We start from the raw sequence: 72,089 nt of genomic DNA, 5'->3' as shown, positions 1-72,089 counted from the left end.
TTGTGTTGGGTAACACTAACTATATTGCCCTCTATCCTACCCTGTCCCCCCTTTTCTAAATTCTCTCAACCACCTTGTCCCTTCCCAAAATGTTTACTTCTAGTTACTCCCTTCTTCCATTTGCCCTCCCTTCTATCATTCCCCTCATCCCACTTGTCCCCTCCTCCCCTACTTTCCTGTAGTGTAAGATAGATTTTCATATCAGATTTAGTGAGCATGTTATTCCCTCCTTAAGCCACTTTTCCCCTTTCACCTTCTCCCTTTTCTCCTCCATTGAACAAGATTTCTCTTATCTCTTTTATGAGTTATAACCTACCCCATTCCATTTCTCCCTTTCTCCTCCCAGTATTTTCCTCCCTCACTCCTTAATTTTTATTTTATTTTTTTATGGATATCATCTCTTCTGATTCAACTCAACCTGTACTCTGTGTGTATGTGTGTGTGTGTGTGTGTGATACCTCCACCTACCCAAATACTGAGAAAAGTCTCAAGAGTTAAAAATATTATCTTTCCATGTAGGAATGTAAACAGTTCAGCTTTAGAAAGTCCTTTATGATTTCTTTTTCCTGTTTACCTTTTCATGCTTCTCTTGATTCTTGTGTCTGAAAGTCAAATTTTCTCTTCCGTTCTGGTCTTTTCATCAAGAATGCTTGAAAGTCCTCTATATCATTGAATGACCATTTATTCCCTTGAAGTATTATACTCAGTTTTGCTGAGTAGGTGATTATTGGTTTTAATCCCAGTTCCTTTGACTTCTGGAATATCCTGTTCTAAGTCCTTTGATCCCCTAATGAAGAAGCTGCCAGATCTTGTGTTATTCTGATTGTATTTCCACAGTACTCAAATTTTTTCTTTCTAGCTGTTGCAGTATTTTCTCCTTGACCATGGAACTCTGAAATTTGGCCACAATATTCCTAGAGTTTCTCTTTTTGGGTGTCTTTCAGGAGGTGATAGTGGATTCTTTCAATATTTATTTTCCCATGTGGTTCTAGAATATCAGGGCAGTTTTCCTTGATAATTCCATGAAAGATAATGTCTAGGCTTTTTATTTGATCATGGCTTTCAGGTAGTCCCATAATTTTTAAATTGTCCCTCCTGGATCAGTTGTTTTTCCAATGAGATGTTTCACATTATTTTCCATTTTCTCAATCTTTTGGTTTTGTTTTCTAACTTCTTGTTTTATCTCATAGTCATTAGCTTCCCTGAACTTGATTCTCTCTTTTAAAGAACTATTTTGTTCAGTGAGCTTTTGAACCTTCTTTTCCATTTGGCTAATTCTGCTTTTTAAAATCTCCTTCTCCTCATTGGCTTTTTGAACTTCTTTTTCCAATTGAGTTAGCCTCTTTTTAAAAGTGTTATTTTTGGGGCAGGGCAGAGCCAAGATGGAGGAGTAAAAAGACACACATATGCTAGCTCTGAACCCACAGCTAATAAAATATCTGTAAAAAAGAACTCTCAACAAATTCTGGAGCAGCAGAAGCCAGAGAACAACGGAGCAGACAAGATTTCTGTTCCAGAGAGCCTGAAACCTCTAGCAAAAGGTCCTTCGTGCTGCGGACCCAGAGCCAAGCCCAGCCCTGCCTTGGCTGCGCAGCACTGAGAGGAGCAGATCCGAGCAGGCTTCAGGGATGGAATCTCCAGCGGCTGCACAGGTCCCTCGACCCGCAGGCCCCAAAGGTTGGTGAGAGGGTCTCCTCAGCTTGCCAAGAAGGGAGTGGGGTGCCCCCGTAACTCAGGCCCCCTAGGGAGGCAGCAGCGGAGGCAGGAGCAGACCAGGGCTCCCCAAGCAGGCAGGAGCCAGGATCCATTGCTGAAGGTCTCTACATAAACCCCCTGAGGGAACTGAGCCTGTGAGGTGGCCCTGCCCCCACCTGAGCACCTGAACTTAATCTCACACTGAATAGCAGCCCTGCCCCCGCCCAAAGCCCTGAGGCTGGGAAGCAGCATTTGAATCTCAGACCCCAAGCACTGGCTGGGCAGATCTGGAGGCCAAGTGGGTGTGAAGAGAATATTCAGAAGTCAAGTCACTGGCTGGGAAAATGCCCAGAAAAGGGGAAAAAAATAAGGCTATAGAAGGTTACTTTCTTGGTGAACAGATATTTCTTCCCTTCCTTTCTGATGAGGAAGAACAAGGCTTACCATCAGGGAAAGACACAGAAGTCAAGGCTTCTGTATCCCAGCCCACTCAATGGGCTCAGGCCATGGAAGAGCTCAAAAAGGATTTTGAAAATCAAGTTAGAGAGGTGGAGGAAAAATTGGGAAGAGAAATGAGAGACATGCAAGTAAAGCATGAAAAACAATTAAACACCCTGCTAAAGGAGACCCCAAAAAAATGCTGAAGAAACTAACACCTTGAAAAATAGGCTAACTAAAAGTGTTATTTTCCTCAGCATTTTTTTGGTTCTCCTTTAGCAGGCTGCTGACATACTTTTCAAGCTCTTCTATGGCCTGAGCCCATTTCATATTCATTTTGGAAGTGCTGGAGGCAGAGGCCTTGACTTCCTCTGACAGTATGCCTTGTTCTTCCTCATCTGAAAAGATGGAAGGACACACCTGCTCACCAAGAAAGTAACCTTCTATGATCTTTTTTCCCCCCTTCTTTGGGCATTTTCCCAGCCAGTTACATAATTTCTGAATCCTTTGTCAAGAGGGGAATCCTAGTGCTTATCCTTCCCCCAGTACCATGCTCAAGGCTGAGATTCAGATCATCTGCTTAACTCTCCCAAGGGCTTTGGGTGGAGGTGGGGCTGCCACTGAGGGCTGAGGTTCAGATCAGTTGCTCAATTCTGCCAGAGGCTTTAAGCTGAGCTGCCTGGACAATGGAACCAGGCTGCTTCCGTGTAGCTACCACCACCTGCTGCTGCTGCCTGAGGCCAGTGTTGGGGGAACTTTGTTTCCCTCTTGCCTAGCTGGAAAAGCCCTCCTACACTGACCTTTGAAGCTTTCTTTGTCACTTGTGGGTTGAGGGATCTGGGACCATCCCTCCAGGGAATTCTGCCCTGGAGGCCTGTTCAGGTCCTATTCCTCCCAGTGCCATGTAGGACTGGGCTCCACTCCATTCAGCATCCCGTGAGATAGACCTTTGGTGTTGGCCTTCCAGGTTACCTTTGGCTAGAAACCTCTTTCACTCTGTTGTTGTTGTTTTGTGGCTTCTGCTGTTCTAGAATTTGTTGAGAGTCATCTTTTACAGGTATTTTGTGGGCTGTGGGGGAAGCGTTAGTGTATATGCGTCTTTCTACTCTGTCATCTTGACTCCACCCCTCTTTCTGCTCCACTATCTTGTCTCCACCCTGAATGTGTGTCATCTTATAAATTGACTGCCTTTTCTAAATAAATATGCTTTCCCTCTTTGAAAGAAGATTTGTTCAGCCAATCAAAATCAAAATTGCTAGGCTCCAGTAATGTAGAATGTGAAATTTTGTAACTAGGTCCATTTTCTGTTTCCATGGTTAGAATTTCTCATTCATTTCTCAACACTAGGCCAGCTTAGAAACCCAAGGGTAAAATGGGTATTTAAAGGAAACAACATTCAACATCTTCAAATAATCCCATAATATCTAATATGACTGATTTGTCATTTTTTATTCAAAAGCACCCAAATCCTAAAGGGAATATTCCCTCTTCAAAATAAATATAACAGCATTTAGGAGTGATTAGAAATGACTTGTACAACTTGGACTTGAGAGTTTAATGATGTTGAATTCACTTTCTGATGAGCCTGACTTCAATATACATAGCTATGTTTCTTACAAGAATATATCAACTGAGTAACTGCTGAAAATACATTGAAACAAAGTATTCAATTTGGAAGTAAAGCAGGTTGTTGGATTAGACTGAACCTGGCCTCTTTCAGTGAAACATGCACTTGTTCCTTTGTGTAATGTTAATGAGAGAGTTAAAGATCTTCCCACCAATTTATGGGTCTGCCCATTAAGGAAAGTTTGATTAGGGGAGGCTCACACCTTTTGTTAATTTCTAATACACTGGTTCTTAAGGGTTGTGATGTCTTCTGACTGAAAATCCTCTCCTTTTCTTTCCTTTCCTTTCCTTCCCTTCCCTTCCCTTCTCTTCCCTTCCTTTCTTTTCCTTTCTCAAAACCTTAAACCTACTGCACTCTGAAGCTCTTACATTAGAAAACACTAGGCCCCTAAGAGGTGGCTTCTGGACCCTCCTGGCTTAAGAGTGATTATCAATGGTAACTGTTGCTATTTCCCTCCCAGCCTGATGTCCTTTTTTTCTATGCTTCACTAAAGAGACCATCACCCAGCTACTTCTTAAAGAGGCCTATTCATTGAATGGGCATTACCTAACCCTAAGTGAATTCCTCAATAGACCTTGGCCTAAAGGGGCCAAGATCTCCTGCTGCATCCTGGGTCATCTCCAGTCATCCTGACAAATATTTGGTCACTGGATTCAGATGGCTCTGGAGGAGAAGTGAGGCTGGTGACCTGCACAGCCCTCCTTTACGCAGAACAAAGTCAAGTGCAAGTCATGTCATTGTTTCTCTGATAGAATGGTCTTCTTTGGCAACAAAGGATGAATACAACAACAAATACTCTGAGGTGAGGTTTTACTTTGGGGCTTACTCATTGAAAGTATTTGTTTGGCCAGGCAAGACTCTGGGTAGCCACTAAGGAGCCCCCTCGGCTTTGAAAACCCAGATGTTGGTACTTCTCTCTGTGGTAACTATATATGCATGGTCAGATAGTTAGGTCTGTCTGTTGATCTGTGATGTATGTATTGCTTATGGTCAGATAGTTGGAAGCCCTGTCTGTTGGTTGATCTTTGTTTCTATTTGCATTTTCTCTGAAGTTCAGGGTACTGACTTTTTCCCCTAAATTAAGTGAATGATACATGTGCTTAACTAAAGTGATTGCTGACCCTCCAAAATTTACTTTCCTTTTGGAAAAGCAGATCTAAGAACCTGTACAGTAGCCCTTCCTGTATATGTTGGGGTCCTTGTTGATACACTTTGTTAAAGGATATATGTGACCAGAAACTCTTGGTCTCCATTATGGGGTGCCAGGCCTAGAGGCCTGTGTGGGCTACCCGAGTCTTCTTACCTCACCTCCGAGGTCTTCGGTTGGCCAAAACCGGATGCTCATATGAGAGAAAGGACGTTCCAGAGTCGAACAAGGGTTGAGCTTTATTTCAGGGTCTAGGTTACAAGTGCAGGGGGATCTTCCTTAGGAGGAAGAGGGGGAGATTTCCTAAGGAGGCTAAGATCTTAAGGGATTGGAAGTAGAAGTACAAGCGGGGAGAGAGGGGGAGGGGAGAGAGGAAAGAAGAAAGCGGAGCCTACTGTCCTCTTGGCTCCTCACGTGCTAAGAGAACTTTCAGGCTTCCTCAATCCTACTTAACCTTCAGCCGCACAGTTTGCATCTGAATACTGTGCTGTTAGATAACAATAGTGTGCCCAGATCCGGGGCGACCTCAAGGGCAGGGAGACTCCACCCATCACGTATCTCCTGGGGAGAGGCGGAAATACCCGAGCTAGCCGAGCTAGCTCAGTCTGACCTTCTCGAATCCCCGCTGTTCATGGAGGGCCTCGTAAGACTCTAAGATTTAGAAGTCCCACTTTTACCCGCCCGAGACCGTCCACACGGATTTGAACTTCCAATCCCAACAATGGGGGAGGTGGCATATGTCAAAGATGACTTGATAATAGTGAACTAGATAAAGGAGGAGAAAATTCCCTTTCAAAGCAGCCTATCATTTAGACACAGTCAACTGCAGGTCTCTAATTAGTACTGAGAGAGTCCCTCATATTTTAGGAGTGAATTTGGGTCTATACTTACCCTGAGAAAGAGGTTTCACCAGAGATCTACTCTGGAGTGGAGATGTCTTGAGCCAGAGAGTGCAAGGCAAAGCCTATTGAAGGCCTTTTTTCTACAACACCACTCCTACTGCTAGTATCTGTCCCCTGAGATTGCCTTCCATTTACACTGCAAATATTTTATATGAAGAGTTTTTAGGCATGTTACATTTTCTGTTAGAATGTAATCACTTTGAGGGCAGGAACTGTGCTTTTGGTTTTCTTTGTGTCTCCATTGTTTAGAACAATGCCCAGAACATAGTATGCTGTTAATAAATGCTTCTTGGTTGACTGACTTAGTCCATCATAATTTTTGGCCAATTCGTTTCTTGAAAGGCAAAGTGATATGGTAGATAGATAACTTATCATGAGGACCTGGGTTTAAATCCCATCTCTAACACTTGCCAACTGTGTTATCCTAGGAAAGTTACCACTTTAAGAGTAAAAATTACAGAGAAGGTTCATAAGTAGAGTGAGTTAGTTTCTTTACCTGGAAATTCACTATATCAATGAAATTATAGGTCCAGTCCCCATTTCTATTCATTTCTTGGGTAAAGTTTACCACCTTCTACTAACTATTCATCTTTCTTCCTCTTCTTTCTTCCATAGCTCTCATATTATTTAACATTACATTTTGTACCTTTTATTTTATTTCTTTTAGGTACTTTTATAGTCCTTGTGGTCAAGCCATTCTTTTCTTTGAAATAAGTTGTATTTGTTCTGGGTTTACTTCTTAGACTTCTCCTTATAGCTGGACCAGTACCTCAGTACAGACCCAAGAGAGACCTCCTGAGACATCACAGGTGACAGAACAAGATATACACAATCTATGCACAACCCACAGAAAGAGACCATGGCAGAACAGTATCTACACAACCCAGGGCTGAGCTCCAGTACAGCAAATGCCAGGTCAGCCCTTTGAAAGCAAAGCATCTGAGGGGCTTTGTATTTCTTCATTATGTACAGTATTTTCTTTTGCTTACTCATATTTCCAGTTTCAGTTTATACATTAGGATTCTATGCATGGGTCATACTCTGTCCTTTCCTGTACTCTTAGAAGGGGCAGGCCAGTTCTGGGATAGCTTGTTCTGGGATAGCTAAGAATAGTTCCTATCCTCTATTGAAAATTTATGGATTTTTGTTGAGTCTTATAGTAATTCAACTTAGATTTTGACCTCTGCTTACTTCTTGCACAGTTCTGGACATGACAATCCCTTACTGTAATCCTGCTAGACCCCAACTGGTTTTTGTCAATTGCATTGATGGAAGGCCTTCTGCAAGATCTAGGTGCTTCACTCCTAAGACAATGCCGTGGCCTTTCCCCTGCTAAGGCTCAGGCCTAGGATATCTGGTCTCTGACCTTCTTTGGGTTAGACTTAGGATGTGTGGGTCTAATTTCATAACCTGCTGTGATTCAAAAGGGTTTCCTGAGACCAACACTGGTTACTGGACTAGCTCTCTCTTTTAACTGTGTGGCTTGTGATGCTTGCCTGAATATTGTGCTCCTGAATATTGGTATCACTCTATTTCATGCTGTGGTTCCAGGCTACTGTGACTTCTACCTTTCTGTTTCTGCTCAGCACTTCTACAGGTAGGTGATATATTGGGTACAGAGCTTGGCCTGGACTCTAGAAGGTCTGATTTTAAATCTGATCTCAAACACTTACTAGCTGTGTGACCCTGGGTAAATCACTTAACTTTTGTTTGCCTGAGTTCCTCCTGGTGCTGGTCATCTTCTCCAATTACTAGAGTAATTGTTGGGGTCTTCTCTTTAAGTATAGATAATATCAACTTAGAAACCCAGGAATTTCTGTGGTAGCCTTCTGGAAGGACTCAGAATTGTTGGTTCAGTCATCAAGCAAAGAAACAAAAGTCAAAAGAGGCAACCCAAAGTCCAATAGTTGCCCTACTGATGGAAAGAAGAGTATCAGTCTTGCCATTATCCCTCCAAAATGAGGGAAACTCAGATACTATTAACTTACTCTGCAGATGGAAAGAGAGAGCTAGAAGGAAGGCTCTTTATTTTAAAGTTCACTAAGTGGATCTCTTCTCCTGGCTTAGTGGTTAATCTGCTTTGATACAGTTTTGAGATACCCTCTCTCCTCTCCAGACATCAAGGAGTTTAGACCAAGGAACTCTACAGGGTTTGCTACATCATCCCAAAGTCATATGTTTCCCTGTAATTGGCCAGGGTTACAGATTCATCACTCTGACCAGAGCAGAACAGGGGAACCTGCTCTTTACCTCCCTCCCTCAAGACAATGTTTATAACTCAAAAAGTGGTGCTTTGACATTAGAAATCTCTCCTTTTATATGATACTACTGCATACATGAACTATTTGGGTTCTCTTTACATAAATACTAATAAGCATTTATTGTATATCCAGTGATAAGATGGCCCTGAATTAGATGTAATGAGTTAAACAAAGTGTACATAAGCTATAGGCCATTGAGTGGACATAGAATCAGCAAAAGAATTCAAGTCTGTTAAATTATTATGCAAATATAAAGAAGAGTGTACTTGAAACTAAGATCATGGAATATCTATGATGACATTTATCATTTCATCCATTGGCTGCCTTACTCCCCTGGCCTCCAATTTGGCCATTTCAAAAGGTAAAAGGTCTACTATAGAATTCTTGCCAAATTTTTTATCATTTCACAACATATTTCAGTATGATCATTGTATGTTAAGTGAGAGCTGACACTATTATGTGACATCCATTCCAATCTAAATAAATGAATTCATTCTAACACCATATTTTAGATTGTCTTTTCAGGAACATCTTCATAAGCATCCCCTAAAGAAATATAATGGGACAAAATCAGATATTTTCATGTTCTTTGTTGGGTTTAATTTTATTCCATTGTGTCAGCTCAGAAGAAAGAAGAGAAATTACTTACAGAGCTTTTTTCACAATATTCAAGGGGTGAAACGTCCTATTCACCCATATCATTAGCACCATGGGCTGAATTGGGGGAAGACACACACATACACACACACACACACACACACACACACACACACACACACACACACACACACCTCTTAGGCCTTATAACCATGACAAGTGATTTTGAGTTTTTGTTCTGCTGTTTTGATTGTCCATTTCAAATCCAGGTGCAGGCAATAGAGTCCTTAGACCCAGGAGGTCTAGCTATAGTAACTTTTGAGATAGCATTTGAGGCCAGACATTGTTATAAGCCCAAAAGGAAACCATAAGAAATCAGGGTCTGGGACAGAGGGAAAAGGAAAGAAGACAGGGAAGTTGAATTTAAAACTTGATGAAACTGGTCTATATTAGAACTGAGCTAAGTTGTGAATCTGATCATTCTTCCCTCTCCAGAGACTAAAGGAGTATAAAGGAATTATACCCCCTGCCCCACAAGAATTTTTTAGTGGAGATGTTTGTATATTTGTTCTTGCCATACCGTTGAAGTAAATATTCATTTTTTTGAAAGCTAATCTGACTCTTAAGCTGAGTCAATGTCAGAGAGATAGTACGTGACTAATACCCCCACCACCACGCTCAAGGATACCAAAGAACCCTAGAAGTGGAGTGAATTGTAACATACCTAGTTTTAAGGAAGGGAGAGCAAGGTCACTATTATATGGAACCCTTTATCTCAGATAAAATTGGGCTTTTCACATTTGTAAGGACCTCTGGAGAGATTTTCTTGCAAGGACTTTAACATTTTGAACACCCTGGACTTTGAGATCCTAGAGAAACTGGCAAAAAAATGTTTTATAATGTAATTGTACAGTCAATTTTTTCCAGCATGGGTTCCTTCATAGATCAGTTCCTTTAATATACTTTTGAAAACTTTTAACTTATTGATTGATTGTTTAAATACTGCTACTTTCAGTATTACTGAGATCTATATATGTATTGATATTCAGTTTAATGCAAAAAATATAGAATCACTAGAATGCTCCTTCCTAGAAGAAATAATCATATTGTTCTTTTCACATTTAAATAAACCTAGACTCTTTGCCTTTTTGTAAGAGCAAAATGCCCTGCAACTTCTTAGGGTGAGAATACCTTTGCCTAAAATCCACAAGAAGCTGATATTATTTGCTACTTCTCTTACTGAACCTACTTTCCTTCTTGTCTTGTTGGATGACTGCAATTCCACATCATCCTTGCAGTGTAGGCATCTATAGGGGAATTTCAGATGCCCTTTAGAACAAGGGCACAGAGAACCTCTGTGGGGTTTGCCTATTGTACCAGGGCTCCTAGAAAATTTTGATATGCCCTGTATAGAAAGGAACTTTTTTCTTTTGTCTAGACCCCAGTTGAATGGTTTTATGTACTTCTAAGGGAATCATGATAGAACTTCCACTTAGGGCAGTTTTCTCATATGAAATAGATGACACCTACATGTACCCAGATCCCAAATCCTTGTGGGAAGAGTTCCACATAGTTTGGAAAGCTCAAAGTAGATAAAATTTTGGTCCAAGAGGGAAAGCCAGTTTTTTTCACCTATTTTCTTTCTATTGCTTCTGGGTAAAGAACAGCCCTGTAAGGTACATGTTAAGGTCAAGCAGGAAGAAATATTTGGTAAACTTTGTACAATATTCCTTGTTTTGTTGGATCTGCAAAATTTTGCATTTGGGAATCATGATTTTTGTCTGTATGTATGGGATTACACATGATCATGCATCACTGACTACTTGAAACTCCCATATGGCATTGGGAAAGCAAATGAAAGATCATCATATCATCCCAGAATATTGTTCTATAGGTGGCAAGGGCTGTGTTCAAAATGTATGCCCTGTCTATTTTCCAGGTATGGAAAATATATCAAACAGGGTGAAGAGGGTAACAGCGTTTTTTCTTTCCACATGTACAGATCACTTAACATGAAGGCACCTACATGGGGGATAATACAAACTGGCTTCTGGTAGAAGATAATCTGTGTTCCTCTACCATGTAATGTAAGTAGGAACAGCTTCTTTTCATTAACCTTGAAGCTGGAAGAGGCTGCACCTTTAAAACAACCAGATGGGATAGACTCTCTCTCTCTCTCTCTCTTCCTCTCTCTCTCTCTCTCTCTCCCCTCCCCCCCTTTATATGTGTGTGTTTGTGTTTGTGTTTCTCTGTCTCTTTCTCTGCCTCTGTTTCTCTCAGCCTATAGGGGTGGAAAGGGTGCTGTTCACTTACAAAATGAGCACTATGAATTGAGGTGACTGAGGACAAGATCTACCTCTCTTTCTTTCCCCACCTTTAGGCTCTGTAGCCATGAGAAATGAGTTGGGAGTTTTGTTCTATTTTATTTGTCTTTTTCAGTTTTAAGTACAGGCAGTGGAGTTCTCAGAACCAGGATTTTGAGCTGCAGTGATCTCAAAGGCAGAATTCCAGGCCAGTGTTGCTGCCAACCTAGCAAAGAAACCTGGAGAAGTCAGAGTGCCAAGCACCTGAGTCCAGGGTAAGTTTTCAACATAGAACTCAGTAGAGGACTATGTTATATAGGAACTGAGCTAGCTATAAACTTGATTCTCCTCCCCTCTCCAGAGTGTCAGATGGGGATGTCTATATATTTGTTTTTATTATACCTTTGAAGCAAACATTCCTTTGTAAAAGATACATATACGTGTACACACACACACACAGGTAATAGAAGGGGAAGAAGAAAATATTCCCCCAAAAATGTTTGAGGAAGCTAAAGCTAAAAAATGCTTTAGGCCTTTTCTTTAAGTAACTGATACAAAAGCAAAAGAAATAATAGAAAATGTTATTTTACAGCTTTCCTCTAGCACTTGTAGAAATTTTCCCAAGTGATGAAATGGTACCTTTCTTCCTCATAAATTTATTTATTTATTCATTCAATAATCATTTTTGTACGTTATATAAAAAAAGTGATTGGAACTGTTCTAGGTGCTGAAGGAGATAATAATATAACAAAGGCACATTTGCTCCCTACCCACAATCTAACCAGAAGATTACAATATATGCCTTTACCTATAAACACTAAAAATACATGGTCCAAAATGCAAATATTCTCTTGTCTTGTCTGTTGTCACCCATGCAATTGTTTGTGTTCAACAGATTGCCCACATCAGTGGGATTCATTTCAGATATTTACCTCTCAGATTACAGGATTATGGTGGAAACCGTTCTCTAGAGTCACAGTCTAGTTCTCATTTTGCCACTTACAAGACCTATGACATGTGAGCAAACATTGAACCTCTTTGAACCTCAGTTCTCTTGTCTGTATATTTGCACCACTTACATCTCAGAATTGTAAGGATCAAGGAAAGGAAGGAAGGAAGAGACTTGGGAACTCCCACAGGTGATTTTTTAAAAATAACCCTGTAATTATCTTATTACTGTTCCCTGGATGAAGGTGATTCCCTGTTCTGAGGAAGCAGGGGGTGGGCAGACCCTCTCCATCAAGGAGCTGGGGGGATTGTAGTAGAAGTTCAAACAGAAATCTAATGAGTCATTGGAGCAATGCCTCCTAAGGGTGTGGCATAAAGAAGCCAACGCTAAGCTGCTCTCTGAAGCTAACTTCTATAGGCTGGGATTCTTTCTGAGGACATACTTTTAGAGAGTCAACGAAAATTTATTAGAGACTCAAGATGGGGTTGGCTCTTTGTAGTAACTAAAATGGAGTGTTAATCAGACCTGACCCTATAAAGATGAATTCCTGTCAGAGCCAGTACCCTGATAGGGATCTGTAAGGGTGGGAGTAAAATTCTTAAAGGAAATGAGTTTGATAGTTTGTCTTCCACCACATGCACATTAGCCTGTCACCAGATTGTTCCAGCTGTAATTAAATCCTACCTTCTGAATGGAGCTCCACCAGAATAGCTATGGATTTTTCTCTGCCACACAGGTATGGGCTGATCAATTGGTGAAATTTGAGAAAAACTTGGGACAGTTGTGGCTTGGTCAAATGCTGCTGTCAATGGGAATAGAAACTCTGGAACTGATTCAGGGAAGAGGCAAGGAGTGTGTACATAAATATTTAACAATTGGCTCTCCCCCAAAAATGTACTTATAACAATTTTATGTTTTGTATGAATTATTAACATTTCCATCACCACTTTCTTAAATCTAAATAATAAATAAAACAATAAATCAAGTATAAATGTGTATCATTTGCTGAATTACAAGGAGTAAATCTTCATGTTAAAAATTTAGCAATAGCTTTTAAGTTCAAACTGACTCTAGCATACCTCTAGCAGAAGGTGACACAAAGTCTGCCATACTGCTAGGAATGCAGAGGGAAATGACACCTTCTGAAGGGAACTTTGAATGTAGCTTCTGAAACATGGAATTAATAAGTGATGGCCAAAACATGGGAATGCCACATGTATCTCTACACAAGTATATAGGTAAGTTCAGTACCAGGGCTCATTCAAGCCTAAGGCATCCTCTAAACCCCTGCCCTACTCAGATAATTCTGGAAAGTCCACAGAAGGCAGGTTATGGAAGGGACACTTAGGTGGCAGAGTGGCTAGAGTGCTGGCCCTAGAGTCAAGAAGGCTTATCTTCATGAATTCAAGTCTGGCCTCAAACACTGACTAGCTGTGTGATCCTGGACATGTCACTTAATCCTGTTTGCCTCAGTTTCCTCATCTGCTAAGTGATCTTGAGAAGGAAATGGTAAACCACTCCAGTACCCTTGCCAAGAAAACCCCAAATGGAGACATGACTGAACAACACCAACATGGAAGGGAAAATGAAACAGTCCAAAGTACTTTGTTATACCAGTTCTCCTTATAAGAACCCTCTTTCACCTTTTAGGAAGGAAGGCAGCACCTGGAAATATAGAGGAGAATATGGGGAGCTAAACAAAGTCCATCATTATAGTTGTTCTTGACCTTGTGAACATCACAAACCAGGTAGCCCAGACCCAGGGAGAGTGGCACTGACCACATTAATACTTGTTTCACTATTCCTATGGCTGAAATTGGTCAAAAGCAATTTGCTTCAATTTAGGAAAAGTCCAGTATACCTTCACTGTCCTTCCCTTGGACTCCCTCATACTGCCACATTATTTTGGGCAGAAACCTGAAAGAAGTCACTATTCTTGAAGACAATGATGTACACCATTACATTAATGACATATTTGCACAGCTTCCATTTCACTACAGTTAGTAATACCCCTTGACCTCCCCAAATTCTTTGCTGGAGATGTCTCTAAGGCAGAAGAGGAAGAAGGCACTTACATCTGCTCATACTTTGCTTCCTACTTTTACTTTATAAAATTGACAACAGTGAGAACTTTGAAGAGACCTGCTTAGAAGAATGTGGGATATTCACATTTTTGCCTGACCCAAGTGACTCTATACTCAAAATGTAGGTTAATCATAAAATAGAAGAGTAGGTTAAAAAAAACCTCAAGGAACACCTGTCCACTTTCCAGGAAAGTTTTCAATTCAGAGAAGAATCTGGAGAGTAAAGGAAGATACTAACCTATATGGACTGTTTAAAAAGTAAGAAAATATGACACAGATAAAAATAAAAGAAGCTCAACTTGGGACTGAATAACAGATACAAAGCACTGGCTTATGAAGAGGGAGCCATACCCTCTAAGGATCAAGCGTCTCTTAGTCTTCCAAGGAACAAATCCTCGGAGTAAGTAAAAGGGGAGCTGTCTAAAGAGACCTCTGTCAATCTGGAAATGCTATTGTCCATTAAAGAATAGAATGGTTGTGGTCAGTAAGCCTATAATGTAGTAGGTTTTTTTTGTTGATATGGTAACAATTGAGAAATCTCCTGTCATCCCAAGATAGGTCACTAGGATGTAACAGAAAACCTCCCAAGATGTATGAAATCAGATAACTGTTATCCAATTGTGGTGACTCATGGCAGGGCACAAATGATGCTATTAGAAGGAATGAAGTTACCAAGTATCGTGAACACTTGGACAAGAAATTGAAGAACCTTAGAAGCACAGGTACTATTTTTCATCACTGCAAAAGTTTTGGAAGAGAAAAGGTAATCAAGAAAGTTTGAAAATCTGACAACGAGATTTGCATTTCTTGACTATGCTTTAAAATATAGGAATGACAATCCTCTGGCCAAGATGTTAAGATTTTATTTTCCACTGAAAATCTAAGGAGAAGGAGAAAACTGGCTATCTATATCCACCAAGCTAAATACCACATAAAAGTACAATCTAGGAAGCAAATAGCATTGTGACTACTATAAATAAACAAATTAACTACAAAGAACCTATGAAGGAAGATGCTATCTGCATCTAGAAAAAGAATTGCTAAATAGTTTTATAGAAACACACACAGAAAGCAGACACAGACACACACCTATGTACATCTAAAGGTAGTCATCTCTAGGCTGGGATGCAGGGAATAGAAAAAAAGGGGAAAAAAACCTGATAAATTTATAATATATTTAAAAGGAATAGCAAGTTCTGCATAACAGATTAGCAGTTTCATGTACAATAATCTTTTTTAATCTACTATGTTATGGAAATGATTGTTTTATTTCATAAATTAAAATGAAAATAATTTAAAAATTTAAACAGAAAGAAATTATGTGTGTCAGTAACAACAATAGTATTGTATACGAAGGGGTGTGATTATGAAGAAGTCCATGAATTGGAGTGAAGTGGAGAGCACTTGGTGAAGATCAAAAGATGAAAAAAATAGAAGTGATGTTACCACTGGAGTAGATAAAGTTAAGACCAACTAGACAAAGAGAGGGAAAGAATAAGGAGTTTGGGAAATAGATTAAAAGTTCAGCTCATGAGCAATATATAGCAGTGATAAGTGATTTCAGTTATCTTTATGTCTACTATATTTTTCACTGCCTTAAGGGAATATATATATATACATTCATATACATATAAATATTCTGTGAATAGTATATATAATATGTATATGTATAATGCATGTATACATACACACATATATAGGTATATATAAAAGATAGTTATCAAACACATATATTTGATACTAACAAATAAGAACTGATGGCTGGGATAAAAATAATAACAATAATAAAAAAGAACCTTAGGAATGAGTGATTACTCAATTAATAAATCAATCAGTAAACAATTAGTAAGTGCCTATTATGTGTCAGGCACAGTACTAAGCACTTAGAGAGGCAAAAAGGGGCAAAAGATAATCCTTTCTTTCAAAGAGCTTACAAAATAACTGGGGAGACAACCTACAAATAAATACTAAAAAAAGCAAGTTACATACAGGATAAATAGTAAATAAGTAAAAGAGAGAAAGCACTGGAATTTAGAGGCATTGGGAATGCTTCCTATAGAAGGTAGGATTTTAATCTTCATATCTGTGTTTTCTTTCACAATATTTTTCATCATAAATTCTTAGGAATAATCTGCCCTCAAGGATTTTTAGCTTTTAATGGGAAGTGTTTCTTAAATAAAGAACAACTTAAATACCTAAAGAAATAGTCAGAGCTCATGGATAGACCATGCAAATATATATAATAAAAATTACAATACCACTAAAGCCAATTTACATGCTTAATGCTATGTCAATTCAAATTACCAAGGGGATATTTTGTAGAACTTGACAAAATAATAATAAAGATTATTTGGAAAAATGAAGAGCTAGAATATGAAGAGAAAATGTTGAAAAGAGCTAGCGATGAAGGTGAGACTAGCACTTCCAGACATCAAACTGTACTATAAAGCAATAGTCATAAAAACCAACAGTACTGTTTTTTAAAATCTAGATTAATGGAATAGACCAGATATGGGAGAATCAGAAACAATGAAACTCAATAATTCAGGGTTTGATAAAGTAGAAAACAAAATTACCTTTTAAAAAATCTCCTTATTGGATTATTTAAAAAAAAAACACTGGGAAAACTGGAAAAAAGTCTGGCAGAAATTACGCTTTCCACCATACATTCTAAATGAATACATGACCTTGATGTTAAAGCTCATTCTATTTTTATAAAGTAGAAGAAGAGCAAACCATATACCTATTATAACTATGTGTAGGAGATGTATTCTTCACCAAACAAGAGACAGAGACAATTACTAAAGATAAAACAGATAACTTTGATACATGAAACCGGACAGTTTCTGCACAAATAAAATTCATGTACCTAGGATAAAAAGGGAACTGGACTAATGGGGGAAAAATCTTTGTATCACATTTCTCTAATAAAGATTTGGTATTCAAGATACATAAATGATATGTGTAAGAGTATGTAATAGCTATTATACAAAAGATATATGGTCCAAGGATATGAGCAAATAATTCTCAAAAGAACAATTTACAACCACATGAAAGGATGCTCAGAATCACTGATGTTAAGAAAAATACACATAAAAAACCCGAAGGCTTTACTTCACAATCTGCAAATTGGAAAGCCTGACAAAAATTAGGAATAGTCAATGCTGGAAGGGTTCTGGGGTAATAGGCATAGCAATACATTATTGATGGAGCTATGAATAACCATATTGGAAAGTAATTTGGAATCATTCATATAAAGTGACTAAAATGTCCATACATCTTGTATCAGAGACTGCATTTTATGGGGAATCCATTGATCAGAGGAATGGCCCCTTATTCACCAGGATATTTATATCAGCAATTTTTGTGTTAGTAAAGAATTAGAAACAAAGCCAATGCCCATCAATTGTTAAACAAATTGTGGTACGTGAATGCAATGGAATATACTATGCTCTAAGTAATGATAAATGTGATGATTATAAGGATATAAGAATTATAAGCAGAACCAAGAAAACAATATACATAATGATTACAGCAATACAAATGTTATAAATATTATAAGTGAATTCTACATTTAAAGAACAATTAATTCCAATACTATATAAACTATTTGGAAAATAGGTAGAGTCCTACTAAATTCCTTTTATGATGCAAATATGGTGCTGATACCTAAACCAAGAAGAGCCAAAACAAAAGAAGAAAATTATAGACCAATTTCCCTAATGAATATAGATGCAAAAATTTAAAGTGAAATATTAGCAAAGATATTACAGCAACTTATCTCAAGAATAATGCACTATGACCAGGTACAATTTATACCAGAAATGCAGGGTTGGTTCAATATTAGGAAAACTATCAGTATAACTGACCATATCAACAACAAAACTAACAGAAATCATACGATTATCTCAATAGATTACAGAAAAAGTTTTTGACAAAATAAAACACTCATTTCTAATTAAAAAAAAAACACTAGAGAGCACAGGAATCAATGGAGTCTTCCTTAAAATGATAAGTAGCATCTATTGAAAACCATAAACTAGCATTATATGTAATGGGGATAAGCTAGAAGAATTTCCAGTAAGATCAGGGGTGAAACATGGATGTCCATTATCATAACTTTTGTTCAATATTGTACAATAAATATTAGTTTTAGCAATAAGAGAATAAAAAGACACTGAAGGATTAGAATAGGCAATGAAGAAACAAAGATATCACTCTTTGCAGATATTGTGATAGTATACTTAGAGAATCCTAGAGAATGAAATAAAAATCTACTTGAAATAATAAAGAATTTAGCAAAATTGCAGTTCATAAGATAAACCCACATAAATCATTGGGTTTCTATATATTACTAACAAAGCCCAACAGCAAGAGATAGAAAAAGAAATTTCCTTTAAAGTTACTGTAGACATTATAAAATATTTGGAAGTCTAACTGCCAAGACAAACCCAGAAACTATATGAACACAATTACAAAACACTTTTCACACAGAAAAAGTCAGATCTAAACAAGTGGAAAACCATCAGTTGCTCATGGGTAGGCCAAATTAATAGTATAATAAATAATAAATAAATAAATTCTTCCCAAATTAATTTACTTATTCAGTGCCATACCAATCAAACTAACCAAAATGATTCCATAGACCTAGAAAAAATAACAACAAAAGGTCCAGAATTTCAAAGGAATTAATGAAAAAAAATCAAGGGAAGGTAGCCTAGCCATACCAGATCTTAAATTGTGTTATAAAGCAGCAATCATCAAAACTACTTGGTACCAGATAAGAAATAGAGTAGTGGATCAGTGGAATAGATTAGGGACACAATATACGATAGTCAATGACTATAGTAATGCGGTGTTTGATAAACCCAAAATTCCAGCTTTAGGAATAAGAACTCACTATTTAACAAAAACTACTGGGAAAACCGGAAAATAGTATGGCAGAAACTGTGCATAGACCAACATCTTATACAATGTGCCAAGATAAAGTCAAAATGGGTACACGATTTAGACATAAAGGCTGATATTATAAGCAAACTAGGAGAGCAAGAAATATTTTACTTATCAGTTTTATGGACAACAAAAGTATTTATGACCAAATAAGAGATAAAGTACATTATGAAATGCAAAATGGATGACTTTGATTTCATTCAATTGAAAAGTTTTTCCACAAACAAAGCGAATGCAACCAAGCTTAGAACATAAGCAGAAAAGTGGGAAAGAATTTTTATGGCCAGTGTCTTTGATAAAGGCCTAATTTCTAAAATATATAGAGAACTGGTTCAAATTTGTAAAAATACAAGTCATTCCCCAATTTATAAATGGTCAAAGGATATGAACAAGGAATTTCTGGATGAAGAAATTAAAGTTATAGTCATATGAAAAAAGTTCTAAATCACTATTGATTAGAGAAATACAAATCAAAAAAACTCTGAGGTACTACATCACACCTGTCAGATTGGTTAAGAAAATGATAAACGTAGGAGAAGATGTGGTAAAATTGGAACACTAATGCATTGTTGGCACAGTTGTAAACTGATCCAAACATTCTGGAGAGCAATTTGAACTATGCCCAAAGGGCTATAAAATTGTGTATATCCTTGGACATAGCAATGCCACTTCTAAGTCTATATCATAAGAGATCATAAAAATGGGGGGGAAAGACCCATATGTACAAAAATATTAATAGCAGCTCTTTTTGTGTTGACCAGGAATTGGAAATTGAGGGAATGCCCATAAACTGGGGAATGGATGAACAAGTTGTGGTATATTAATGTGAGGGAATACTATTTGTTCCATAAGAAATGATACAGAAAACCCTGGAAAGACTTACATACATGAACTGAAGCTGAAGGAGAAGCAGAACTGAAGCACAACCAGGAGAACATTGAACATAGTAACAACAACATTGTACAATGACTAATTTTGATAGACTTAACTCTTCTCAGCAATGCAAGGATCTAAGATAACTCCAAAACATGGAAAAAAGCTATCTATATCCAGAGAAAGAACTAGGGAGTCTTAACACAGATTGAAGCATACTATTTTCTCTGGTTTTTGTTGTTGTTGTTGTTGTTTTTGTTTCTTCTTTCTCATGGTTCTTTCCATTGATTCTATTTCTTCTTTACAATACAACTACTGTGAAAATATGTTTAAATATAAATGGATGTGTAGAGCCTACATTAATTTGAACACCATCTTGGAGAGAGGCGAAATAAAGAAGGGGGAGAAAATTTGGAACTCAAAATCTTATGGAGGTTGAAGACTAAATATTATGGAAACAAGAGGATAAGGGAGGGATCCGTGGAAGGAAGGTCAATTAATAGGAGGTCAAGATAGGAGGTAGAAGTAAATAGAGGAGTCAAGAGGGATAGGAAATAAAAAATAATATACAAACATAAAATAAAGATCAGGAATAGAATTTGTTAGGGAAAAGGAGCAGGGTGGTAATCATGATCATGGACAAAGTTAGGGCTAAAATAGATTTAATCAAAAGAGAAAAATAAGAAAAATACCCTATGTGTCAGCCACATTTATCAACATTGTTTTGACTATTTAAAATAATTAGACAGTACAAGGTGGGAACATTGCTGTGGTATAGGGAATGACAAGCTAGTAGAGATGGAAAAATATAGAAAGACTTGGACTTATAAAGGAAGAGGTTCAGAGAAACAGAGGAAAAATAAGTATACTATGGTTTTACATAGGTGCGAATGAATGCATATGTAACTATGATTATCAATATCTAAGTCTATGTATGTGTAAGTGTATACATATGTATAGGTGTATGTGTGTTTATGTATATATGTATGTGTCTATGTATGTGTGGACATATGTGTATTATGTGCTGTGTATATGTGTATACATATACATACCTACGTATATGTATATTTATTTATATAATTGTTGCCTTCTGGGATGAAGGGAGAAAAAAGAACAAAGTAAAAAGTGCACAGCAAAGAAAAAAGAACATGTAAAAGGATGCAAAGAAAATATGAACACATCTCAACACATAATATTTATTACTTTCTTGAAATGGAAATTTATTGCTATATATTTTTAATTCTCTCTCATATTCTACTACACATATGGCAAAGATTTTTTTCTCTTCTTATTTTGTATTATTTTCTTTTTAGCATTTAGGTTTATTTCTTTTTTCTTTTCTTATTTTGTATTTAAGTTTAAAATTTAAAAATTTACCTAAAAAATGCCATAAAAATTGTCTCCATACCCAACCTTGACCTATTTTCCAGGGCAGACAAAGATCCTATCCTGGGACTGAAATACACACACAAGCACACACACAAAAATTTCTGCAAATATGACTCCATTCACATGGAATGTATGCACACTTAAAGACAACATAAAATCCAGGAGACTTGAAAGATGAACAGTTCTTGTTGCAAGAGTTCTCAGCAGGTATCTCATCCAAATAGCAGCTCTGAGTGGAAAAATGCTGGAAAGTGAAGATCAGTTTATGGAAGTCAGAGTTGGATGCACATTTTTCTGGAATAGCCACAGTGAAGGAGAATGTTGTGAAGCTAGCATAGGTTTTACAATCAGAACTAATCTAGTCAACAAACTTGTATGCTTATCAAAAGGAGTGAATGACAGGGCTCATGACAATGTGATTGCCACTAGCAGAAAAGTGCCATCATCAGTGCCTGTGCTCCTATCACAATGAACTTTGATAAGGTCAAAGGAAAATTTTATGAAGATCTAGAGACTCATCATCAATGTGCCATCATCAACTTATCGGTAATTGCACTTGATCTCGTTGTTGTGTGCCTATGAAACCTGGACAGTATACCAGTGCCATGCCAGGAAACTGAATCATTTCCATTTGTATCATCTTAGGAAGATGCTGAAGATCATCTGGCAGGATAAGATACCAGACACTGAGGTCCTTTCTCAAACTAAACTGCGAAGCATTCAAACTCTACTTCAGATAGCACAGTTCTGATGGGCTGGCCTCATTGTTTGAATGCCAAATGTATGCTTTCCTAAAAGACTACTTTACTGAAAACCCACACAAGGCAAGATTTCACATGGTGATCAGAAGAAGCAATACAAGATCTCTCTGAAGAACTTTGAAATTGATTGTGTGACATGTGTGAAAGTGGCACAGGACCGCCCAATATGACATGACCTCATCAAAGAAGTTTCTGTGCTTTATGAGGAAAGCAGGATTGAAGCAACTCAAAAGAAGCAAAAGATGCATAAATTTAGAGAATCCACCTCAAATGTTCACATGGGCTCTTTGTGCCTGACCTGTGGTAGAGCATTCTGAGCTCATATTGGTCTCATCAGACACAGTTGGATACATTGTAACTTGACTCTAACGTAATGATATCATTTTGGTCCTCTTTGAGAACGAAGACCAAGAACAATACCAACAATTAGAAATATACAGAGCAGATTAGTGGATAGAGTACTGGACCAAAGTCAGGAAGACCTTGTCTGACCTCACACACTTACTAGCTGTATGACCCTAAGCAAGTCACTTAACCTTATTGGCCTCAGTTCCTCATTCATAAAATGATCAGGAGAATAAAATGGTGAACCACTCTAATATATTTGCCAAGAAAACCCCAAATGGGGTCACAAAGAGTCTGACAATATTCAAATGACTAAACAACAACAACAAAAATTCCACTTATACTCGCTCTTCAATTTGTAAATAAATTGAGTCAGAACAAAAGTCTGGAGGCATAGGAAGCAAAGTCATTGTTTTCCACTCATCTAGCCCTCATTTATTCCTTGTTAATGCAAATATCAATAGCAAAGACTACTTGTTTGGCCAAGGGAAACCTGTCTTCCTAGAGTAGCATAAGGGAAATCACTGAGGAAATGATTCATTGGCCATGTAGTGAGGACAAAGGATAATAGATGGAGAATAAGAGTGCTCTACCAACATCAGTGAAGATGTAGAGTAAGACCATCAGAGAATTTTGTGGATCCTCTATTGAGAAGTGATGGATATACCTGGGCAAAAATTTAAGAGAATGAAACATCATTAATGGACTAAGACATACACCAACTGAAAAGAGTTCAGAGTGATGAGACCATGGAACCATTTAACTATTAAAATATATTGATATTAATCAGATTACACAATTAGAGGATCATTTGAACAAAGTTCAATATTGTCTCCACTGAGGAATATTGTATGACCTTAATTTATGCCTTGTTGTGGCAAAGAATTTAAGTTGCATTTTACTCAACCAAATTAAATGCTTTTTAAAAAAATCATCAATAAATCATAAACTGAACTTGTGTTTTCTTTTTTAATTAAATTTACTTATTTTCAATTTTCAACATTTATTTCCACAAAACTTTGAATTTCAAATTTTTTCCCCATCTCCATCCTCCCTTCACCCCAGGATAGCATGTATCTTGATTACCCTTTTCTCCAATCTGCCCTCCCTTCTATCACCCACCTTCCCTTCTATTTTCCTGTACTGCAGGATAGATTTCTATACTCCACTACCTATATATAATTGCATGTAAAAACAATTTTTAACAATAATTTTTGAAGCTTTGAGTTCTATATTCTTTCCCTTCCCCATTCCCCACCCACCCTCATAGAGAAGGTAAGCAATTCTATATAGGTTATACATGTGTAGTCATGCATAACACTTCCATAACAGTTATGTTATGAAAAACTAACTATATTTTCCTCTATCCTGTCTTGCCTTCCATTTATTCTATTCTCTCCTTTGATCTGTCCCTCTACAAAAGTGTTTGCTTCTGAATACCTCTTCCCCCAATCTGCCATCCCTTCTATTATCCCCCCTCTCATATCCCTTTCCCCCCTGCTTTTCTATAGGGTAAGATAAACTTCTATACCTAATTGACTGTGTATGTTATTCCCTCCTGAAGCAAAATCTGATGAAAGTAAGGCTCACTTATTTCCTTTCACTTTCCCCTTCTTCCCCTAGAGCTTGATTTTTCTACACCTTTCATTCAGATGTATCCTGCTGAGGAATCACATTAATGAATATATATATTTTCTTTTTATCAGTTTTCTTCTAGGATTATCTTACTCAGCACATGTACAGTTCATTCTCATAAAGAATTTTTAAAGTAGAAATAATAGGTATTTCAGTTGGTAGCTCTTGATGTCCCTACAATTATCTTTCTTTAATAATGATATGTTCCATTATTTTTTCCAGTCTTTCTATGTCTTCTTTTCTTTCAATAGCCTAAGAACTGATCATTTAATGCTCTCAAAATTGTAATATTTCCCACATGGGCCTCCTCTTTATAGACTTTGTCTGGTCACACAATCACTAACCTCACTCGCGGCATTGTTATATTTTACTTGAACAATTATAGTAGTCTCTTATTCATCATGCCTCAAGTCTCTTCCTTCCACAATTCATCTTCTTTCCCAAAACTTCACACTTCTTCTCTTATTAAGGAGAACAATTTATTGTTGTAGTAACTACTTAAGATCTCTAGAATCAAATACAAACTTATTCACTATCTGGCTCCAATTTATCATTCCATACACATTATTCCTCTTCACACATTAAGTAATTCAACCAAACTGGCCTTCATCATGTTGCTCACACATAAGGAACAAAATATTCCAGTGACATTAGCCTCTTGGCTACTCCTTAAACACAACACTTCATCTCCCAACTCTGAGTTCAATTAACCTAAGAACACAAACTACTTGGACAAGGAATTCATATTTAATGTGGTATGCTGGGGAAACTATAACATAGTTTGGCAAGAAATTGACTTAGACCTTCACCTCATATCATAAAGTGCAATAAGTTCCAGAATGATGTGCAACATAAATTTAAACTGTAAAAGTTAAAATGGGGGTATTCTCAGACAAAAGCCAGTAAAATTAATGAGAACTGGGAAAGCTTTATTGCAGAAGGTTGAACTTAAACTGAGCCTTGAAGGAAGCCTGGGAAACTAAAAGACAGAAAAGAGAAAGAAGAACATTCCAGGCATTGGGAACAGCCAGTGAAAATGCTCTGAGTCTGCCACATCATTTTTTAAAAAAGAGGAGAATGGAAGGACAAAAGTTTCTCAACTATTGCTATGGGAAGGTTTTAGTTAAACATTGGATAGAAGAAATCATGAAAGATAAATAGACCATTTTGATAAGAACAGAAGATGATATTGGGGAAAAAAAATTTACATACCTACTCTATCACTTTCACTTTTTATAGTAATAATGATAGGTTACAAAATATGATCTTCTCACAAGAGTACTGTGAATTAATTTATGCAAGTGTGATACAGTGGCAAGAGTGCTGAATTTGGAATCTAAAGCCCTTGTTCATATCTTAGTTCTACCACTTACCTTTGTATGACACTGGGCAAATCTCATTCCCAAAGGTCTCAATTTCTTCATTTACAAAATGAGGATAAACTGAGTTCTTAAATTCTATCCTGTGATTCCTAGTATCCTTATTTAAAAGGGGAACAAGTAGGCTTAGAGAACTGATATGATATATTCAAAGTCATGCAGCTGAAAAATGGCAGAACCAAAACTCAAAGGCAGGTCTTTTTTTACCTAAAGGAGGCAAAATGATACAGTAGAAAGTGTTCCACATTGGGGCTCAAAGACAAAAGATTTGAATCTCAGCTTTACCCACTTTCTACCTGTTACATCATGAGTCAATAATTTTACCTTCTTGGGCCTACATTTCCTCCTCAGTAAAATGAGATATTGTTTAACTAGACTTTTGCGAAACTTATGGCAAAGTATCTCATAATATTCTTATGGAGAAGATAGAGAAACAGAATAGATGGAAATAGAGTTGGGTGGATTCAAAACTGTTTGGATGGCTAGATTCAAATTGTTAATTAGTTGTTAATTGTTTCAGTGGGAACATGGCTAGAGGTTTCCAATAGAATGACCCAGGGATCTGTCTTTGGTACTGTATTCTTCAACCTTTTTAAGGCAAAGGTGGATTGTTCTTTAAATTTGCAGATGGCATAAGTCTAAGAGGGATGGCTAACATACTGGATGACAGAGTTAGGATTCAAGATCTTGATGGGCCAGAGAATTGGGCTAAATAAAATCAGATGAAGTTCAATAGGAATACAAAGTTTTATAGTTGGATATTTTTTAAAAAATCATTTCCATACCACCCTGTCTAAAGTTTGACCTTCATCTTCACCTCTTTCCCACCAAAAAAAAAAAAAAATGTACTCCAACCCTGGAACTACTTAGAGCTTTTTCCTTATGCCTATCAAGGCCTCCATAACACTTCCCTATCATCTCCACGCTATATTGTCAGGCCCATGCTCTATCTTCAACATAAGTCGACCATGTGACATGGCAGTCAAAAATGTTAATGTGATCTTGGACTAGATTAGAAAGGGCATAGCTTCCAGAAATGAGAAGTGATAATCCCACTGTATCTGGCTCAAATTAGATCTCATCTGGAGCATTGTACTTAGTTCTGGGTACCAGAATTTAAGAGTATTCAGAGGAAAGAGACCATATTGGTGAAGGGCTTTGAATTAATGTCTTATAAGAATAAATGAAAGGAACTGAGCACATTTAGCCAGAAGAAGAGAAGATTCAATGGCAATATCAGAATTGTGTTCAAATATTTGAAAGGCAGTCATATAGAGGAGGTATAAAACTGCAACGGAGAGAAGTCAATTTGATATCAAGTAAAACTTTCTAATGACTGGGATGGCCCCAAAGTTCCCTCCAGGGATTCTAGGCTGTATAATTAACAAGATAAAGACAAGACCTTTTCTCTACTCCCTCCTAACTCTCCAAAACTCCTCCCAAAAGGAATTATCCACAAAGTGAGAAGAACAAGAGGAGCTCTTTATGAATTAACATGGGCATAGAGGATGGTGGCAGCCTGAAGTAGTAGGCTGCATCATTAATAATGGGTTATATCAAAGTATTTTAAGTAAAAGCATTTTAAGCAAAACTAAGGAGGGATAAAATACTGACTCAAAAGAGGAAGGGAAATCAAAAAAAATTTTTAGCAATATTACAAACGAAAAAGAGAAAAAATATAAACCCCAAATCAATACCTTTCATGTGAATGAATTGAACCATATCTCTTCCATATAACTCCCTCCTTTCTTCTGACACTGCCACCATCCTGGTGCAGATCTTCATTGCTTCAAATCTGGACTATGGTACTAGTATGATGATGGATCTGCTTGTCTTAAGTTTCTCCCCAATAAAATCCATTATCAATTAAGCTGTCAGTAATCTTCATAAACATTGAGTGAACCTCTGCTGACAAGGAATGCCATACCCAGTTGTTCTGTAGAAAGTGGCTAGGACTAAAAGGAACCAGTGCACACCTGTGTGTGTAGCATAGGGACATCACTGACTGTGGGCACTTACAGGAGGCTGGAGGTCTTGCTTTGAGGTCAAGGTCAGAACGAAAAATTGAAGAGAATCAGAGTCCAGAAGGACTATTCCCCATAACCCAGGACTAGAGGTGATTATAAAACCTAAATTATTACCAAAAAAAAAAAAAATGCATAGGCAAAGAGAAGTAATCCAACCATAGAGAACTACTATGGGAATAGATAAGACTGGGATTCATCTTCAGAGGAGGATACTGAAGCAAATAAACCCTCTTCTACCTCAAAGAATAATGTCAAATGGTCACTTGCCCAAAAAAAATTCATTGAAGAACTTTAAAAAGACTTTAAAAATCAAATGAGAGAGATTGAGGAAAAAACTAAAAAGAAAAGTAAGAATAACAGAAGAAAAACAACAAGAGTATGAAAAGATAGTCAACCAATTAGAAAAGGAGATCCAGAATCTTAAGGAAGAAAATGACTCTTTGAAAATCAGAATTGGGGCAAGGGGAAGCCAACAAAGTTATAAGAGATGAAAAAAATTTAAAAACATAAAGAATGGATATATAAGGCCCTGCCCACCAACACAAGTCATGCAAGCCTAGGATCAGTAACCTTACATCTATCTCAGAACTTTTGCAGCCTAACCAGCTATCCCCTCAGCTACCCTCCAAAATGGCATCAACTGTCAAGGATCAGCTTATCTTGAATGTCCTAAAGGAGGACCAGGTTCCCCAGAACAAGATCATTGTTGTTGGGATTGGTGCAATTGGCATGGCATGTGCCATTAGTGTCTTAACAAAGGAATTAGCTGATGAACTTGCCCTAGTTGATGCAATAGAAGACAAACTAAAGGGAGAGATGATGGATCTGCAACATGGCAGCTTTTTCCTCAAAACGCCAAAGATTGTTTCTGGCAAAGACTACAGTGTGACTGCAAACTCAAAGCTGGTCATTGTTACAACTGGGGCACGTCAACAAGAGGGAGAAAGTCATCTTAATTTGGTGCAGCATAATGTGAATATCTTTAAATTCATCATTCCCAATATTGTAAAACACAACCCTAATTGCAAGCTGTTTATTGTTTCCAATCCAGTGGATACTTTGACATATGTGACCTGGAAGATAAGTGGTTTTCCTAAAAACCATGTTATTGGAAGTGGTTGCAATCTGGATTCTGCCTGTTTCTGTTACCTAATGGAGGAGAGACTTGGTGTCCATTCTTCAAGTTGTCATGGATGGGTCCTTGGGGAACATGGAGACTCTAGTGTTCCTGTGTGGAGTGGTGTGAATCTTGCCGGTATGTCTCTAAAGAACCTTCATTCTTCTTTGGGAACTGATGCTGTTGCAGAAAACTGGAAAGATGTTCATAAACAGGTGTCTGAAAGTGCTTATCAGGTAATCAAACTGAAGGGCTGCACTTCCTGGGCCATTGGCTTGTCTGTGGCAGATCTGGCAGAAAGCATTATGAAGAATCTTCGTAGAGTGCATCCAATTTCTACCATGATTAAGGGCCTGTATGGCATTAAAGAGGATGTCTTTCTTAGTGTCCCATGTGTCTTGGGACAGAATGGCATTTCAGATGTGGGAAATAGGAAAGGAGTCAGTAAAACCCAAGTCAACTGGGCATCTTTTGGCCATCCATGTTTGCCTTCCATTGGAGAGGAGAAGGAAGGGGAGGGGGAGGCAGACAGGAGAGGAGGAGGTGAGTTACCTAGCTAGCATTCAGCCAGCTTCATCTGCTCACAGGATTGAGTTCGTCTTTCGTTGCCAAAGAAGACCATGCCATCAGAGAAATGATGACATGACTTGCACTTGACTTTGTTTTGAGTGAGGGAGGGCTGTGCAGGTCACCAACCTCACTTCTCCTCCAGAGCCATCTGAATCCAGAGACCTGATATTCCTCAGGATGACTGGAGATGACTCAGGATTCACTGGGAACCTTGGTCCCTAATGGATAAGGCATCTGACTTCGGATCAGAAGACTGAAGGTTTGAATCCCTTCTTAGTTGGTTTTCACTGCTAAGTTTTACAGAAATATTATAGTTAAATCCTGAAACCCCCAGATCAAGGACAAAATACTATGAGCTAAAAGAAGAAAACAATTTACATAGGATGGTACCTCAACTAGAATCACACAAGACCTAGCATTGGCAGCACTAAAAGATCACAGTTCTTGGGAACACTATATATCTAAGAGCAAAAGAACTGGGCCTCTGGCTCAAAATATCATATGCAACAAAGTTAAACATAAATTTGGAAAACTCAACAGTAGCCACTGGATTGGAAAAGATTAGTTTACACTCCAATCCTGAAGAAAGACAAAAATAAGGAATGTTCAAATTACCAAATCACTGAAATCATTTCACATACCACAAGGTTACGCTTAAGATTCTAAAGCCACACTACAGTAATATGTGAAGCAAGACTTACCAAAAAAGCTAGAGGAACTCCAGGATTGTATGTAGATCAAGAAGCAACAGTTAGAAGCAAACATAGAACTGAGTGATTTAAGACTGGAAAAGGAGAATGACAAGGGTGTATATTGTCACCTCATTTAACTTATATGCAGAGTAAAGCATGCAAAATGCCAGGATGAATGAATCAGAAGTCAAAACTAAAGTTGCTAGGAGAAATATCAGCAACCTCAAATTTACAGACAAGATCACTCTAATGGCTGAAAGTGAAGAATTAAGCAACTTTTAGAGGATGATGAAAGAGGAGAGTGTAAAGGCTGGCTTGAGGTTTAACATTAAATAATTAAATCCTGGCAAAGGGTCCTACTACTTCCAGGCAAATAGAGGGAGAAGAAATGGAATCAGTTACAGAGTTTATGTGCTCAGGCTTAAAGATCACTGCAGATGGCAACTGCATGAAATTTAAAAACACTTGCTTCTTGGAAGGAAAGCCATGACAAATCTAGACAGCATACTAAAAAGCAGAGATATCACCATGCCAACAAAGATGCACATAGTTAAAATTATGGTTTTTCCAGTACCAATGATAGCTGTGAGAGTTTGACTGTACAGAAACTTAAGTGGCAAAAAAAATCAACATTTTCAAATTGTGATGCTGGAGAAGATTTTTAAGAGTTCTTTGGACAGCAATGATATCAAATCAATCAATACTTAAAGAAATTAATTCAGACTATTCACTGGAAAATCAAATACTGAAAGTAAAGCTTAAATACTTTGTCCACATGATGAGAAGACAGGACTCATTAGAAAAGACCTTGATATTGGGAAAGATTGAAGGCAAAAGAACAAGGGACAGCAGAGATTGAAATGAATAAAAAGTGTCATGTAAACAATGAAGATGAACTTAGATTTCGAGAGAGAGTGGAAGGGCCTGGTATATATGGTCCATGGGGTCACAAAGAATTGGACAAGACGGAACAACTGAACAATAACAAAAATTTATCCTGTACAAAGCTTGTTTGTATGTAGTTGTTTGTGTATTGTCTCCCCCATTAGACGGTAAGCTCCTTCAGATAAGGAACTCTTACCTTTTATGTATCCTTAGCACTTAGCAAATGCCTGACACATTAATAGGTACTTAAACATTTACTGACTGACTAACAGACTGAATGAACAATCCAACAAAGAGAGAAGTGCAGAATGGATTTTTAAAAAAAGCTAAAACCCCAAATCAAATGCTTACAAGAAACATAAAAAGCAAAGACACAAATAGAATGATCAGTGTAGGAAATTTTCAGATAAGAAAACTCCCTTTCCCCAGTGGATGTCAGCACCTTCACTGTAACTTACAGACTTAGTCAGCACTGAAAGGTAAAGTGATTTTTCCACAGTCAAACAGCCAGTGTGTGTCAGAGAATAGACTTGAACTCAGGTCTTCTTATTTCCAAGACTGGTTCTTTAGGCAATATGTCATCCTACCTTTCTATCAAAAAAAAAGGAAAATTTATTCTATCAGTAGAGATAAACAAAGAATTTAAATTATGTTTAAAGAAAACAGCAAAACAATATTAATATTGAATATATATGCATCAAATGGTATGGTCATGGATAGTCATAAAGTGAAAATTAACTGAATTATAAAGAGCCACCACAAATGTCTTTAGAAATTTAAAGGGTTTCGCAGGGAAGAGGAATTGTAGTTGTTCTTCTTGGCCCCAGACCTCAAGTTGTTTCATCTCCGCTGGTAGTGTGGTTGCTGATAACCTCCAATGGGAAAACAAACATTTTAGAATCATAACAGATAGCTTACAGAATTCTATAGGTGACTGGAATAGTTCCCTCAGTTTCCATATCTCTCTATATAGAGAAGTGTGAGAATTCTCAAAGAAAATCAGTGTCCTTTTTTGTTTCCATGGCAAACTGCCTGCTAGCTATTTCTGTTAGCTACCACTGGCTCCCAGGCATGTAGCATCTAAGCCACTACTTTAAAATCACTATGCTTCCTTCTCATACAGTTCCATGTGCTATATCAAATGTAGTCATACACACACACACACACACACACACACACACACACACACACACACTTCTTGATATCTCCCCAAGTAGAAATACCCTTGATATGACTTTAAAATAATATCATGCAGCCTTGATTTCACATGGGAAGAATTCAAGCCTTCTCCCTATTTATAATTTAGGGATATTTCCAAGAGCTCTAACCAAGGAACAAGTAAGTTTATCTTTATTATATGTTTTAGTTTGATCTTCACCTTTGATCCCTACAAATAGTCTTCTAAGATTTCTTCACATTTAATATCAGCAAGTCAAGGCAGCCTTATCTCAGTTCATGTTACAGCTCTTCAGCCTGAGGTAACAAAATTCTCCAAGCACCTGTGAAGTAGTCCCAATCCCAGATCACCTTCTGCATTAGCCAAGTCTAAAATGGTAGAAAATGAAGCCTTGAATTGCTTTCAGTTCTGTTCTTTTCTTACCCAGATGCCTTGATGCTAGTTTGTGTTTGGCTGTAGGTAGAGGATCTCACTTAGAAGCTTAGAAAGAAGAGTTGGGGGGGGGGGGGCAGGAAGTGGGGAGGAGACCAGTATTGGGAGTGATGCAGATAAACTGGAACCTAAGAATTCCTCCCCAATCTAAGACTTTAGGGATAATTCCTTTTTAAAGTAATATCAACTTCTTTCTAGAGTCTAATGTGGTCTAGAGTACTCAGAGCAAATGTCAGGAATGTTTGTTACTAGAATATAGCCATAATAAAGACAGGAATGTGAACCTTCTAAAATATTATCTTCTTCACAGGACTTTTGCCCTGGCCTCTAGCTTCATTTAAATGCCAGTAAAAAGATCTTGGGAAAAGAGCAAGCCTCAATGCTCCAGCTTTCAAATACCTTTCTTCATGTGTTGAGAGAACTGGGTGGAATCACTGAAATGGGTTTTAGAGACATAGGCATGCAATATGGTATTTAACAAAAGTTATAGTAGCTCTGTAGTGTAAGAAGTGTGACATACATGTTCCTAGGCCATTATGTTATCTATATGTATGTTCTGCCCATTTATCCTCTAGTCACATGTGTTCTTTCCATTTATGTTTTCTGATCATTAATGTCCTTTCTTTGAGTGCTTTCCCTTAGTAGTGGCATGCTTACCAATAAGAAAGTATGTGTCAAAGTGGGGTGAGGGGGAGGAGGAGGAGGAATCTTTTCTTATCTCTTTTTTTCTATGATGCTTGATTAAACATCTTTTATTTTAAATTAATGAATATTTTGTGTGATAAAAGTAAACACTGATGGGAGTTTATAAGCTATGATTTGGATTATGCGTTGAACAAGAGAGTGCCTCAAACCTGTGATAGATCATACCGAATCTCTTGTGTGAGAAGGTACCCAGGTGCTATATATGGGATCATAGGAAGAATCTTTACAAGTCACATAGTCTGAATCCCTCATTGTGAGGTGCAAAAATAAGGCAGGATCTGATTCTAAATCCAGTGGGTTGTTGTTGTTTCTCCCCAATATAAATTATATATTCTCCCATATATATAATATATACATATATGTGTGTATGTGTGTATATGTATATACATATTTATGTAAGTATGTATGTATTATATAGAGAGAGACATAGCTTTTTGAAGAAGGTGGGATTTTAGCTAAGACTTCAGGGAAGCCACACTTCCATTGTTATTTCAAGAAATATTCATTTGGAAAGTTTTCAACGCAGCTTATTTTACCCAGTTTCTTAAAGCACATATCTATCTGTGATACCTGATAGGAAATTGCTAGGAGCTAATATTTACCTCCATTTTAGCCTCTAGAGCTACTTTTACTTTTTATGAAATAGTCACTGTTGATAGCAAAGTAAAAAGTTACCTTCCTAAAACAAAGCCCAAAACATTTCTTCTGCAAAGGAAAGAGAATTACTATTCTACTTTGTCATTCAGTATATACATATACACTTGGCCTCAAAATATTTCTTTCCCCTCCTCTCCAACTCTTTTGAGAGGTAGGGATCTATAGATATAGAACATTCCATGTAAGTGGTATACCTAATTTATTCATTTGTTCTTTGTCTCTTTTAGTAATGAAAGTGCTCAGAGATTTTTTTTTCCTTCAGAACAGCTTTAGCTGCATTCCCAAAGTTTTGGAATGTTGTCTCATTGATTTAATTCCTAAATGAAATTATCTGTTTCTTCTATGATCTGTTCTTTGACCCACAAATTTTTTTATATTTATTTATGGGATTTTTATACCTTAAATACATGGTCAATTTTTTGTAAAGGTGCCTTACACCACTGAGAATATGTATATTCCTTTCTGCTCCCATTCAGTAGATGCCAGACAGCTGTCATCTTTCTGAAAATATATTTAGTTCCTTAACTTTTTTCTTGTTTGCATTTTTGTTATATTTGTCTAGGTCTAAAAGGAACACATTAAGGTACTCAATTATTATAGTTTTATTGTCTTTCTTCCTAGTGTTCAATTATTTTCCTTTAAGTGCTTAGATGCTATATCTTTTTAGGCAAATGTATGAAATATTGATTATTTGTTCATTATCTTTGGTGTCTTTGAGCATAATATAATTAACTTGCTTGTTTTATTTATACTATTTTTTCTGTTACCTTGTTGATATTATTGCCACATCTGCTTTTCAAAATTTGCTTAAATTACAATAAATTTTGCCTTAAATTCTCACTTTGAGTCTGTGTGAGTTTTCTTGTCATGATTATGTTTCTTGTAAACAATTTATTGTTTATTTCTGCTTTCTAATTCACCCTGCTATTCTCCTCCATTTTATGAGTGAATTTATTTTATTCATATGCATTTGTGATTAATAATTGTGTTTTTCCTTCATCATGTCTTCTTTCTTTGCAATGAAGGAAGTGATGAAATAAAAGGAGCATGATCAAAACTCATTTTAAGGAATATGATTGCATTTCCTTGCCCTTCCTCTCTTCTACTCAAGATCCTGATAACTATTATTCTTTTTCTCTCCTTTTGAGATTTTTTTTACAGACTACTCTTTGAAGTTAAAGTTTATTTTGCTTTTAACTATTCCTTTTATCCTCCTTTCTGCTGGTTAAAAGTGATATGCCCAAGGTTTCATTTGTAGTAAGCAGTAGTCAAGATTAAACCCTACCTATTTCCCTGTTATATTTAATGTATTTTATCCAATATTTATTTTAACCCTAGTTTCTCCAAAGGCTTCCCTGATGAAACTTTCTCCTCCCATGAAATTCAATTGGCTCTAGATTCTTTAATGTAGCTTTTTGGCCTAGGGCCAATAAAAAGCCCCTCTAGACCTCTTAGATTTGGGGGGGTACCTTTGGTGGGTAAGGTGCTATACCCTGAAGACTGATTGACCAGAGGTATTTCTAGAGGGAGAAGAGTAGGGCTGCTCCCAGAGAAGTTAAGTGCCACTGTAACCTTATTTCACATCTTTGCTGTGTTCGGGGAAAATAAACTCCTTTGTTAAATAGTTCAGTGACTCACTAGTTCCTCATTTCATCCCAATATCACACTTGAACTAAGAATGTGCTGGCATTAGAGCCTGACCTGATGCACTTTCCTGATCCCTCTTAATGCTAGTGTCTTAGTTGATTATCTCCAATTTTTCATATGCACATGTGTGTGTTTTGTATGATTGTTATAAGTTGTCTCCATGATTAGATGGTGGGCTCCTTAAGAGCAGGGACTGACTGTCTTTTGCCTTTCTTTGTATCCCCAGTGCTAAGCATGAAGCCTTGCATATGGTAGACATAGTTAAGAATCCTAATAGACTCTTTTTTGTATGATATTTATTTATAAGGCTTCTCTTGAACAGTCTGTTACCCCATTCTCAATCTTTTCTCTGAGTACCGCCTATTACTGTAGTTCCTCCAATAACTGAAACCATTGCTGGTTTCAATCAGCATGGAAGCCTCATGCCCCCACAATCTCCAAAACAATCAAGCAATTTTCAAAAATGTCACCATTTCTACTTAAACAGCAAAATCAAACACTATAATTAAGACAGAAAATATTTTAAAAGTAACCTTAGTGGTTATCTTAAGCAATAGCAATTATGTCATACATTCTGTGAGTGACTTTTTCTTTCTAGGGGCAATAGGGAAACTTTTTCTCCAAAATGAATAAAACTGAAACTCCATTAGGCAGAGCTCCATCTTTGGAAACGTAAAAATCCTCAGCAAAGCATGTACTCCTCCCCCCAAAAAAATGTATGACAGAGAAAACTACAAATATTTTCTTGAAAAACTATTTTAAAAGTTAGGACTTACGAATGCCAATGTTCTAAAGACTTTTGACATATATGATTAAAAAGAATTTGTTCTTCAGTTGCTAGATGATTTAATCAAAAGAACCTTGTTTAAGGATCAGTTGACAGGCCCAGAAAACAACATAAGCTTTCTCCATCTCTCTCCTATTCCATAACTACCATATCAGGATGAAAAAGCATCCGGCTATTTAATGTCATTGTTTTCCTTACTGAGTTCAGTGTACTTCATCAAAACATATACTACCACATTTACAGCTCAGTACAGGCCTTTAAAAATGACCACATGGCATCATTCATTTATGATGATAATTACAATATAGCTTGTTTGTGACTCAGAGGTCATATAAATATCTCTCACCTCTATAGATACTACTTTAGGTGTACATAATAGCCAGAAGCACTGTGATTCCAGCCTTCTGTTAAGGAAGGTCATGGTTTCCAGAAATAACTAAACTGAGATTTTAGTTTCCAAAAGGAAGTTGCCTCTCTTTGCCTAGTGGGTTAGCAATCTCAATGATATCATGTGCCTGGTTGAATTAGAATATTTGTTTATTAATTGATAATGATGGGAACAGGGCATGTATCCTTAATGTCCCTCTTTAAATCTTCTCTGAGCATATCTGGAAACCTAGACAACAAAAGACTTTTTTTTAATTAGAAGCAAGAGAAAAATCAAGGAATATATAGAACCATTCCCCAAGTGAATGGGCGGAAAATAAACAGACAATCGAAAGATGATAAGATGGGTTTCCATACAGAAGCCCAAGTTAAGGGCTACTGTAACCTTTTTGAATAATCTTTCTCTGCTAGAGCTAAGTTTTTTCAACTGTTTAATGACTTATGTGTGCCTGATTTTGTCCCATCATCAAAACTGAACTAATAGAGTGCCAGCCTTCAGTAGGCTCTCCTTTAACAGGGGTGGTAACTCTGTGAGTGGTGAGGAGATATATAAAAGAAAATGAAGGTGGAAATGATAAGACTTGAAAATAGATGGAATATATGGAGTAAGTGACAGTAAGGGCGACTGCAAGATTTCAAACCTGAGTCATTAGAAGGATGGTGATACCTTTGACAGTATTAGGGAAGTTGGGAAGGGGTACATTTAAGGGCAATCATTTGAATATGTTGAGTTTGAGATGGCTGTGAGAATTCAATTTGAGAAGCAATTGGTGATTCAGGACTGGAGGCCAGGAGAGACACTGGGACCAAATATGTAGACCTGGCAATCATCTGCACAGAGATAGTAATTTTACCTATGGAGATGATGAGATCAACCAAGCCAAATAATGTATAACTACTGCTTTAACCTACTGGAAGGCTGATATTTAATTTCAGCAGAACATAAAGAAGTTTATAGACCTATTAGATAAACATTTTATATTCCACTTTAGTTTTGTACACCAAACTAAGCACTCCAAACTACAAGCTCTTCCTCTGTACTTTATGGCTTAACTGTTTGACAATCAAGCACTGTGCATCTATAGCTATCACCAGCCACACCCCTGCCACTTCACTTCTAGAAGTCCAGATATTGTTAATTCACAAAATCATCAATTCAGGAAAGGAATGCCAAGTGGACAAGGTCCAAAGGGGCTAAGGCGCAAGGTCAGCTGCTCCATATAAGACAGGGGGAAATATTATGGCCCATCCCCCTGTAACACTCCACAGGAGAATCAAAACAGAATACGTAGCACTTGCCATTCATGCAAAAACAGCCAAGAGAAACTGTATCTTATTTTAACAAATAGCTGCACTTTGTCATCTTGCTTCTGTCACAGAGTAGGGAAAATTTATAGGTCATCTCAGTATTGGCCATATCATTTTAAAATGCCGAGTCCTTTCAGTACTAGACCATCACATGGCTGAAAGCAATCAGAAATCTTATCATCCTCTCTGGCCAACTTTCTGATGATTAAACTTTCCAAACTTTTCTGGTTTTCTGGGGACAGTCTTTGGTCTAGTACTCTAAAGCTCTCCATCTTGGATCTTGACAGTGTCCTAAAGCAGTATAAACTACCAGAACCTAGGGTCATCTCCACCCTATGTTGTCATCAATTGGTTGAGGACTTCAGCAGAGGCATCTAAACACATGAATAGTTATCATAAAGATGACAGTAATGAGGTATCTTCTAATGCCAATAGAAATGGATTTAAAATGCACCATAAGAATGTTAGATTTGACACTCAATTCAACAAATATTTATTAAACACTCTGTATTACAGAGTATATAATCTAAGAAGTAAGAAGTAAGCAAGAATTACTTTACTTGATTGAGCATGTTAAACACTGGAGAAGTCAATAAGTAATAAATTTTGCAATTTTTAGAAGGTGCTAACATGAAGGAAAATAATTATCTTGGATGATTCAAATGCTTTATTGGAAGCAGAATGATGTATTATATAAACTTTTGTCTTCAAGTATGATTCTATGCATGTAGACGAGCAATTTTTCTACTCACAAGCAATTTTTCTACTTCACTCATGCAGAGCTAAGCTGCTAACCCTGAAAAATGATCTTGTAGCTTGACACTCTGTATTCATAGGTATGTTATTTTCTTAAATGTCATAACTGGTGCAATTTAATTATGACTCAGAGATCTTTTTAAAATAATGTGACGTAAGCTGGAGGGGAATCTTGTTAAACCCAGAGATACTGTAAACAAGAAATAGGGGGAAATGTTTTAACTATTCTTAAAACCAAAAGCTGGACTTACCTGCTCACCAATTTTGCATCTCTGCTCAGTACAGGTCCTTAAGAAAGAAGCTGCTTCCTTCCCTAACAAAAAAAAATAAACAAAATTAAAATATTCCTTAAGCTATTTATAGTATTTATGGTCCCAGGATATCACTTGGCTTCCCTACCACAAGCCCAACTATGTGTTACTATATGTTAAAAATGTGGAAAAAGTAATTATGGGATATGAGAGCCAGTGTCTTATAGGCATAACCTGCCAAACAGGGGAATGACAGGAAATGTGTGTTCCTTGGTGCTGCTCCTTCACTGCACAGGCTTCCAACTCCAGAAAAATAGGATCTATTCCAAAAAATGAAATTTGTTTAGTGATTCAAAAATATTCTTGCTTTGAATGCACAATAAATTGGTTCCCATTTCTTTATCCCTCAGTTACCAAAACTTTCCAGGCATTTGGGACATTCAGTTTATTCATGATAATTTAAGTGTCTGTTTGCCTTGGCTTTATTGGCACTAATCAGATTATAAATTGGAGACTGCATAAAGTTCCCCAAAGTACTACATACTCTAGATAACATCGTAAGACCTCTAAACATAATTCCTAGGACCCTGGTTGACTCTGCACATCCTAAATTCTTTCTTGAGCTTGTAAAACATTATCCCTCCTGTCACTACCCTTACCCCTCCACATGGTCCTCTGTGTCCATTCTGGACTTAACTCCTCCTCCATGCTGATCTCACTCTGCTCACCAAATCTCTCAATGTAAGGTAGAATCCAATCATTTGCTAGCTTCTAGAGGTCTTCCAAATGTTCTCAGCACTCTCAGCTTTATCCTGGGAAGATAAGATTTGCCATTATGAAGTTACTAATTTTCCTCCACCTGTTTCTTTTTCCTTTGCCCAAGAAACAGAGAGTAGAAGGGATAAGCATTTCACATCTTGAATATAAGGACATCAGAAGATCAACAGGGAAATAAATTCAGACCAAGAAAGGCCAGAATCCACAAAAGGTTTCAATTTGTAAAATATTTATTGAGAGAAATCACATTTTCTCTAGTGCTATTTCTCTCCAAATGGCCTATGTGGTCCCCAAGAAAGACATTTAGAAGATTCCTGTCATCTTTCAAAATCTTTCCTTTTGTGAATAAAACTGGAGCAGCTAGATGGCACAGTGGATAGAAAACTGCTCCTGCAGTAAGAAGAAACTAACTTCAAATCCTGCCTACCTGTGTGACCCTAGGCAAGTCACTTAACCCCAATTGCCTTCCCCACCAAAAAAAATTTTTTTTTAAGTAAATAAAGCTGAATTTTATTTCACTATCTGGCTTCCACCTATATACACAACTTAACGAGGAAGTAGTATCAATTTACTGATGAATAAAGACAGGTAACAGTGGAATCAGAGAGTTCTTCTCCAAATGTTTCCCCCATCTCCCCCAGAGGGAAAAAAAATTAAGCCTATATTTTAATTACAGTGAAGTTGACCCCAGGGTTGTGAGTAGAAGATAGCCATTTTTTAAAACATTCCCCAAATAATACTTCACTTACTGAATCTAATTAATATCTTTTGGTGACCAATGCTCTAAGAGCACAGAAAGAAATTTCATGTTATAAAAATATTTTGTCTTAGCTCTGATTTCACATACTGTACTTTTTGAAGTTGCTTTATTTCTATAAACAAAAGTTTTTATTTCAAAGCTTTATAAACCCCTATAAGCCTGTTTTAAAACTTTGCATCACAATACTCAGATAGAATTTAAGTTAATTCCTCTATAACCAAGACTTTAAAAATAAGAGACTACTTACAAGATGAAAATACAAGATGATAATTCTTTTCAATATACAGACAGAAGAACAAATCTGCTTCAGCCTTCGACATTCAGAGATTTGTCTGTAGCTTTGTGAGATGCTCTATTTTTTAACCTTCCATGATAGTCATAGACTTGTTTCTAATACCTTATGCCAGTTATTCTTTCCTGCTGCCTCCCTTTCATTTTTTGCTCACAGCAACTTTGCCACTGTAGTATCCACAGTGCCACCTGCTGGGTCCTTTGAACAGCTTATTTCCTCCCAGTTCCAACTTCCAACATCTGATTTGATTCTTCAATTAAGCCAATTAACTGTTGGGAAATGTACAGCAAATGGACCTTTATCGTCTCCTTTCTTACAGGAAATAGGGAGAGAATTATAGTGTAACAGCAACTCATGATTCCCTAGAAAAGTTCTAGATATTTTAAAATCATAATGCACCCCCACTCCTATTTGAAATTTATATGTAGGATTTGTAGAGTACCCCTATGTGATACCAAAATGTCCTAAGACTAGCAAAGTTGAAAATCCCCTGTTTTCTCTTTGGAAATTATATTATGCTGTCAGAATACTCACTTTCCTAGACAACGTACTTTAGCTGCTACCAAAGGAAATGGAAATGAAATTGAACCGTAACTGGGGAGCTGAATAAATTTTACCTCAATCCTTTAAGTCCTTAATGTTACAGACACTGGGTCAAATATTGCATACCTACACTTAAACAAATGATGAGCACTAAAATACTCTACCAGAGGGTAAATGCAAAATCTCCAGAGAGTGAACCTCTACCCAGGGCTCCAGATGTCAACAGTCTTCCATTTACATGGAAAGACAAGAGCTGATAACCTTAGAGCCCATATTCATTAGAATATGAACCAGGTCTTTCCTAACCCAAAAGGAAAGAACATACTGAGTATTAATTAGACTTTGCACATTTTTGCTTCAAAGAACTTTACTTCACAGTCCTTAACTAATCAAATCACTAGATAGTTGTCTGGAGTGGCTAAAGACCTCAGTCTCCATTTAGCAAGTAGGCAAACTGAAATGCCCTGAAGTTAAATTGCTTACTAAGGCAATTAGTGGAAAGTGGGATGTTTTATCATGGAAATCCCATTTTAGAAATCTAAAGGAATACCTGAAAAAAATATCCAAGTGTTTTAAATGGTGACTGCAAAGTGATTTTAAAGAAAAGAAAGCTCATCTTTGTTGAGCTTTCTATTAAAGCTCAATTTTAAAAATGCGGTTGAGAGATAGATGGATAACAAACACCAGACTTTTCTCTCGAGCTAGTAAATTCTTCCATTTTTGTTTTGCTTGCATTTTGGTCTCCCTCCTCCAAAAGCATAAACCAATCCCTGACATTTTCCTTTCTTTCCTACAAATTTTTTTTTTTATAGCTACATAATGTTTTCTGTTCTACTGGCACGGTTCCAATCAGTTCATCACCACCACAGTTAAAGTGATTTTCCATCTGAATACAACAGTGAAATGGAAATGGAAATGCTTTTTTCAAAATCAGATCCCTCAATGAGTATATTTTATAGTCATCACACACATTTACAGATCTTCACATATACAAGTTACTCTAGGAATTCTGAATCACAATCACAACATAAAAGGAATGCCAGATTTAAACATTTTTTAAAGAAGAACAAAAGTAAGAAAGACTGGTTTTATTCCTTTTCATGTTCAACGTATAGGTGATTTCTATAACCACTTAATACAAAGGGACAATAATTTATTCAACCTTGAAACAATGCTGTTGCAGGAAACATCATTTCTGCTAAAAAGGAAATATAATTTCTGCTAGGAAAGTTTCAAACCCCAATTACTTTTTCATTTAACTGACATAGGATTCACTTTTCAGATAAGAAATGCCTTAGTAACGGTATACTTAACACTCAACAGTTGGCTATTTGACCTGTTTTACTAATGGGTTTGGGAAAGAGGTTAATTAACAGGGAATAGCCATATTCTTAAGCTTGATTTTTTCCAACAGCCCTGCTCATAAAAGGAAAAATTGAGTATGTATTGAAGGAAGCAAGCAATTAAGTTGCACAAATAGCAAGCCCATTGAACTGCAGCTGACTTCTATCATGTCAAAGAACAACTAAACACAGAAGCAATAAAAAGATTGTTGCTGCGACCACCACTGAGAATTGACTGGCAATAAAGATGAATAACTTCCTACTTGAAGATTACTGATTAAAGCTCTTTAGAACTCTTTAGAAACCAAATGTTACAATAGGCATAAATGGAGCAAAATATTTGAATGCCTGTTTATAGTCAATTTTAAATGAAGGTTTATACAATCACGGTAAACTACTTAAAATAGCCTCTTAAATAGCTATTTCTTGAAAGCTCACTGTTCCTCAGTAGGGTTGGAAATATACTGAAGAATGGAAGTTGTTTGCCTTCCCCAGCCTTGACCCCAACTCTGAAGAGCTAGGTCCCTTGAAATCAAAACTCAGCAGCAGAATAAGCCAGACTCATTTGGATAGCTGTGGCTGCAGAGATTAGTGAAGATGGCTGCTTCTCCCACCTATTACATTAACTTTTAAAGTTTCTGTGTCACATTAATGTCCCTTTCTCCAATTCAACTCCCTCCCCAATACACACACACACACACACACACACACACACACACACTCCTACCTTAGGTTCCCAAAGGCAAGATTTTAACCTAGGCATAACACTCACAGTTTCAACAGTCATCAGGATAACTAAAATAAAACCAGAATAGATTGCACAAAGTTTTCCAAAAGAATCTACTAATAAATTATAAAATGTATGTGGAGAAGCTTGGAGAGAGTCTATCTTACTGATAGATCATAACAGTTGTTGGGCAGACCCTGGTCTAGTTACTGTGAGGCTTTATCAGAGAAATTAACAATAATGGCATAGTGGTTAGAAAACTGAACTCAAAGCCAGGAAAATCTGGATTTCAATCCTGCCTATGAAACATACTGACTGTGTTACATTGGGCAAGTTCCACTGCCTTTCAGTGCTCTAGAAAACTCTAGAGTTTAAGACTACAAACTTTAGAGAAGGGGCAAAGTTGCATCAATAGTTTCCTCAGCTGCAAAGTCCCTACTCCCAACTCTTACTCTTAACTTTAACTTAAACAATGGGCTAAAAGGCATTCCCAGCTATTTGATTCATGTTATTCCATTTCCCTACTGCCCTCACGTAAGCAATTATGGAGAATTGAAATGCTTGTTAAAAGTGAAACAAATTTTCTTCTTTTCTCCTTTCCCTACTTCCTGCTACTCCAACCTTTTTAAAAAATAGTCAGTGTAGTCATGGATTGAAAGGGTTCTCTTTTCTTCTGAGAATTTCCATTAGTTTATGGTTTTTTCTGCTTTAAGAAGAGATCATGGTTATGTAGTAGGAAGATTTCATTTTTCTTCCCTCATTCCATTTGTCTATCACTCACAAAACATAATTGGCTGACTTCTTAGAGGGAAGAATTAATTGGATTTTTCTACTACTTCAGTCTTCTCAAAATATCACAATACCTAATAATTCTGATCATACAGTAGGCATTTAATGAATATCTGTAGATGGTGAAGGAAAGAACTGGAATACTTAAAACACCAAAAAATGTCTGTGAGCCAACTCCTTTAATAATGCATTCAATCTCACTATCACCATTGTATCACAACAAAAAAAGAATCTACCTTTTTAAAGGTGACATTTCTAGGGTTCTCCTTTTTTCCGGTTTTTAAATAGATTTAACCATGGGACAGAAGTCAAGTTCTAAGGTCTTACTTCAATTCCGAATCTATATTCAAGTGATCTTACGATCCAAAACCTAAAACAACTTCACCAAGAAATGTTTTAAAAGCAGGCAAAGCTTTTATGGCCAAGATCTCATTAAACAGATTCACTTACTTGGGAACCCTTTGCCTCCTCTCCTATTGTACTTGAATGCCACACTATGCCACGGATTCTCCAAAATGACCAACTAATCATAACTCTGACAGGTCTTTACCTGTTAAGCTTCAAATATAGTTCAAAAACCAAGCTGTATTTCAATCTTCTGGTGACCAATCAGATAAATTGAAGGTTTTGGCCATGGCAACTCACAAAGACCATCTACTAAGGCATAGAAGGGTTGGGATTTGAATTGGTGGAGACCTAACAAAATTTAAGATCCTTGATGTAATGAAGTAAAGGATTCTAGGCAAGAAAAGAAGAGTATTAAAAATATCACCTCTATATTATTCAATTACCATTCTGTGTAACGTTTGTAATAAAAAAAATGTATAAGCCATTGAATAACTGAAGCCATAAATCAAGTAAGAGAGAATGAACATAAAACTTAACACTTTTACATAAATATCTTTTCATTTGCAATGAAAAATAGGATTTAAATTCCATAAGGGCCATCTTATCTAATATTTGTATCTCCCCAAGGGCCTACCAAAATCTTCTGCATATAGTAGGAACTACCTACTCCATCTCTCTGGAATGTTTCCAACACTTCCTGAGCCTTTTTCTTGAAAACTTCCTTAGTTTCTGAACTACTGTTTCTACATCAAGTATTTTCTAGCAATGTACCCAAAAACTAACAAGATGGAATATGCAATAACAAGGAAAGCATGCTGGCAGAGAAAAGCAATAGCATTTCAAAGAATGGAAAATCTGCTTCTGAACACTAGCTTACTAATACTGGATGCTATCAACAAACTTCAAAAGGAGACAATTTTTTTTCTCTAATCTCCTGTAGAAACAGAAAATAAAAGAGTAAGATAGTGAAGCCTAGGGTTTTCACTTTCACAATGAAAAGGAAGCAGCAAAGGTAGTGTGTATTTCAAGAATACTTACGTGGAATTACTGCTCATTTCTACCTGATATTATGCTTTAAAATAGTTTCTTAATGTGCACTAAACAGATGAGCCAAAGAATCTAGTTAGGCTCCAGTTCTGCTCTTTGAAAGGTCAGTCCTTTTCTAACTCAGAGACTTTGGATTATCCTATTCTCTAAAGAAATATAGAAGGGAAACCTGGGCCAAGAAATCTTTGTTGTTAGTTTAACAATCTGTAAATCACCAGAGCTACTACCTAGAAAAATTTCGAATAAAATTTGAAACATGTTCCTTTATATGAGTTGACTTGAGTGGAATAGGGTCAAAGTCAACTACTAGTCCAAATCCCTCTCTTTGTTTGTTTGTTTGTTTACAGAAGAGGACAATGAACTCCTTTTCTCTAAATCTGTCAAATCCTAAAATAAATCAAAGCCATGAGTTGAGGAATAAAGTGTCTTTAATTGAGATCACAAAGTAGCAAACCTGACACCCTGGGGGATATCCAGTTCCCAATCAAAGAGACCCACGAAAAAAATTTTTTATAGTTTTAGAAGGAGAAGTGAGAGGAGGAAATAATAGGAAATAGCAAGGCCTGGTCATGAGAGCCCATCTGCCCTCAACATTCAAGCAAGGAAAACCATTTCATTCTGGCTATTTTGCCCTTCATGCCATGATTCCCAATGGAAAGGGGCAATAAATTCCAAAGACAGCACACTTCCTCCTGCACCACAAAGATGCTCTCCTTAACCTATCACTATAAGGGAATTCATTTCCTCAGGCGGATTTGGAATACAGTCATTTTCATCATTAGGAGATTTACTTAGCCAAATGAAGGAAAGGATAATCAAGAAGTACATTCAACAAAGACAATGATTTTGCTGAGTTCATCTTCTCTATCCCTGTGTTACTCATGGTTGTCTACATCAGCACCAAGGTGAAGTTCCTCCAGTCTTTTGTACCCACGCAAACAGGAAACCACATCAATAGCCTGAGTCAATAAAGGATAATTTTAATTCCTTTTAGAGAAACTAGCCTAATCTGGGTGGGGCAGGCTTTAGGATATTTCTTTTTATCACTGGCACATTTACAGAGGGCACCAGCTGCTTTTGTTAAATCTGGAGTATAACATTAGATCGTATTGGTGGCATTGATAGTCAATCATTCAACAAATATTTAAGTACCTGTGTGTTGGGTAATGTGCTTGGCCAAGGGATATAAAGACAAAACTGAAACAGTCTCTCACTTTAAGGAGTTTACATTCTTTTGGTCCTGATAGAGCTGGCTATCTCCTGTTGGACATCACATGTGCTGTTACATATCCCAAGATCAAAACAAAAGAGATTTCATTGTTTAAGTCGCAATTTGACATATACATCTCATTATATCTTTTGTTTTGATATTAATAAATTACAACTAAGTAATTATCTTGTATTTATATCCATTATTTGTCACATAGACCTTTAATATCATTAGAAAAGAGTTGACTCCTGCATATTTGCTTCCTCAGGTGATCCTAAATTTTTGGTTTGGTCAATAGTAATTTTTCTCCCTTAGGTAAAAATCCATCTCTCAGATTCTTTAAGATTCAGATCAGGTGTCTCCTCTTCCTTTGAAGATCTCAATTCCTTCAGTTGTTAATGCTCAGATCACCTCATATTTCATTATCTGTGTACATTCCCCCAAGTCCCATAAACATACTCCATTGGATTATGAAGTTCTGTAGGGGCAGAAACTGTTTGACTGTTTTTGAATATTCCTAGGGCATAAAACAGTGCCTTGTGGGTAATTATTTATTAAATGTTCATTGTTATTATTCTTTTCTGTGGCTATCAACAACATTTTACAGAATTTGTGATAAATATTTCCTTTACAGCACTAAAACAAAGAAAGTAGTCAGTCTGTGGATGCATTATCCTTCATTTCCAGCAACAGTATTCCTGTAAAAGGGATTGAATGGCAATGCAAAAGGCCCTCCATACAAACATGAGGTCCTCCTGTCTACAATTCTGGAAAAGTAAAGTTTCTGGAAATCATATGGTACCTTTAGGAGACAGGCAGTGGCATTCTCCTTATTAGATTAAAATATAGTTATAAAATATAGCATCAAAAATTCAGTGATAAACATGATAGCATTACATAGGGTTAAGTGTTATTGTTCTACTTAAAAAACATCTAAGGAAGTGCATGATTTAAAAATTAAATTATTTCCTTATCATACTTTACTTTTATTCTGGCTAAAAGGAGACTTCTTCCCTATAATAAATATATTAAAAATACAGATTTTCTACTGAATAAATGCAATTGAAAAGAATCAGTGTGACTACATGTGATTTCAGAGATATACTTGGTCCTAAAATAAGCAAAAATATATTTTTAAATCCACTAACAAGAACTTTAAACTTGTTTATTTATTATTTTGACTGAAATTTCCAGAAGGATAGGGGGAGCTACAAGAAGGAAAGCTATTAAATACAGAGGAGTATTACATTAAATTTTAAGCTTCATGCAACACTACTGATATTTTTCAATAAACTTTAAATACATAGGACAGTTACATTCATGTAAGGAATTTGGGACTAAGGATCTTTTCCTGTTACTTAGTTCCTGCATCTTCTGGGCCACACTATTTATTAGTAGTAGTAGCAGTTTATTAGCAGTAGTTTCACAATGGTTTTGCTGACTTGTTCATGTTTAAAATTTTGATACTTTCATTTTTCATTAGTATCTTTTCCCTCCACACACATGAAGTTAATTTGGCTAATATAAGAGAGATGGGAGAAAAGAAATCTCAAAGTTTATCAGAAATGTCTACTTGATACTCATCCCTTGTAAACAAAGAGGCATTTCAGCATCTCTGGTCCCTTCCCTGTTGACAGTTCTATAAAGGCCAGAAAGTGAGGGAACTTCATGGATATCTGAGTACCTTGGGAAAAGACAGGAGTTTAGTCTTTTCACTCAGCAACCTAATGAAAACTAGACAAATAGTTTTGCATTTAATATATAGTTTCCACCCATTCATGCTTCTTTTGTTAGGAACAATTCTAGTCTGTATAAGAAAGAGATATAAAGAAATCATTTCTTATTGACAAGTGGATTTCAGGAAAGGTAAGGTTTATGAAAGGACAAGGGAACTAAGTTTTGACTGTTAAATTCCATCTCACAACCATTTTATTACTTTAACTTCACCAAAAAACAAAATTACGTGTTTTCACAAGTAATCAAATGAAAATAAACAAAACTAAATAATCATTCTGGGATACCCAAGGCTGGATGCAAATTCTTGAGAATAAAATATGTCTTCAACAACTATGAATGAGGAGTTGTGGCAAAAGTTACAAAAGAAAGAGGGAAAGCTACAGGCAACCACTAATTTAAAGAAGAAATGAATAACAAACAGTTTATCTGGGACATTGTAAAAGTCAATTTCCAATGTAAACAAGTACCTACTTATATGATTCATCTGGAGAAGAAAAGCTATCCACATCATTATCCATTATTTCTAATTTCAGGCTGAAAAAAATATATCAAATAGATGTTGATTTCCTTGAAGAAAACTCATTAAATGTGTTGAATTGTACTAATTCTCACTTTAACACTACAAATATCATTGTTTAAAGCAGTTGGTAAGGTGTCATGTCCAAAGCTAATTCTAATACACTATCCATCCTGTGAATTTTTATAATCACAAAATTCTAGAAGGAAAAAAATTATTCGTGTGTGTGTGTGTGTGTGTGTGTGTGTGTGTGTGTGCGTGTGTGGTCTTCACTTCTTTCTGTGAAGATTTTTCTTTAAGCAGTTATCTCATATAGCAGTCTAAAGTGTTTGAAAAGAGAATGTACTAAGTTTATTTTCAAGAAATTTGGTCAAAAGCTTTAGGGTCTAAGCCATTAAAAAAGTCCTTACTTTCAAAGGCTTTTTTTTTTATTGTAAACTTAATTAGCTTCAACGAAAGCAAACACTCCATTAAACACACTAAACCAGGAACTAACTCTTACTCTAAACTCATAGGCTTTAACTGAGAAAGGCCCAAAAAATTAACAAACAAGACTAAGAAAATGCTTTTGTTCTGTGTCTACTTCTAGTCTAGATCCAAGTTATAGCATTTTGGGGTCTGTTTTCTGAAGGATCTACTTTCAATGTCAAAACATTTCCTAAAGTAGAGAGTATTTTTGTGTAATGGAACTCTTTTTTGACAGGCTGGGAGAAGCCTGTGAACCACTTCTCAGAATAATATTTTTAGATACATAAAACAAAATATATAGGACTACAAAGGAAATCAATTATTTTGAAATATGTTTTTCAAATTTTTAAAAAAGACAAATTCACAGACCCCAGGTGAAGAACCATGTCTTCAAGTAAGAAATGTTTCTGGCAAAGGGCAAACAGGATTTCCTCTCTAAAGTTGTGTAACATAGTTCTGGAAGTCTAACTATCAAAAAAATACTCAGCAGTGAAGAATCACCTTATTCTTCCCTACCTTGTCTAGGAGTTGAGGCAATTGACCTACATTGTAAGAAGTAAGAGTATTTTGCAAATTTCCACGGACCAAATTTAATAAGTACCTTTATTTTCCTACCTTTTCTTTTGAACATTAGAGATAAAGGTACATTTACATGGCACAGTCACCAAAGAGCAACTTTTCCAATGAGTTATTGGTAAAAAGAAAATAAAAAGATTTTTCTGTTATGGGAGCTAGTCAATAAAATGTAGCAGTGTTTATGACAGCATTTAAAGTCTGTGATTAAGAACACTAAAAGACCTAAAGTAGAAAGGTTTTTTGGCCTGTAATTTCCCTATAGTCCAGGACTGTACTTCCTTATGACTTAGTTCAGTGGGTCTTTTTTTTTCCATGTCCATCATCAGCTTGTAATTATTGCCATTCTCAAAGCTATGCCAGATGGGTTCTTTAGAAACAGACATGCAGCTTGTTTATGAGAGGAAGAGCTGTAATATTACTCCGCATAGAGATCTATCGGGTCCTACTCAAAGAACCATAGCTTCCCCACCCCACACTCTTCACTCTACCTCTTTTCTCCATTGCCTTCCTACCAATTACTAGCAACTCTGTCCTCACCCCCACTCCTATTGTCATTGCTCCTCAGAAAAGCAACTGAATGGTCTTCAGAGCAACAACAAAAGGAGGTATCTGTACCTTGGAGGCTGATTTCCACTTCAGTGTTGCTAAAATAAAAGTTCAAGGGAAAATACTGGCACTGATTCTACAAACATACATTTATTACATATAGATACATGAAATATACACATATATCACACATCATGTCAGTGGGAGAAATATTAAACATATATCTGCAGATTATATATGTGTGTGTGTATGTATGTATATGTATGTATTTAAGACAGATTACAGAGATAACATGATTAAGCCTTCAGTTGAGCATTTAGGGTATTTGTTATGTCTAGAGCTAAAATCTCAGCAACATTCTCAGGACCAAATTTTCCTCTATTTACTTATCAATCAGCAACTATTTATTAAATACCTACTCTGTGCCAAGCTCTGTGCTAGGCCCTGAGGATACAAGTTCAGGGAATGAAACAACCCTAGCAGAAAAGATAAATAATTGTAAAGAAGATAAGTCAATGGTCTGTTCAAAACAACACAGGGAATGGCAAGATGGAATATCCCAGAATTCATCTTATTATTGACCATGGATGTTATATATCCCAGAAGGCCTAGGCTAAGCTTTAGTCAGCAGTTAATGAGGTGAGATCTGGAATAGATGGTCACGTTTAACTTACAAAATCTTTTTATATGTCTCTATTTACTTTGATCCATTTCAATTCATCTGAGCTTGTTTTGAAAGCTTTTTGTTTTCCTTTTCCCCCAAAAGTTTTATCCACATCCCCTCCACATATTTTTTACCTTTATGCTTCAGTTTTGAGATCTGTCAAGTTCCATAACAATAGAACAAAAAACATGGTACAAGGTAAAGAAATCACAGAAAAGCCTGGTGGGGGAATATGATTTTTTTAAATACCACTAACCAAAAGATAAATGAAAGGGGTGGGAGGGTAAGGGGTAGGAAAGACTGATTTTTGAGGGAGATTTAAAGCTATTTGTTTCGGATTAGGTGGAATACTCATGTTTTTATTCCTTGTTATTTTACCCATGTGATGCCTAGAGTTTTTTTTTTTTTTTATAAAATGCTCTCAGAACCAGATAAAGCTAATTTACTGGAATGAGAAATAATCCAGAAACTAAAGGGACTGTGCCTGAGGTTCATAGACCTCAGTAAACTGCACATTATTAGCCAGAGTTTCTAGTCCCCAGGTCCTAGGCTAAAATTCAAGGCTTCTGAAGATCGTGCTAATTTGAATGAAATAATATTTTAATGAAAATTATCTGTTGTAATGAGCTTTTAATTAGGCCTGTTTGGTTTCTTACCTCTTCCCTCACCCAAATAGGCCACTCCTGAAATGACTACATTTCTAAACCACAGGTTTAGATAAACAGAGCCTGTGAACCTACAGGATTCTCCCAGCAAGCTTCCTGCTGAACTCCTTATGATATCTCACCATACTTTCCATTATTCAGTTCTTTTTCTTCTTGCTCTTCCTATTCCACCACTCTTCAAAATACCACTGCAAATATATATGTGTGTGTACGTATGTGTATATGTATACATATATATATTATTTAAAGATTATGTTAGAAATACTAGCATTCAGCACAGCAAAATTCATTTTGTAGATACATATGGGTAAACCCAGTTTCAAATAAACACACTATAAAATGTATTTTCTTGAAGAAAAAAAATCTAGCTTCCATAACTTCTCCAAGGAAATGAGTTAATGAAATGAATAATGCAAAATCCTACCTATTTCTCACCCCCAAACAAGCAGAAACTACCATATTTCTGTGATGGGAGCAAGCAGGTAACACCTTGATATGAACCTATAGCACCCTGGGCCACTTTGATGGGTCCACATATTCTGGCTTAGCTATGAAAAAGCATGATGCTTTGATTCCAGGGGAAAGGAGGTGGCTCAGGGATAAGTTTTGTTAAAGCTGTGTCAGAGTATTGACTACTGAACTAGAATGAGCTGTTTACTCAGACATTAAAAGAATTAACTGTCACTCTCTTATCCCCTCCAGAATTTTAGTCACACAACCATCTCTCTCTGAGGTTTCCTATAAAATCCCTTATAAAAACCTCGGGCAGTTATAACAATTTCAAATATAAGTGCTTCATAGGTGAGCCTGGGTTAGAGTCTCAATCTTCTGGCCATCTCTTCTATTTTGTGTTTCTCTCCTTAAGTGTGGGTGTACAAAAGTTCCTAGAGGGACCGACCTACACTAACACTTCTTGGAGAATACGAAGAAGGATAAGACAAAAACCTCTTAGTCAGGCTTAAGAGAAGATAATTCCCTTGAGGGAACTGTTCAAATGATGTAACACTAGGGCAAAGGTGAAATGTCTACTCAGCCATCCTACAAAATGTTAAATTTTTTGATGTTTTAAATATCAATCAAGTATGAATATTATAGTAATTATAAGTAACTATGTGGGTTTTTTAAAGTTCTTGTCAATCCTGTTTGTGAGACTTTTGTATTTCAAACATTTCTTTGGTTTGAGAAATAAATAGCTCTCCTATGCCTAATCTATATTGTATGTTGAGTATCCTGTGTATGAGCCAAATCTAAGCTTTGTGAAACTGAGCCCCAAGGTTGGAGTATAAGGAGATAGATCAAGAAAACAAGTCTGATCCCTCCTTTAGGAGTCAGCCTCCCCTAAGACCAAAACTTGTCCATACACAGGAGTCTAGAGCAAAGGTTCTTTTAGAGAGGATGCCTAAACATCCCCCATTATAGTCAGGTTATTGTAGTGGGCTAGTAATTTTTTAAGAAAAAAAAGTATGCGCCAAACACTCTTAATTTACTCTACATTATTAACATTTTCTCCATCACTTTCTGTCTAGAAAATCAACAAAATAATAAATCTTGTCCAATTTGTAGCATTTGCCAATTTCCTAGGTATAAATGCACACACTGAGAATTTAACAATCATCCAGTTAAAACTGGCTCCAGCACACCCCTGGTCCAGTAATAGTTTTGAGCTATTACATTTTAATAATACCTTCTGACAAGGCCCTTTTTTGGTCAGGAGTGTTTATGAAGAGTGATTGGAGCAATATGCTGGGAGTTTGCAGGCCTAAGTTTTACTTTTAGTGTTCACTCACTTTGAATACCTTAGCATCTCCTTCAAAAGAAAAGTAAAATTTATTCTTAAAGCAAATTGAATACCTGCTTCAAACACTAACTACAGAGTGGATAAAAAAGGTCTGAAATCTCAAACTTAACTTCTAGAGGATAAACATGGACCTCTCTGATATATGTTTTTTGTTTAACATGCAGCATTTAGGTTCTGTACAAACATTTTGGGTCACACACAGCACATTCCAACTACACCATAAAGGATTTATCTTTCTCATTTGTCTTGCCTCACTTCATAGATAATTATGCTCTATATTTACATAACAATTTTATCCAGGATCTCAAATCATGTATAGATACTAATAAGATATAGATATATATAGAGATATATAATACATAGATATATAGATAAGATAGATATATATATCCTAAGATACAATAATATTTCAGAAAATAAATACTTCAGATTATTTATTTCAGAACATAAATACTTTATTCTAGAACAACAATTGCTCTAATCACAAAAGGAGATATGAAAGCACAGAGCAACTAAGTCATTTGTCCAATAAGTCAACTGTAGTCCTTTGTATAACAACAATAATGATATCCATAATATTTTTACAACTCTTAAGTAATTAGCAAAGTGAAGTCACACACAACAGAAGTGCTAGTTATCTCGTCATAAGAGGTAGATTTGAATGTTACTTTGCCATCTGCTAGCAAGTCACTTCACTTTCTCTACCTCTATTTCCTCATTTGTAAAATGGGATCAATAATGCTTACACCATCAATTTCATAGAGCGTTTTGTGAGGATCAAATATGGCAATAAATAGAAGGTTTTGTTTGTTTTTTTTAATTCTAAAGTGCTACTGTAATCATTCTATGACACAGAGTTCACCTAGAGCAACTATCTTACAAATACCTGTTCTTGGTCACAAGTGAGATTTACTGACAATGTGGCTGGATCATTGCAAATCTATCCCAACACTATGGGGAAAAAAAACCTCAAGACACATTGATCAATGCTGGTGAATCCACAGCATCATCTTCATGCACTAAGAACTATATAAAAGGGACAATACATACTTTCCCTGCAGAAGACAAGCAATTCTAAAATAGACCAAACACTACTGATTTTTACAGTGGTAAACCTCAAACATACTAAGTATAGTGTGTGTCACGGAAATACACTGTTGGAAGAGATCCCACTGTTAAATGGCCTTCCCAAGTCACACACAGAGACACATACTTCTTTGTGTTCTGTTAGACTCAAGTTATAAAACAGTGAAATACTAACTTCAGGACAGCCAAATGATTTCATTTTTTTCTGTGCCTTACTCCCCAAGTTGCCTTTATCATATCTTTGTCTAATTGCTTATCAAAGAGTGTTTTTTTTCCCACATTCATTTCAAAAAGAAAAGAAAGAAACCTATTTGAGAGAGACAAATTAGGATTAACATTGTTGGCAAAAAACCAGAAGGCTTTCCACAGCTCCCTGCCTATTCAAGAAAACTGAAACAGCAGAGTTTCTCTTAAGACAAGCAGCAAGCAGATTTGAATTCAAGTCTTAAATCCTCTTGTTGAACTAATAGTTCATTTTCTATTTGTTCATCTGTAATATCAGGAATATATCTTGTCCTTGCGTTGTTCAAAATTAATGATGATGTTGTAAACCAATGGATCCACAAATATTCCTTAGCACAGATACCCAGCACTTTTTGTTGACACAAAAACATCTAGTCCCTACCATCAGAGTGCATAATGTTGTTATTAGGAGCAATACAGAGAAGCATCTTCAAGTACTCTAATTGTGCAGTGTAAGTTGTAGCTACAATGAGTTTGATGTAAAGAAAGATTAATGTAGAATAGAGTAGTCAAGATTTGAGCAGGGCTTTAAAAGGTTTGGATAAGTAAAAAGAAGACAGGACAAGACAGTTATGGGTAGGGAACAGGAAAGCTAGCATGAGCTAAGGACTAATGTATAAATTAACATCATTTATATCACGAACAGTGAGGAAACCCATATGATTGGAATAAAAGTTCTGTTTTAGGAGTAGTTGGAAATCATGTTGAATCAGGCAGAAATGGGGTAGGTTATAGAGAATCTTAAAGGCATATAGAAGAGTATAGATTAAGAAATAAAGATGAATAAAGAGGTTTTTTTAAATATATAGAAAAAGACAGAAGTAATTCTAGATGCTACTGTACTATAGAATACGGAATTATAAATCGCTTCTCAAGTACCTTTAAGAATATCCATGAGGGACTTACAGTGGCACATTTTCAGGCTGGCTACCTACCAGTATTCTAGCAAACCATAATTCAAGGGATATAAGGTATTAATTACATTTTTTAAAAAAATCTTTCATGTGGAGCTTACCTTCATATTTAGTATAGATCCCTTCAATTCCATATTATCAACAAGTATTCATTGCCTACCTACAGTTCCCTAGCACTGTATCAGGGATGTGGAATTTTACAAAATATTACACTTTACAGGAGAGATTCAGTCCTTAAGCTTATCCCATTAATTATCCCATTATTATTATGTGAATAAGAGAACATGACATAACATTCTAGTGTGAGATTCCTCAAACCCCTTCCTCAAAGGATAAGATGTAAGATTGCCATTCTTTATTTTTCCCAGTAACTAAGTGTCCTAGCAACTATTTGACAGAAGAAACAGAAAAGAAAGGTCTTGCCTCTAACGTTCTTGACAATGTTCAGCATCAGAAACTGATATAATTTAATTGATGGGAGAGGGATTGCCATCTGCTTTGTGTGGAACTCTAAAAACAATGGAACTTTTCCATCTGACTAGTAGCTGAAACCTTCCATATGTATTGTCTCCCTCATTGAAGTATGAGCTCCTTAAGAGCAGAAACAGACTCTATTTCTACCTCCTAGACTCTAATATAGTGAGTGCATGGGATATTCAGTAATGACTAGCACCTCTGGTGTGAGGGTTTGCTCTGCCTTTTTTCAGGGCCATTTATCTACCTTTGGTGTCCACTTGTCACCTAACTCTCATCTGGATCCAAGAAGCTATAGCATGTGCAGTGACCACAAGTCCATGAACCATATCAGTAGACGGGCTAAACCAGATAGAGGGTAACTGACAGACCTCAAACACATTGGTGAGGTAGGAGGATGTCTACTCCACCCATCTGAAGACTTTCCTTAGAGGAAAGGGTGAATGAGAATAAGGTGACTGAAGCAGGTGCTGTGGAGTGCTTAGAACTTGGTCAGACATTGAAGACGCCAAGGTCATCCCCAGGGCCATTGACAGTCATTTTGAATTTTATCTTGCTATTGGACTTCAATGACTGGAAGAGACAGTGAAGTTGACAACTTTATGGAATTCTGCCTCACTTAAATTCAATTCACAAACCAATTAAGATGTCAACCATTATCCACTATTTTACTATTTTCCAACCTAGAGTCAAGCCTTCCAAACTTGTATTGGAATGATGAGTCACAACAGAACACCCTGATCATGACATCATGACATGACATCATGACATCATTGGTCCTCTTCTAAAATGAAGAATGAACAACTTTATGCATAGCTATCACTTAGTAAATTCTCCATTCATTCATTCATTCAAATTGACTATGGAATACCGCATAAAGACTAAGGAATTTCTCTGGACAGTTATACTGGAAAGTGGCTAAAAAATAGTATCTTGAACTCAAGAATAAGAACATTCATACTTATGATTCATTAGAAAGGAGAAGAGAAGGAATAACTTCAAGCTTTCCCTAAGAAGAAAAGACATAGAATGTGCCAACCTGAATTGATAGGTTTCCTCATCTGAGAGGTTCCTATATCAGTGCAGTCACAGAAAACATTTGATTGTAAAGTGATACAAATTCTACAGAATCATACCCTTGTCATTAAATGATTAAGTGACACAAGTACCATCATCAGTCAATCAGCCAACTGACAAATATTTCTTTACAAACTTCTATGTGAATAGCACTTTCATTTATTCATTCACTCAATAAACATTTATTAAGTACTATTATGTACCAGGCACCTTGGAAGAATATGTGGGAAATGTACAATTAATTTCCATTTTCCTCTGTTGAAAGGTATTCTAGATTGGGTTATTGCCAAAGAGAAGACTAACATCTTCCATTCTTTCCAAAAAACATCCTGATTTCATGATTAGGCATGATCAATATAACAAAAGACTAGGCAATAATAGCAGATTTCCACTGCATGGAATTACAGATTGGCTATCACACACACACACACACACACACACACACACACACACACACACACACACACACACACACACTAGGCCTCTAGCACTAAATACTCTATTACACCATGTGCTGTAAAGAGCTCTAGATTACAGATGTTAACAGAAGAGAAAATGGACATGCATAATTTGAAATATTAAATGGTCAAAAAAATCATTTTAGTTTATCTTTGAAATTGATTATTTGACATCACTTATTAATTGTGCTTTTGAGGGTTGGTTGACATTGCCCTATGTATTTATAGCAATATGATAGAGTGGAAAAAATAATGCCTCTGAAGGCAAAGGTCCTGTATTCAAATTATATCTCTGACATATATGGCTACGTGACCTTGGGCAAGTCATAACTTTGGAGCCTCAATTTCCTTAATTGTGAAATAAGATAAATGGCTTCTGTGATTCTTTCAAACTCTAGATCTATGAACCTATAAACTTCTTTGAGCCTATTTTCTTATCTTAAAGTGAAACTAGAGCTTCTGTTACATGGGGCTGTTGTGAAGCTCAAATGAGATAATTTACCTTAAGTGCTTTGCAAACTTTTTATTATCATTCTTTGCTAAAGAGATGAAGATTGGGTGTTAAGCAAAGAAAGAAAAGAAAGTGCGAAGGGGGAAGCATCCATGGAGTCATTGAAACCAATTCATTTAACCTCTCTAGGTCTGTTTCTTCATTGATAATATGAGGTTGAGCTAAAGTATTTCAAAATCTTCTCCAGTTTTACCATCCTAAGATTTTATTATTAAAAATTCAATGAGAATCATATAAAATTTTATTTTTCTGTAACTGGAAACAACTATAAGTTTGCAAAAAGTTCAAAATGCTCAAAATGCTAAACAAAAGTTTGATTTTCATCTCAGTGACAACAGGAATTCACTGGAACTTCTAGAATTAACGAGTGACATAGTTAAATGTGCTTTAGTAATATCATTTTAGCAGTAATACAGAGATGGGAGAGTAGAGATTGGAGTCAAACCAATCAGGAGTCTATGATAATCCACAGAAGTGATAGAAGCCTGAACAAGGGTGGTGGTCTTGAAATAAAGGGGAAGATAAAAGAAATGTGGAAGAGTTGGATTCATTAACAGGAGTGAAAAAGTAAAGATACAAGGTTGTGAACCTAGATGACTGGAAGGATGGTGGCATCCTCAATAAAAATAGGAAAGTTTAGCAGAGAAATGGGTTTTTGGAAAAAAGATAATGAATTCTTCCATCTATGTGAAAATATTTGTATTTTTGTTTATCAAGTTCAAAATAACCCAAAAAATTATTTAAGTAAGAAAGATAATAAGTTCTGTTTTGGACATGTTGATTTGCTATCCACAGACTTTACAACTTAATTAAGATATGAAGCTGATACACAAGGGGAAAAAAAAGACCTGCAGTCCATACTGTATGCCATAAAACTCCCTGGACAACCCTTCCCCTCTCTCTCCCTCCTTTTCCCCATTGCCACCTGCCATTCCTCCTGTCTTCCAATCTACCCAACTATCTTCCTCTCTTGAATCCCTTGATTCTCTTGAATCATGCCTTGCCAAATCCCAACCCTGGATTTTCACTGTAGGTCTCCTCTCTTATTTACACACTGAGTAGAGCAGGAGGAAGTCACAAAACTGTGCTAATTGGATCAACTATAAATTTATTTGATTTAATTTCAACTGGGTTCTCATTGCAGCCTACTCATCCTTAATCAATATTCTATCCCAATACCACAAGAAAATCCTTCTCCTCCTCCTAAATCAGTATGCTATTCCATTTACCACACCAGCTATTCCAAATCTTCCCATCTCTACTCGAGTCTCCCGTGGCACCTCTCCTCCACTTTCTCAACTGAGGATCTAGCTTCATACTTCCAAAAATATTGAGGTCATTCACTAAGAACTTCCACTTTTCTCCTCACCTTACACATCAAAACCACTAGTACCTCAGTCTCTGATGACAAGTTGGCCTTCTTGCCCTTTGCTTTCACCCTTGCTCCTCTTTCTTCTGATTTTCAGCAGATTGTCCCCAACATCAACCTTGCTCTTTCTCTAATATCCAATTTCTCCATCCCTGCTGCTTACAAGCATATGAAGGTCATCTTTAAAAAACAAAATAAAACTTACTCAATCCTATCATGTCTGCTAATTGTTATCTGAATATTGTCCTCCCTAATATGATTATTGCCTTAATATTGTCCTTCCCTTCTCAGATAAAGTCCTTGAAAAAGTCATCTACAGTCAGTGCCTCCACTTTTGATTTCACCATCTTCTAAACGTTTCGCATTCTGCTTCCAGCTTCATCATTTCTCTGAAACTGCTTTCTCCAAAGCTATTAAAGATTTCTTAGTTGCCAAATATATCAGCCTTTTCTTAGTCTTCATCCTTCTTCCTTTCTATGTGGCATTTGACCTTCTAGATACTCTCTCCTCCCTGGTTTTTTGTGACAATACTCTATCTTACTGCTGTTCCTTCTCTTACTGCTGTCTCCTTCTTCTTTGCTAGATACTCATCCATGATAAATCTACTATGGCTGTCTTCCAAGGTTCTGTCCTAGTTTCTCTTCTATTTTTTGTCTATATTCTTTCATTTGGTAATTTTAGTCACTCATTGGTTTCCCAGATGTGGATAGCTAGCCCTAATCTCTTTTCTAAGCTCCAGTCTTTCAGACATCTCAAACTGGATGATCCCACAAATAAAATAATATCTCCAACAAGATGGCTTTCCTAATCCCCGAAGAGATTGGTAGCTTCTCCTCTATGATTAACTGCCAAGTACTCTGTATATATCTAGTGTGTTCCTTTTCATTTTACATATTATCTCCCCCATTTGAAAGTAAACTTCTTGTGCGCAAAGACTATTCCGGTCTTTTGACATACTTATCTTCACTGTACGTTATAGACTGGGACTGACTCAGGAAAGTCTGCTGGTAGTTTGCATATTGGAAGGAAATGAAATGTTCATAGATCATTCAACATTTAACAGAAGGAAATTTAATCATAGGAAGAGAAGTATATTAAACAAGAATATTAATTAAAGACAATTGAAGTTGATTTATGGTATGAAGTGACAGTTTTTTGAGGAAGAGGGAATAGGCATGTTTTTAAGGCAGTAAAAAAGACTGAAGATTAGTAAGAATAGAGATGAAAAAGATGCAATCTGCTAGAGAAGATGAGAAGGAATGGGGATGGGATCACTTGTACCTGTAGAGGGCTTTGCCTTGACAAGGAAAAGAACTAGATCTTCATGTCAGACAATCAATAAACATTTATTATAAACACATCTACTGTGCACCAGGGGCAACAAAAGGGCAAAAGATAATGAGGGAGACAGTAAAAAAACAAATAAGTGCAAACAAGATATTTATATTTATATATATATGTGTGTGTATGTATGTATATGTATATATAATACATACACACGTATATACAAATATGTGTGTATATATTATATATATATATAAATATATATGATAAATAGGAAATAATGTAGAGGAAAGGCATTAGAATTACAAGGGAAGGATTCCTACAGAAGGTGAGATTTTAGTTGGGACTTGAAGGAAGCTAGGGAAGACAAAAGGCAGAGATGAGGAGGGAGAGCATTGTAGGTATGAGGGATTGCCAGAGGAAGCACCTGGAGCTAACATAGTGTCTTACTCTTGGACCAACAAGAAGGCCAGTGTCACTGAATCAAAGAGTAGGGGATGCGGGGAGAATGGACATGGTATAAGGTATAAGAAGACTGAAAAGGTGGAAAGGGTTAGTAATAAAGGGCTTTGAATGCTGAACAGAGGATTTTGTATTTGATCCTGGAGGTAATAGGAAGCCACTAGAGTTTATTGAGTACAGAAATGACATGGTTGGACCTATATTTTAGGAAAGTCATGTTGATGACTGAATGGAGGATGGACCGGAATGGAAAGAGACTTGTGATAGACCAAGAGCCGGCTATTGCACTAGTCCATATGTGAGGTGATAAGAACCTGCACCAAGGTGGTGGCAGTATGAAAGGAGAGAAGAGATTATATTTGGGATAGCAGGGGTGAGAGATAGTGATGAATCAAGGGTGGTGCCTAGGTTGCAAGCCTAAGGGACTGGGAGGGTGGTGGTACCCTCAAACAATAATAGGAAAGTTAGGAAAGGGAAAAATTTAGGAGGAAAATATACTGAGTTCAGTTTCAGACATATTGAGTTTAAGATGTCTAGTGGACATCCAGTTTGAGATGCCTGAAAGTCAGTTGATAATGCAAGATTAGATATCAGAAGAGAGTTTAGGGCTTGACATTTTTGGTAAAATATGAAGTAGGTTTCTCTGTTAAGAGAGTGGAAGGGCTCAGAACAGTGGGAGGATTGAAGAAGAATTAAAAAAAACTCAGAGAGAGAGAGAGAGAGAGAGAGCAATGCTGTGAGTAAACAGATACAGCAATGCACTGTTGGATCATCTAGAGTACACTCTCACAAATATGCAAAATGGAAAGAGTACACCTAAATTTCAAGTATAATGGAAGAAGGCACACAAATAAGGAACACAAATGGCAAAGGCAACTCACAACCCTAAACTGCAGGCACTTCATGCTTATTCTCTTCTCTTGTAGCCATGCAGTTTACTCTTGATTACCAGGACTACTTCTCTGTTTTGTTCATTCTTTTTTGAGTCTTGGTACTATAGAACACTCTGAAGCTACTTCTGGCCTCAAGTGACTGTTTCACTATTCCTGTATTCACTATACCTGTCTGGAACATGTCCTTCTGTTCCCTCAACTGTGTCTTGAATTGGCTCTCCAACTTCTGTTTCTGGGTGAAGCTCTGCCTCTAGATGCTATATAGCAAGTGGGAGAGGGAAAAAGAGATAAAATGCCTTCCTTTGCCAAGCAACTGCTGGCTCTCTCTCTTCAAATAACTCAAAAAGACTTGACTACCTTGCAAGAGTCACTGTGGTTGTTCTTTCTCTTCCCACCATCAAGGAGCCCATTTGCTCTGTAATCCAGTCATGCAGTCCAGGCTTGGTAGAATCCTATATGATATTGATCATCTAGAAGAAGGATCAAACACCTTTTATCTCACCTTTTGGCTTATTATATTCCCACCCTGGTCTCCTAGGGGGAAATTACTTAAAGTTAAGCTGTCTTCTCCAAAGGGAAGAAGCAGAAAGGTCAATGTACAATATGAATCAGATATGACAAGTGTTTATTTCCTGTACCCTAAAGGAATGTTAAATACAAAAGACTCCCACAAGTATGCATTGACAGCAAATTTAACAAGCAGCAGCAATAACATTCCTAGGTACCCTCCCTTGGAGGTCAATACTTAAAATAGTAACACATGATACAGTTTGGGGCATTGCTGAAAAGGCATGTTACATCTCATCTCAGCTCTATATTATCCAAATAATTCCCTCCAGATTCGTGTCTTCTTACAATCAGTCTAGGGACTGGGTTCATTCTTCTAGCTATGGTCTCCTTCTCTGATGCAGAAAAGCAGTCAATTAGCTGTGACTGATGGACCAAGAATCTCCAAATTCTTGATTTTGCAGGGTTGTTTTCAAGACTGGAAATGTTCAGTTCAACACTTCTATGGTGCCATCTATAACAAAGAAATTCAAAGCACAAGAGGCAGCCAAAGAGCCAGGCTTAAGCTTGCCTTATTACCATCTGAGAGTGATTGCCATGCTGTCAAGGTGGTAATCTTCTCCCTCTGTTTCTATCCCAGGGGTGTATTCAAATACTCCTGATATAATCTGACATTGGGAAGAGAAGAGATAATTAAGGATGGATCACTCAGTTTTAAAATCCATTATGTCATCATCTCGTCCTGCTCAGTGGCCAATAAGAGTATCACTTCAGCATCCCCAAATCACTGTAGTCATTTAGCCCTGAATCACACAGGGTCAGAAGTAGCCATGGACTTTATCTTACCCAAAGCTCTTAAGCACTAAGCAAGCACTCATGGTCAGGGAAAGCAACTCTGTTTGCCCTGTTTTAGGAGTATCAAACTTTCTTATACAGCATCTCCCAGAAGAAATTATTAACTATATATAGCATTACATAAGAGATAAGTGGAATTAAGTGGACTATAAAATACTTAAACTTTTTTGCCTAGCCTGAGATGAACAATCAACCTCAAATATCAAAAGAAATTTTAAATACCTAGTGCACCAGGTAGAATTTTCTCAAGTGGGAACAATACATGTAGCAAAACTGTGACAATCCTTCTGGTAAGGTTTGGATTGGCTCCTTTGTAAGGATCTATTGTGGAAGTGGAACTTCAGGGTGAAATTTTCCACTGCTGCAGCAGTCTTTAAATCCCCCAGAAAAGAAACTATAGAAGAGAGAAAAAGAGGTGGGGGGGGGGAAGAGAGGGAGAGAGCAGAAGGGAGAGAGAGCAACAGCACACTGAGGATGCCTTCTAGGAGATTGAATATAAGCCTTGTAGAGGCTAGAGTCTTTTCCTTTCTCTGCCTTGTAGCTTGTCTTATTAAGGGAATCCATTAGGGAGAAACTGAATAAACTGCTGGGACAATACTAAGCCTACTCCGTTTCCTGTTTTCCCCCTCTGTTTTATTACCACATGCAATGGGCAGTATGACCGATTAATTTTTTTGTTATTTTAAATTTTGCTTACTCACCACTTATATTTTAACACTGGTTTACCATATAAAGATAAAATCATTTTAATTGCATCCTGAATTTGTGTTTTGCTATAGAAAATATCATAAAATAGAGGCTACAGGGAGAAAACTGTGAATAATTCATTATGTCGAATATAATTTGCTGAGAGATGACCCCCTTCTCAGATCAGAAATCAACAGATTGCTTGGTGGCTCAGAGAATTTTATTTTCAATCTGTATTTTTAAGCTCTTTTTTTAGCTTTGTAGAGAAATGAAGTCATATATGACCTAAACCTTTGTCCTAGACTAAAATTCTCACAAACCAACCTAATTATTTCCAAATAGACCATTCAATTCATACCAGAGACCTTTTAGTTTGTTCCAAATTTACACACACACACACACACACACACACACACACACACACGGAGAAAAGGAATAGAAACCTAAAGAAAAGGTCTTACCCTGCACCAATCCCAGCATGTGGAAATAGATATGGTCAACAAGTGTTGCCCCAAAGGGAAGGGGGGATGAAAAATATTCCTCATACAAACTGCTTTCCAAAGTGACCACTACTAGACTTCACAAAGACAATTCATCTACATGGTATTATTTTGCTCAACTCTTTGAGCAGTCTGAGCTTTTCTGATGTTTTCATCTTTCTGCCCATATGAACTCACAAATCAAAATATGAGATGTTCCTCAAACATCAGCTTCTTGCAGATTCTTTGGACCTATGTTGTTCTTCTTCAAGGTGATTTTGGGGTATTTAGCCAAAATTGCTTGCAACCTGTCAGTCCTTGAAGGTTGCCTCTGTGTTAGAGTGACTGGGGTTCATTTGGTGGTATGGTTCTTTTACTTTTTGTCACAGGTATCCAGAGGCTAATGTCATTCAGGTTTAAATGCTATGTGAGTAAAGAAGATTACAATCTATCTGGGATCAAGAGTAAATTTTCTCTGGTGGTTTTGATGGGGTGCTTGGGTGCCTGCGCTCATGCCCCAATTCCAAGACCATATTTCTCCCTATCCTCAAAACTCTATCCTGGCAGTTTCTTCCCAGCCCAAAGATACTAAGCCTAGCAAGTACTCATGAGTGGGCCCCAGCAAATCACTTCTCTCTCTCCATGGTGTAGTAACAAACAGCACCTTTAGGAATCATTAGTTTGAACTGACTTTGTACCGGTTGATAAGGACATTCAATACCCACTGGACTATCTATACCAACTCCCTATCTCCCTATATATATCCTGGACTCCTCAACTCCCTATCTCCCTATATATATCCTGGACTCCTCATTATGTATATCCTAGACTTTAAACATGTATACTACCTATATCTATTTTTTCAAACAAGACATTGATTGGTGGCAGACTGGCCAATCCTCAGTTGGCCCTGACTGCTAATTAACTTCCAACATCTCTAAAACCACACCTCTTGGGGCATCTCCCCTCCCCCAACTCCCTCTCAGGTTTTTCCCTGTGAACTCTGCGTAAAACTGCTGTACAGCAGATACAAAAAGTGCATGTTCCTTTAAGAACTGACCACTCCCTAACCACTCCCTAATCCCAACCTGAATCACCTAATTAGCATACTTGGCACATGTTTTACTATAGTTTTTCCTATATAAACTTTAACTGTACTCCTCTAAGGTGGCAGGTTCCTTAAGAACATTTGCCTGCTGAATAGCGCAAAAATAAACTTTTGCCAATTTGACTTAAAGATTACTTGTGTCCGTAAATTCATTCCAGATGATTCTGTTCTACTCTCCAGTCCTTGAGGGGTTCTTGAACCCCTCAAAACTGTATCAGTTTTCCATATATATCCAGTCCCCTTAGTTTAGCTAGTAACAAGAGTTCTGGTGAGACTTTTGGGAATGCTGTCTGGATCTGTGAATGAAAAACTTTTACATTTGTATTAGTTGGATTTGTTATGTTATCATGTTGCTGTGAGCTAAATTCAAATCATGATCAGTATTGGAAATGATTTTTTAAAAAAGGCTCTTGGACCTGACATAATTTCATTAGGGCTATCCCATCTATCCTGGCTAGCATGGCCCTGATTGAAATTAGGACCAGGAATAAGGACATTTAATTCATTTTAGGTCTTTCTTATCCCATAGTTTGGCAAGCTTGTTTTTAAGTATCCCTTTTTGCCTTTGCACTGCCCCCACACTTGAGGATCATAAGAGCAGGGAAAGTATTGTTTCACTTTATAAGTTTTAGCAAGTTTTCTACTCCCTATCCTTTGAAAAGTGTTTATTCACTCAAGAGGGCTTCTAGAATTCCCATAGTGTAATTTAACAATTTTTTTGTTACTGTGGGGGAAGTGGCTTTCTTTCATGGAGAAGTTTTTAACCATCTAGAAAACAAACACATTATTACCAAAATACTGTCATACTTTGCGCACTTTGGTATGTAAATGAAAAACATTTGTAGGATAAGGAATAGACCTTTTGGTGAGGACTTGATTGTTAACCATACCCAATCCCCTAGATTCATCTCATGGTATGAGTCATGGTTGGGCTTTACAGAGGCTGAATGTGCAATTGCAACAAGGTGGTCTCAGGGCACCAGTGGAGTAAGAAGATTTTGAAGAACCAAATACTTAGCTACTGAAGCAAGCTTGTTAGCAAACTAAACAAGTAACTTCCTCACATAAGAAAACAGGGTATGTCAATTCAACTGAGTCTACTTGGGGTTTATATATAGATGGCAACAGACCTGTGCCATAGACCCAAGTCCTGAGGACTCAGTGTATAGCCCTGCTTTTCTCACAATACAAAGAAACGAAAGATTTTGAGTAGAGGATTGGGGAGTGGGAAGTTAAGAGAAAAGAATAGCAAGGATCTGCACCAAAGATCCTCTCTCCAGGAGAGCAGTTGAAGAACCTCTTTAAGAGTTAACTCCTACAGTACATCAGAGAAAACAAGAATACATCATCTCTTTACAAACCTTGTTGCTCCAAGGAAATCTCAGAGTTACTTTTTTGTGTTGGGTCTTTGGAGGTAGAAGATTTTATGGATGCTGTTCTAAGTAAAGAGTTCTAGTTCACAAAGAGGCCACATGTGGTCCAAGTGACTGTGGCAAAGTAAAACTAGAATTTATCTTTGGAAACCTTATGACCTTATTTGGTTAAAATAAAACATTTAGTTAAATAAGAGTCTAGCTCTGGAAGTCTCAAAGGATAAGCTACCCCTCCCAAAAAAGGTTATCAATCTACTGGACAAAATCAAATTCATAGGGAAAGGCAGCTTCATCTAAGTCCTGCCACAATGTTTATGAGAAGTTGAGCTTTTGCAAAACTCTTGGAGCAGGGAGTTTCATGTCAGTTATCTGCCACTGAAAAGAGTAATAAATATTTAAGTGCCTACCTCCAGGCAGTGTGCTAAGCACTTGGGATACAAAGGCAGAAAATGATTCTTGCCCTCAAGAAGTTCACAAATTAATGGGGGGCTGGGGGTGGCAGAGAGAATGATACACAAAAATGAGTTGAAGGAGAGTCATGAAGTCCTAAAGTGCAGGGAAATGATCTAAGGAGGTGAAGGTTCCAGAGCTGAATTCATTTTGTAGAATAAAGAATTTCTGGATATCATGAAATCCAGCAAAGCAACTGGGTAGTAACAACTGAGATGTTTACTCCTTATCCCCTCCAATCAGAAGGAGGGAAGGACCCTACAGACAGGGAATGCTGAGGAGCTGAGAGTTTCAGAGTTGAGTTCATTTTGTAGCCTGATGAGTTTCCGGAGATCATGAAATCCAGTAAAGTGACCTTGTGGGAAATGAAGAAAGAGAGCAGATACCAGTTATCTGGTAGAGAAGACACCAAAGAAGAAGTTGCCCGTTGCAATGGAATGAATGGTCATTGGGGGAATATAGGTAAGAATGTTGGTTGTATCATGTACAACCAGAAATTTGGTTATTACTATGAATTAAATTATAGAAGATTCTGAAATAGACAGCCTTTATCATTTGCCTTCCTTATTGGGAGAATGTTAAAAAGATGTTATACGGGGAAATAACTCTTTGCACTATCAAAGACTATTATAGACTGGCCTCCTGCTTTCACTTGGAGATTTAATGGGTAGTGAGGGATTCTGAGCAGTGGCTTATGGTGACAGTGACCAGCACTATATTTAATGACTAGACCTTCATGGAAGTGGTAGACCAAAGAGAGGGACTTATGTCATATTAAAAAAAAAGTTCTTACCATTTTGTCACAAGATGGAGTAGAACTTTGCACAGAAAGAAAAGTAAGCCTTCTATCACACCTTGATGCTATACGGTGATATCAAGAAACACTTCACCTTTGGTGCTATAGATAGTATCACCAAGGCTCTGTCCTAAAAATGTTGAGATTAGAAAGAAGGAATATTCAGTAGTAATTGGTCCTGGAGATACAAATCATTACTGGGAAAAGGGATAAGGCATAGGAGCAATAGAAATTTCCATTGCTTGAATGTTTAAGAAACAGAAGAAAGTCTACCCTTTGGCAGAATGAAATATGTTACTCCTGTGTGTGCTAAAATGAGGTTAGTTTTCCATTAACAGACTGCTTATACTGCTAAAGGATAATGGAGGGAGAAGAAGTTATCAAATTGTCATTAACCTCATTATATCTCTATGATTAGGCACTCTTGAAATATGATGGGCCTGGTTTACTTACTGAGTGGTTGTGGAATTAGCATTATTTGATTTGGAAACAGATTCCTCCAGTGTCCTGTCTGTAGTTGCAGATATCCCCTGGGCATGACTATCCCTAAATTATCCTGAGCCTTCTTCTAAGTCTCTTGCTTTCCATTCTTGTTTCCCAGGTCCATCCTGGGCCTCTTCCTGCTGAATTTTCAAGTTCTTGCATTTGTACTGTTCTCATTTCACTTCAGATTTTTAGCCTGGTGCACCATAGGAAGCAACCTCACCTACTTTATCTATTGTTTTTGCTTGCCAACTCAAATACATCTTTCTTTTTTATTTTAATTTATTTGTTTTCAGTTTTCTATAATCACTTCCATAAGTCTTAGATTATTCTACTCCTTTTCTCCCCAAGACGGCATGCAATCTTATACGGGTTCTACACATACATTGTTATTAAATACATTTTCACATTAGTCATGTTGCATGGAAGAATTAAAATGAATGGGAGAAACCATGAGAAAAATCCAAACAAAACATCACATAACACAAGAGAAAATAGTCTGCTTCACTCTGTTTTCCAGTTCCATAGTTCTTTCTCTGGATGTGGATGGCATTTTGCCTCAAGAGTCCGTTGGGAATGGCAGATACATCTTTCAAAGAAATTTCTGATCTTAGATCTTTTATTTATGCTACTGATATCATTCTCCCCATATTTTACTTTAGATTTTCTATACCTAATATTTCTTGTAAGTGTTGGAACAGAGCTACATATAAGGCGGCAAGGGCTTCCTGATTTGCCCTGTCTGTATAAAAAGATCTTGTTTCAGTTTTCTTTCTTAGGGAAGCCTCCCGCAATATATACATACTTCTACTTTTGTGATCATAGCTAAAGTCTTGGATTTCAAAGCCTAATGTGATGGTAGCAAAGTAGTGGTGGAAAATAATTTTTGTAATTGGTCTTCCCTACCATAGGAGTCTAAGTAGCTCCATCATCTGAGTAACTGGATCTATCCAATTGGGCTGGTAACTGTGTATCACCAGGTTGAATTCCTTTGGGAACTTCTCAAGGTTTTCATTAAATTTGAGAAAGTCTTATGCAATTTGTTTTAATTCTCCTCTGTGCAATGGGACATGAAACCAGATCCTATAGTCCAGTCATCCTTCCCTGAATACTCCCTCAAAAGGGCAATGGTATCCTGCTATTCCACCTAATTTATTCTCTATTCTATTGTAGTTTCTTAATGAGGGATACTATTAACTAATTGCTTCAAATTTTCTATTTCCTGGACCTTCAAAGCTGCTTTCTTAGGTTCTAGGCTATTTGGAGACTAACTTTGACAATGTTAGTTTTCATGGGACCATTGGAAGAAGTCATTTAATTGGGGAAAGGTGGAGATGTACAAATTTATGTCTATATTTATTAATGACTTATCATCTTCATCATCTCCTTCTTCCTCTGACTCCTTTCAAGTATATGGTGATGGCTCAGGTTTGAGAAAGGGAGGAGAAAAGAAGAAGAATAGAAGTGAGTTAGGTCTAAGAATTTTGCCATGAACATGGGAAAAGATTTTACAGTACAAGGTTATTTAACCCGGTGTCCAATAATATTTTTAAGAAATATTTTGGCAACAGCATTTCAATATAATTGGTTTCCTTTTAAGTTTATGTATTTTATGCATTTAAAACATTATTCAAATGGAAATATGTTTTGCATATCTTGCTTGCCTTCTCAAGGCGGGGGAAGAAGAGTGGGAGGGAAAGAATTTGAAAAACAAAATTCTTTAAAATTAGCACTATTTTTTACATGTAATTAGGAAATATTTAATGAAATAAATAAAATATATTGCGGTGGTGGCATGAAGAAACGTTATTTGAAGGAGTCCATAGTTTTCACCAGACTGCCAAAGGAGTCCATGACACACAAAAAAAGGTATGGACCCCTGGTATAGTATCTCATTGTCTCATCCAACCAATCAAAGGATGGAAACACAACTTTGTTGCTAGTATATAATGCTATCCTGTCTTCTCTAAAGTTAACGTAATGGAGAAAGTGTGACCTGGACTCAATAGGCCATTTAAGGGGAAGGGTGACATTTCAGATGAAAGGAATATTTTCCTTTCAATAAGAAAACTTTTAATTCTTCAGACACATGATTTTCTTTTTACCAAAACAAATAGGTTTACAAAGCAAATGGGCATTTTGGAATTTGACAAGTCTCTCATCTGAAATATTCGCTGTCAAAATGGAAAAGCTTCTTGTAAAGGTCTTTAAAATGTTCTGAGAAGTCTCACAAGTGGCAAGTGAATATGCCTTAAGGTAAAGGTCAAATGTTTTTCAAAATACAAGATCATGGGTTATAGGAATAAAAGAAATAAAAAATAAGTAGCAAGATGCCTTATTATATGTAAACATTTTGTTCTTTGCTTTCAGTATGACAAAAATGAAGTAATTTCTCTAAATACCACAATAATGTATAACAAAAAATAATCATTAGTTGACAAGTTAGAAAATCCCAACACATATTTAACAAGCTTATAATATACATTTGCTTTTGTAAAAGAGGCTTAATTTCTCTTTTCAAGAAGGCTAATTTGTAGGCATAAATCATGGCTGTGAAGCTTTTTGAAGGCCTAGAAACCCAGAGGCTGAAAGGGACTCAGGAACTGTACCAAAAAGTAATAAGATAAATTAAAGAAGGTTATAGCAAAAGATCCTGCCTCCTAGAAAGAGTATCATGACAAATGAAAGTAGTTATAGAGAGTTGACAGAGATTTCATTAACATAGCATTTATATGCTATGAACATTTCCACTGAATTTGCAAAAGTGCTCTCTGATATTACATCAAAATTGGAGAAATAACAATTCAATTGTTAACATAGAATTAGATGGGCTAGGTTTCATTTTTTTCCCTCTAGATGCATGCTAAACAAAGCTAACACTCCTTAGTGGATACAGTTGCAAGAGAAAATGTATGGGATTTGAAGTCAGAAGACTAGAGTTCAAAACCTATCTCTGCCAAGCTCTGTGTGACCTTGGACAAGTCACTTAACCTCTATAGGTCTCAGTTTCTTCATTTGTAAAATGGATTGGACTAAATGT

General features: G+C 36.7%; 1 pseudogene; it reads left to right on the top strand.

Moving 5' to 3' along the window:
- Nucleotides 1-27,969: 27,969 nt before the first annotated feature.
- On the top strand, nucleotides 27,970-44,338 carry LOC140517416 (L-lactate dehydrogenase A chain pseudogene; annotated as a pseudogene).
- The last annotated feature ends 27,751 nt before the right edge of the window (nucleotides 44,339-72,089 follow it).

The sequence above is a fragment of the Notamacropus eugenii genome, chromosome 1 (genome assembly GCF_028372415.1).
Source record: "Notamacropus eugenii isolate mMacEug1 chromosome 1, mMacEug1.pri_v2, whole genome shotgun sequence".
NCBI classification, from domain to species: domain Eukaryota; kingdom Metazoa; phylum Chordata; class Mammalia; order Diprotodontia; family Macropodidae; genus Notamacropus; species Notamacropus eugenii.
Note: the sequence above shows the minus strand (reverse complement) of the source record. Positions and strands in the feature narration are given on the sequence as shown.